The sequence below is a fragment of the Cetorhinus maximus genome, chromosome 19, assembly GCF_964194155.1.
Source record: "Cetorhinus maximus chromosome 19, sCetMax3.hap1.1, whole genome shotgun sequence".
NCBI lineage: Eukaryota > Metazoa > Chordata > Chondrichthyes > Lamniformes > Cetorhinidae > Cetorhinus > Cetorhinus maximus.
Genome location: NC_135897.1, coordinates 59,420,584 through 59,492,672, shown reverse-complemented (window position 1 = coordinate 59,492,672; position 72,089 = coordinate 59,420,584). Strand labels below are relative to the sequence as shown.

The 72,089-nt window shown below is 39.8% G+C and overlaps 2 protein-coding genes across 3 annotated transcripts; both read left to right on the top strand.

Moving 5' to 3' along the window:
- The first annotated feature begins 3,168 nt into the window (after nt 1-3,168).
- Nucleotides 3,169-24,083, top strand: lsg1 (large 60S subunit nuclear export GTPase 1). Its single transcript, XM_078563895.1, has 14 exons — nt 3,169-3,316; nt 4,251-4,377; nt 5,493-5,613; nt 6,922-7,008; nt 8,208-8,294; nt 9,157-9,217; nt 10,766-10,942; nt 14,189-14,635; nt 15,731-15,832; nt 16,449-16,592; nt 18,102-18,225; nt 20,566-20,645; nt 21,903-22,079; nt 23,589-24,083. The coding sequence occupies exons 1-14, from the start codon at nt 3,224-3,226 to the stop codon at nt 23,766-23,768; spliced, it is 2,007 nt and encodes a 668-aa protein (XP_078420021.1). The 5' UTR covers nt 3,169-3,223; the 3' UTR covers nt 23,769-24,083.
- Nucleotides 24,084-36,536: 12,453 nt separating this feature from the next.
- On the top strand, nt 36,537-71,625 carry tmem44 (transmembrane protein 44). Of its 2 annotated transcripts, XM_078563893.1 has the most exons (11): nt 36,537-37,098; nt 40,961-41,087; nt 43,459-43,552; nt 48,189-48,340; nt 51,147-51,233; nt 52,290-52,460; nt 54,503-54,646; nt 56,188-56,292; nt 59,688-59,864; nt 66,892-66,924; nt 70,956-71,625. In XM_078563893.1, the coding sequence occupies exons 1-11, from the start codon at nt 36,911-36,913 to the stop codon at nt 71,193-71,195; spliced, it is 1,518 nt and encodes a 505-aa protein (XP_078420019.1). In that variant the 5' UTR covers nt 36,537-36,910; the 3' UTR covers nt 71,196-71,625. The 2 variants fall into 2 exon arrangements, with proteins under 2 accessions (XP_078420019.1, XP_078420020.1); XM_078563894.1 differs by lacking the exon at nt 66,892-66,924 and having other exon boundaries at nt 36,556-37,098.
- Nucleotides 71,626-72,089: the final 464 nt, after the last annotated feature.

Below are 72,089 nucleotides of genomic sequence, written 5' to 3'. Positions count from 1 at the left end.
CTGCAGCATTGTTGGCGGGGGGACGGTGGGGTGTGGGTGCAGTGTGCCTTCTACTTGGGCAGCCCATGCCAAATGGAGAAACCAGCTGGTGGCAAATGCCACCCACAGATAAGGACCCCTGCCCATCCTAAAGACTAACCCCTCACCCCTTCCTCTCCAGGGCCTCTCCAAGGCCCCCCTGTCTCGCCCCAGTGAGCCTGCCTTAGCTACCTTTACCACGCTCCAGCAATAGTCCTGCAACCTGGGCCTCCTGCAATACCGACATCAACCACCGCTCCTAGTGGTGCTACAGGAAAGCTGTGTTAGGAAATAGAGATAGTTTAAGTAAATTATATTGGTTTTTGTGGGTGTTAGAAATTAGTTTTCACTTTAATGTTTAAGTTGGATTTGTATTTCTGTATTAAGAAAGGTCAAATGGAGTTTTAGTTTCACTTTAAAAGGAGCTTGCATTTCTAATGAGGTTTTTACGACTGTTGTAGCTAAGGTAAACAAACAAGGGTAAAAGAATTGGGCTGTTGCCTAGCAACAGTGGTCCAGAGAGGCAGGTCCCTCCCACAGACACTCACAGAAAAGCTAGAAACAGCAGTTTGTTTTGGAAGCTGTTGGGGTTCAGCTAGTTTTGAAGATAGCTGCCAGCGAAGCAACCTGGAAGGGACAGATAGCCAGTTCCAAGCTAAAGAAAACCCCCAAAAATCCAGGGGAGTGGAAGAGAGGAAAGGAAAGACAGTAACCTGGAAAAGGTCCTGTTAAGTGAAGTTAAGAGTGAGGGGCAGAGAATAAGGCTCCAGGCTTCACATTTAAGGAGACAAAAGCTGCAGGAAGCTGATTTAAAGTGAGAACAGCTTGCAAGAGGCAAAGAGGCCCAAAGAGACAAGTGAATGTTTGTAACTCTTTGCTAAGGATATGTAAAGCAGTAGTACTATTGTTGGCTGAGTGAGTGAGAGAGAGTGTGTGGAGGACAGCTTGAATACATGTGATGACCCCTGAGAGAAAGCGTTGTTTGGGAGAAGATTGCAAGGCGAGTTCCTGGAAAGTGGAGATTGGAAACCCTCGTATGAAAGACAGAGTGCAGTGAGACCGGTTAGCTCAAGGTGTGACAAGCATCTGGGGGGAGTTGATGAGAGATCCACAGCATCTGGTTGAGGTGGCATCCGTCACTTGCTTTCAGAGTATGGTGTGTCTGACCACAGGTTGCCATAAGCTTACATGGACTGTGTATTTACTGTGAACATTAGAGTATAAGATAGCTTTTGTAACTTGTGTTATCCTTACAAATCAGTATATATCTGTAAAGGTATAGTTGCGATTGAAGGAGTATTGTAATATAGTTAATCTTTTCTTGTTGAATAAATGTTTTATTCTTTTGTTAAAAGTTACTCAGCTGACTCCTGTCACTCTGTTTTGTAGCTACTCCCCACGTATCTAAACAAACAAATTAAAAGTTAGTATCTATCAAGCTGGGTTTCACTCTGGGATCAGGCTTGTCCAGGGGTAACCTCAGCTGGGATCATAACAGCTGCAAGCTTCTGATTGGCTGACAGTTTTCAGAGGCAGGAAATTCACTCTGATCATGGCAAGGACCCCAACTCCAACCATGTAAGTGCATGACTGGTACTAAATCAGGCCGGGTGGTTTCAGAATGGCTGCAGTGGGGTGGCCACCAGCTCCCCAGCCGGTGGATGGGCTCACCAACGTGAGCATTAAATTCCACCCCAAAGTTGCTGTGAATACAGATGTCTCATATGCATTCAGCCTGGTGGAATGACCTGTTGACCTCAATTTGGTGGCGCTTAAAGGATTGCTGATCAGAATTAAAAATATGCCATCACTTAAAGCCAAGTAGGAGGTCCTGTGGCTCAAACAAGTAGTGCTCCTGAGAAGCTTGGGGTTCAAGTCTCACTCCAAGATTTGTTGGCCATGTAAGGAGCGTTCCTGATGTAGTTCAAACAGGTTGATAACCAGGGCTTGCTAATCCTTCCAACACTTCCCCACTATTCCCCAAAGGGAAAAGTATGTGTGAAGATAACAAATTTAAAGCCATGTCTGGCATAGCACAGTTGGTAGTATTTTTGCCTCTCTGATCAGAAGGTTGTGGATTCAAGTGCTACAGGAGGGACTAAATTCTAGACTGATACTGCACTACAAACTTTCATGATTTATTTGACTGCCTGTATAATAATGAAGTGATCTAATTCTTATATTGTTGCTCTCTTCAGTAATTGTAAAGTGTGACCTACTTTTTAATATTAAGCCATGCTATACTGGGAGGCCTAATAGTGGAGGCAGGAATTTGTGAGCCTTCTTGCCTAGTGTTGGATGATCTTCTTGGGCAGGGTTCTCAGATATCCCTGCAATTGCTGGAGCCCACGTTATGCCATGTAATAATGTGGGGTTGTGGCTATTAACACCTGCCTGCTCTCAGACATTTTGTGGGATTAGGCTGGAGTGGAAAGATGTGACAAAGGAACCTCATTCTGTCCATCTTTCTGCAATCACACTATTTGTGTAAGCCACCATAGCTAGAGATTGTGTGCGAACCGTAGATCGAGACGCTGTGATGTTCAAAATACTAAGCGGATTTGATAGGGTAGTAATAGGTCTGATGGTCGAATTCAGAACAAATTGGGAACACACCTTAAAATTAGAGATACCCATTGTGAAATCAAGAAGCACTTTTTTGCACAGTGGATAGTGAAAATCTGGAACTCTAAAAGGAGTTTAGGTACAGATCAGGCAAGTGTTGAATGGCCTACACCTGTTCCTACTTTTGATCTGCTCTATAATTCATATGATTCTAATAATTCATTGCAAAAAATGCAGTTTTTTAAAATTTTCTGGATTAAATACATTTTACACTGCACCAAATTATCTGATCCACTCTCTGCAAGCCAAACCATGGAACAAAAACATCCCTGCAGAATTTACTGAACTGGAACAAGATAGATTTTACAAGTTAATTTTTAAATTTCCAGATTAGTACTAATAATATGTATTTAAACAAAACAAATTGACAGAAAAGAAAGTAACTTGAAACATCAAAAACATGTGTAGTTTTAATCAGAGTGCTCTTTGACAATGACTCCAAACTGACCGCAGCGGAACCTTTGGGTCAGAGCTGCTGGAGCCGGCGGAAGGGCTTTCACACACAATCCGGCCGCTGCCGTTGATGTGATCACGTGGGAGAGGCGCCGTGAGCCGGTTGCGGCTGCGCAGCACCGGGGCCATGGGGAAGAAGAAAGGTGGTGGGAGCCTGGGCAGAGCCATCATTAAAGACAAGAATCAGTCCGGCAGGAATCTGCGGAAAGCTGACTGCTGGGTGAGTGACCTCAAACTTACCCCCCCTCCACCTGCCACACGAACTCTCACCCGTGACCTTGCATCCAGGCTCAACTCTTCCAATGTCTGGTGACATCCCATCCTCCATGCTTCAGACACATTGGCAGAACACTGCATCCTATCCCATACCGAATCCTGTTCACCCATCACCCATTTCCTGCTGCCTAAGACTTTCTTCCAGTCCCATTATTTTGATGCTCTCATTATTGTGTTTAAATCCCCTTCATTATCTCGCCCTTTTCCTAAATCAGGCCATCTTCAACTCTCTAAGCTCCACTCTGTGGAACTTCTTCCCTGAACCCCTTTACACTTTCATCTCTCTCTCTCTCTCCTCCTTTAAGACCTGTTTTAAAACTCATGTCTTTAACCAAGCTTTTGGTCACACCTAATAGCTCCACCTTTGCCTTAGTATCTAATTTTGTTTGATTATGTCTCTATGGAGTTCCTTACACTGTTGTTCTACATTTTAAGGCACCATCTAAATGCAAGTTATCTCAAAATGTACTTTTTGATGCCTGGATTTTGGATGATGCGCCTTGTTAATTAGATCTGTATGTCCTGCTTTTATATTTTATAATTTTATTTGTTATTTATATATATATATATATATATAAGTACATTGTGATTTTTCAAGCTTATGTTTTAGAATTATGTTTATTTCTGGCAGTTTTTAGATTTTGGGTAACCTTTGGTGCATATTTCTGTGCATATGTGTTCATGGAAAGGTTAGCTTGAATGTAAATAAGGAAGCCTGTTTGTATTTGCATTTACCATTTTGTTACCAGCAAACCAAGGAAATTTCCTCTCAAATTCCCGTGTACCCATTGAGTCAAGATAACTTCATAAACTCAATGTTATTATTGATGATGTTGCTGTGATAATTGGATCTAATTCCACTATTATGTCATCCACAGCTTCACACAAGCGAACTGAATGATGGATATAACTGGGGTCGGCTTAACCTACAATCTGTAACAGAACAAAGCACTTTAGATGAATTCCTGGCAACTGCAGAATTGGCAGGCACAGAGTTTGTAGCTGGTAAGACATTTTGAATTTAGTTTGGAATTCCAAGTGTGGAGTTCAATGTATGTACTGCTCTATGTTATCTACTTCAGATTAAGATATATTTTGATATTTTTGAATTTTTCTGCCCAATTTAATTATAGTTATTCTACTTTTTCTTAAAAAGAGCTAATTATATAAGTCATAGTTTAGATTTGTCTAGACCATTCAGGACTTTTGTATAATCTGGGAGTTTTCACATTTTGAGTTATAGTTTCTAGGTACTGGTACCAAGAGCAGCATATTTCTAACAGGCTTGTACTTTCTGTATATTGTTAACATTCCTAACTTTTGGATAATAAGTTTGGATCACTGCTCACCATTTTCTTCCTCCCTTGGTTCAATATTTGCCCTGTCTCTGTTTAAATAAATAATTCATTAAACTTTTAAGACTTCTTTCTGATTCTCAAAACTGTTCTCGCCACTTCCCCTGCTCCATGACATCTGCTTTCCACCTTAAACGGCTTTATGCTCCCTCTGCCTTTTTAAAATGATTTTTCTGCCACGATTACCCAGTTTGCAAGCTTTCGCCAGTGTCTTTGATAGGCTGCATATTTTTTCTCTGAAAAGAGATTGTTCCTGCAGGTTGTTCCCATCACCTCATCCTGAACTTGCATTTTCACTTTTCTACCACTAGATGAAGCTTCATAAACTCTGGTAATTTCTATCCTGGTCCAATTCCTACGGCTTCACAAATGCATTCAGGAAAATATGCTTTTCCCTGATTTTCCTGAGCAGTACCATGTGCGATTCACTAGAAGTAAAGACAGTTTGATACAAGAATGTGATGAAATGAGTGACAAAAAGGAGGGCTTTGTTAACACTGCACATAGATGTAAGATTTTAACATGATTTTAGATAACAGGATGATGTAATATATAGGAATTTTGTTTCTGCATCAGTACACAATTTTGTGGCAAATGTGCTATTCATTTATCATCGTGTAGGTTCTTGGGTGAGGCAGCAGAGTTAATACAAATTGCTGTTTTCTTGATGGCCTAATAGTGTTTATACTTTCCTTAAAGAGACTATCTATGGCAGCAGTTTTAGTATTCAATCATAACTGAAAGTTTAAACTTCTATCTTGATAGAGAAGCTGAATGTCAAGATTATTTCTGCTGAAGACAGAAGTGGTTTGCTGACAACTGAGGAAAGCAAAAAGATTAAGAAGCTCCAAGAAGAGAACAAGCAGTTTCTGTGCATCCCCAGAAGGTGGGAAAGTGTTCAAATATTTATCCTTAAGATTTTGATTTATGGAAATAATGTGTAACAAGAAATGTTTTAAAAGTGTGATTTAATTTCTTCTTCCAATAATTGGTTTTTCTGTTAACTCTTCACCTTGTGTCCTTTCCCCTCTTAACAATCACATTTCAAAGTGCGCTTGAAGTAACTTGTTGCCCTGTTTTCCAACAGGTCCTTAATGTTTCAGTATTTTAAAAATTACTTTTTAAGCTAATGTTTCCAATAAATTGAGTGAATACAGCGCTGCTTTTGAGGTTAATGTTTACTTGTGTAAGTAATTGCTTCCAGATGTTCCTTTTGTAATGTATTAAAAAAATTAGTAATTCTTCAAAGTGTTTTTTATTAAAAAAAGTTATTTCTTGTGATATTTTTCAGCTTCTGAATTTACAAAATATTGTATTTTTGATAGCAATATTGGTTTTCCTTCAATAGGAAGATGTACTTTATATTCTTTTTAAACTAATTTGAGGAATACAAGTATTAACTTGAGTATTATAAAACACAAAACAATATTGATATAAACTGTAATGTAGTCTCGCTCAAATAAACTTTTATTTTATAGGTAATTTTAGTCAAATGTAAAATTAACTTTATTATTGGTTTAAATTAGAAATTAGCGATGGTTTCTTTTTCCACTCCTTCAGTTTTCCAGTGATCTACGCTTGAGCCCATCCTCATGCTGCCCCTTGACATCATTTGCAGAGCTGGGATCAGTTTCCACATGTCTCCAGATGACACCCATCTGTACTTCTCCTCCACCTCTCTCCAGTGCCTGGCATTAAGCTGGATGTCAAACATCCAATTTTGGCTAAGTCTCCATTCCCTCCAATCTGACCAGTATCATCTCTTATCATGAAAATTACTTACTTCCACCTCCATAACGTTATCTCTCTCTGCCCTTGCTTCATCCTTTCTGCTTCTGAAATCCCCATTCATTTCATTTTCTTTTCCAGGCTCAGATATTACAAGGCTGACCTAAGTTGTCTTGCATCTTCACCTCTCAGAAAGCTTAAGTTCGTATCACATTCTGCTGCCCATATCCTATCCCACACCAAGACCTCCTCACCTGTCACTCCTGTCCTTGCTGGCCTGAGTTCACTCCTGTGGAAAATCATGAATTGATTGATTTCCCAACCTGCACTTCCTGGGAGTGCATGATTGCTCTATTTAGTGGAGTTTTATAAAATTTACCGATTAAATCATGCAGTGCATTTGTGCAAATTACAAGTTGTTGAAGTTCTGTTTTGATCTTTTCTCAAATGATTGCCTTGTATGTAGACCTTATTGGGATGAGAATACAGCAGCTGAAGAACTGCAACAGGCAGAAAGGGAAAGCTTCCTGGAATGGAGACGACAGCTGGCTCAGTGAGTGTTGTAGATTGTACTACTTGTAATTCAGCTGATGTACTCAGTGATTGTGGTTAGAAGTTTTACTAAGTTTAAATACTAATTTTTTGTATGAAAATTACCTAAACCTGAAAATTAACAAATAATCTCTCTCCTTCTGGGATCCAAGCCCTTGAAGCACATGATTGTGAATCACCAGTGTCCTGCTGCCTTATTTAACCATTTAACAATATTAATTACATGTCAGATTCAGTGGACCTTCTACTTGGACAATAATTCACTTTCCAATGACCTTAGAATCCTCTTGTGAAATGGGTCTGAAGACTGGTTTTGCTTCAATAACTTGCTTTGGTTTGAATTTAGAGTCTTGAAATTTTAAGCAGAAAAATATATGCCCCCCCGGCCTGCCTTTATAAATGTACACCTGGAATTTCTGCCAGGATTTTCCTGATCTCTCACTGTAACTTTGACGATTGGATGAAACCCTGGGGAAATGGTGCAAATGAGTGTTGGGGAATTAATGAATGGGCACAGAACATCTCTGATGGAGCTGAGCATCTCTCAACCTCTTCTAAAGATCTCTCAAAAACAAAAAGGCCTTAAACATATTAATTAATCTTCTTACCTTGCCCTTCAAACAAACTTTCACCTGCAACTGATTCCATAGCAACCCGAATGCCCATAATATATGAGCAAGATTTTGAAGTTTTATGGACTTGGAATGATAGTAGGAAAATAATGTGAAAAGTATGAATATGACAGCACCATGTCATAATATAATGAAGCACCTGCCTATTTCAGGTGTAATTTCTGACAATCCAAAATTGCAATTCATTGCATGTAAAATAGTAGTGTCCTAGTGTCACAGGCCTCTGTCCCTTTTATTGTGATCTGGCATACTAATGTTAACGTGAAAACTAGCTACGTTGCTTTCAGGCTACAAGTATATATGAAATATTCCTCCGATAGAAACTTTGCTTGGTGTAGGCCTGCTCTTTGAGTTGAATGATCACTACGGTGGGCCAACTTCCAGATTTCTTTAACTTAAATGTAGAAAAGCATTAGCAATGCTTCAGCACCATTTTTATTGATATACACATTGCATTTGTGGGAAAATGCATTTATCTTGCATCAAACTTTCCAAGAACAATGTACACTAGAATTTTTTAAAGCAATTTTTAAAACACGTTGGCTTATTATTTTTGCTCTGTGCCCAGGCTGGAAGAAGACCAGAACCTGATCCTGACTCCATTTGAAAGGAATTTGGACTTTTGGCGTCAACTATGGAGAGTGATTGAAAGAAGGTATGGTATGTAGAAGCTAACATTCCTTGAAATTGCCATCTGGATCTGTTGTTTTGCTATTCACATCCAGTAGCAAATTTGTTGCTCTCAAAAAAAAAACTCAGAATTCCGAGCAGAATATTTCAATTTACATACATTCAAACCAAATATCTATTCATTTATTTTATAACTTTACCACATGTTACTTGGGTTGTGAATTCTGTTAAATTTAGATAAAGCACTAAAGATATTTATTTTTGCATATTGTGTAACAATCCTTACTTTATTATTTGGGGAATATGGATTCTGTTGGATTTAGAAAGCTGCCTTAGTACACCTTGGGCAATTGTCTTCCTCCCCTTGCTCCATCCAGACTAAACAGTGTCCAGTTTTATTGGGCTACCTTATCACATTTTAAAGTTAATTTTATTTTTTGTATTGTGCATCATTTTCAACTATTCCAATGATGTTCTGCAACTTGTACAATAATGATACAATATGTAGCTTAGAAAGTTCTCAGTGGCATCATGTACTCTCTTCTGGCGCACCTGACCTCTATTTGACACCTTCTACAAGCTTCCCAACTGAGACTGAGAACTCATGTGCGTTGTGTGATGATAGAATAGGTATTGAGTAGGTGATATCAGAGTTTATTACAGAAGATCACTATCAATATATATAAGCGCAGCTGGTTGATGTTAAAAATGGTTATAGACTTGGAAGTTAATGTTACTTAATTGAATACAACTCCGTCTTGTAAAGTTTTTTAATTAGCTTTGTACTGGATTGTATTAAAAACTGGGTGAAAAGCTAGAAGTTTTGTTAAGTTTAAATTGTAAGTGCGTAAAAGCTGTACCACTGATTCTTTATTTTGTTTCTGCAGTGATATCATTGTTCAGATTGTTGATGCTAGAAACCCACTCCTTTTCCGGTGTGAAGACTTGGTAAGTAAAAATTTGATTATTGATTTATATTTTTTGTTTCTGGCAGTAGTAAACTGCTTCAGCTCATTCTGAAATGCAGATACCATTTCAAATTGAGAGTAAAAATCTGATTATCTTTGTATAATCCAGGCTACAGATAGTGGTGTGGTTATATTGTTAAATTTGAAATGTCTTTACATTAAGTAAGTTAAATTTTCTTTACAATGTTATAGCATTTGCGAAGGTTTGATAACTGTTTCCTAATGACCTGTATCTGAAGACTGTACACTTGGTAATCTTCCTGTTTAAATTATGGTTTAAAATGCTTTAAGTCATGTCTTTTGTAAAGCTTAGATAATTAACTTTATGGAAATACCATATCCTATTAGCACTTGCAACAGTTTTGGTACAGGAAAACTATGTGTGCAATTTTTTCTTGCTTCTCTACTCTTTTTCATTGCTTACTTTCTGCCCTGATTATCCCATCACATGCATCCCAAAAAAATTATCATTCAAAAATAACATTCCATACAACTTTCAATACAGTTGCTCTTCTCCTTCATTGATAGAGGATTTGATAGAGTTATTTAAAATCATGAGGGCTCTGGAAAGATCAGATAGGGAGAAACTGCTCCGACTCTTGAAGCATCAAGAACAAGAAGTCACAGATTAAAAATAATCAGTAAAATGAAGCAAAAGTGAGATGAGGAAAAATTTTCCGCGCGAGTGGTTAGGGTTTGGAATGCACTGTCTGAGAACCTGGAGGCAGGTTCAGTTGAAGCATTCAAAAGGGAATTAGACTGTTATCTGAAAATGAAGAATGTGCAGGGTTATGGGGAGGAGGCAGGGGAATGGCACTAGGTGAGTTGCTCATTCAGAGAGCCAGTGCAGCCGCGATGGGCTAATTGGCCACCTCCTGTGCTGAAATAATTCTGTGATTCAGCACTATCTGCAGTTGTCTCTGCTGATCTGGCACAATCCCAGCTCTCTTCTGGCTTAGTGCAACTGTTAACAAAAAAATTATATTTACGGATCACATTCCATCCAGCTGCCTTGACAGTTACTCCTCCCTTTTGGCTGCAGCCTCTTCGTTCATAGGTTCTAGCCTCAGTTGTCTCTCCAGGCCTGCTGGTGCTCCAGCTGTACTCTACACTTCCAGCAACTCACGTGACTCAAGCTGCTAACCCATTTATAACTTCATGGAGCACTAGCTTCAGCCTTTTACTGGTCTAACAAGTTGCAGTATTTGACTCCAGACTGGGAAACTATATGGGAATATTTTACTTACACTGTTTAAACAATCCAAGATAAACAGAAAAATATTATAGTTGTACAGAAAGAGCAAGACAGAGTGGAAGAGAAAACAAAGGGAGGGAGAATTGGTCAGTTTAGGCAAGCAGAGAGGGGCATGCAATTTAAAAAATCCATACACACACAATATATTAAGTCGTATTTTATAAAAGTCGCAGTAGTGCTATTCGTCCTTGAATGTATTGAACTCTCTCGATGCACCCTGCTTTAATTTGTTCATTTAATGTTTTCTTCATATCTTGTGATGTCTGTTCCTAGGAGTGCTATGTGAAGGAGGTCCAGAAGGATAAAGACAACATGATCCTGCTGAATAAAGCTGATCTCTTGACATGTGAGCAGCGAAGAGCTTGGGCAAGGTATTTTGATAAAGAAGGTGTCCAGGTCGTTTTCTGGTCAGCCACTGCAGAAGGGAAAAGGTTAGATGCTGAAGCAAAGGTAAGCTATTAAGGTTTTTAAAGCTTGTATGAAGGAGGAATGTAAGGAGATGAATAATGAAAAATGAATGAATGAAGGACATTTAGCTCAGCAAATATCATCCCTCTTGTACCCTAACTATCCTATCACAGTCTCCAACTATATTGACAAACCATTTTTTTATTCTACTTCATCTGGTAGGCAATGAAAATCATATCAATATTTTGAGTAATATGCTTTGTAGTATGTAAAGTTGTTTTTAAGAAAGAAGTACTTCAATCACTGTGACAATTTAGTCCACTGATGGAAGAGCTGCCCTCTGGTAAAGATTTCAGATTATTTAGCCAAGCCTACATAATTACTGCAGTGGATGTTGTGGTGATTGTAATATGAGTATTAAGATACTAGAAAATCCTTTCAGTAAAATGTTGGTGGATGGCTGCTGAGTTCTGAAGAGGGCAGTTCAGTTGTCCTCCTGGGATACACTTAAGAGACTGTGGACGATGATTGCTCCACCTCAGAAGATTCCAACTCATGGGCTTCAGCAGTCTGGGCCACCTGGCTGTCAGTGTAGTGCTTTGATGGAGTCCCAGGGGAAGGAGCTGGAATGCTTCTGCATGCTTCTTCTACTACTACCCTCAGTACTTCTATTCAACCAGCCCGGTGATCTGCTGAAGCATGAATCTATAGGCAGCTGACTCTGAAAGCCCACCTCGATTGAGGAGCCAACAGCCACTATGACAGCTGCATTGCATTCCTTGGAAACTGCAATGACTAGCAGAATCTGCGCTCTCAGTCATCAGATGCTGTATGATGTCAGCTAACAGACCATGGATGGATTTGACCAGCCTCTTCACATTCCAGGCTCTGCGTCAAGCCACAGGCCAAGCTGAATGTTGATTCCTCCATCTCCCTACTCTCAATCTATAAACTTTCAGGCTAGCTGCCCATTACACCCAGCTTTTAATTTATTAAACCCATATCCTTCTGCAGCCTAGTCCTGCAGATTCTCATCAACTTTTCTACATCAAAACTAGTATGCAACCTTGCACACTTGGCAAGGCGGTGCCTGTGGTGCCCCTTCTACCCAGTGTGACTGTTGCCCACCAGTGCCTGATACATCCCAGTGAGGATTGGTGTTTTACACTAAGCTAAGTTGAGTGGTGTTGATCACTGAACTAGTGCCTACAGCAGTGGTAGCAATTGATGCAGTGCCACCTTCCTTGCTCTCCTCCTCTTCCAGTTCCGTGGGTAGGGGTGGGGTGAGGGAAGTTCCTCTCCCCTTCCAGGGGAGGTGGATTTTGCACCTTGGAACCTGCAATGATAAAGCTGGAAGGGTTAGTATGCAATGCATGTGGTCACTGTAAGGATATGTTTGTGATGCAACCATATGGAGCTTGAGTGATGAAAAATTTGGGTGGTTAAGGATCAGGAACACTTATGCAGTCTTCTTTACATATCCATAACTGTGAACAATCTTCCTCCTCCTCTGCCTGTTGTCACGGCCTGTGCTACTCCTTGCCTGGTCAGATCCTGCTGGTGCCTGTTATGTGCTATCTTATCCTGGAAGAGAAAACAGTGATTTATGAATGGGTGTATTAACAAATGTGTTTGTGATACTTCACATGGTTGAAAAGCTGTGAGATGTGTCTGAAGTGTAAGTTGTGCCTGTGTAATGCAATAGTGTGGGTTGTGTGAACGCCAGTGTGTTGTAATATGGTGAGGCTGTGATGCTGGTGATGGTGCAGTTCATTGAGCAGGGGTTTTGTGAGATGGGCAGTTGCCTTGACAATGTGCCAAAATGTTAAATTTCTTGTGGCACTGAAGCATGTCCTACGGACAGGAATCCTGGCTATTAACTCTTGGACTCCTTCCACATCTGCCACATTAGCTGTCTCTGAGGCTTTCTTTGCTCTTGCGGGTACAGAGGAGACATCTTGCATCTTCTGCCACGACCTCCAATGCCACGTCTGAGAACCTGTGAACCCTCTACCTCAGTCCCTGAGCCATCCTGAAATGTTGTCTGTCGGCAGTGGGCTGCACACCTTCAGTGAAAGTGGGAGCCTGGTGGCTACATATACCAGGAATTTGTTCTAATTAGCCTTGAATGCTGAACTTGTAGTTGTCTATTTTAGCAGCCTCTTCCAGATACAGTGTGTCTCCCAGTTTGATACTGGCTTCAAATTTTATCTATTTGCAATGGATTCCCAAACGCATGTCATTGTTGCAATTCAGAAATATTAGGAAGTCCAGCAGTGATATCTAGGGCATCCCACACTTTTTTCTTTTTGTTCATGGGATGTGGGTGTTGCTGGCTAGACCAGCATTTATTGCCCCTTCAACAATTACCTGTTGCTTTCTACCTGTAAACTAACTTCCAGTCAGTATATTTTTAAAAGGTAGTGAAATAGGATCAATCAGCATTTGCAGCTGTGCCCAAGATTTGTTTCCATGAAGTCCCTGCAAAGTCAGGCATACATTTTATTAATTTTCACATGTGACCATTATTTTAATTTTAGAAATTTTAGACCCATGTTTCACGTTATGTAGAATGGAGTATTCCTAAAAATGTTATTCAACTTTCTTGCTCTTGCTTTCTTTGGTTCTCACTTCACCTATGGTATTGTGACAATTTTAATCAGGCATTGTGAGCAAGGGCCTTCCCCATAAGTGATGGAAATTGACATTGCACTTGTAAATAAGCATGTTTTGAAGGCGGATGATTCAGTGCACTTGTATTAATAGAACTCACTTAATAGCTGCTTACCTATTCACTTGCCACTTTAATAAGGGAAAGATGCAGGCTTCTCTGAAAAGGGCAGGTTAAAATTAAGGAGGCAGGAAAGTGGGGAGGGAAATCAGAATTAAATAGATAACCATAAAAAGCCATACCATAATTTTTCACTGTCCATTTTGAGCCTTAGAATTTTGTTATTTTGATAAGACTAATCAGTTTCTGTTGGTTCTTGACTTGTTTTAGTCTTGGAATTCCTTCATCAATACTTTGGTAATGGTTACAGCTCTAAAGTATGCCAGAGTTCTGGCTGTTTCACATTGCTATATTGCTGAATGTTGCTTATATAATACTGGAAATTGTTTTAACATTTTGTCAAAATTGGAATATTTGTGTGCTTTGTTTTAACTTTGGTTTCTATTAAACACAGATGTTTCATTGGGCTAAAAGTTACAATCTCAGTCTATGTTTTGTACAACTAGCCAAAAATGTAATATTCCACCCTAAATGCTTGTGACTTTAATAATGTTCAGGGGGAAGAGCCAGAGAGAGAAAGAAGTGAAGAGAGTGAAGGTGAAACAGAAGGCTCAAGAGAACCTTGCAGCCAGTTTGATGCTCGAGAAGGCTTGCGGCCTACTTTTGACACAGATGGAGATGACTCTACTGAATATGAAGATTGTGAAGATGATGAATTTTGGGAAACTTGTTCAGAAGATGATAAGACAAATAATATAAGCCAGTCTGATATTGGGAGTTTGACTGGCCTTACTAATTTAAATCTTACCTCCACTGATGGCTATGTGGACTACAGCAGTGATAATGACAGGACTACATGTGCTTCAAGCTCCAATACAACACAGTTTACAAAAAAATGCATCAGGAACCCGAGCCATCTGATGCAGCGAAATGAACTTTTGGAGATTTTTAAAACTTTGCACAAAGGAAATCGTGTAAAGGATGATGAAATCACAGTGGGATTAGTGAGTGAATGCTTAAGTGTCTTGAACTTTTCCCCCCTTGTTTTTTTGTCTGTTTATTGTTTACAGCATGGCAGGATGGGAGCATGATGAAAAAAGCATATAGTCCATCCAACTGGCATTTCAGATCCTGTTTCATGCTTTTTGTTTCCTTTCTTAAAATTATTTTAGTTTTCTACTTTAATGTTTATTTGTGCCTTTATTTCTTTCTTCCTGTTTTCCCACTGATTTTTATTTTAGGTTTCTTTTGACTTTTGTAAATATGTTTGTTGCTTGAAGAAAAGATTGGGTAGCGCTCTCAAGCTAAAGAAAAAAGAGACAATCGAAATAAAAGTATTAAAAAAAGTATGCTAGTTGATGGGGAGGGAGGGTGGGGAAGTAAAGAATTTGGTTACTAAGGGCAGGCCATGAGGTGACCAAGGCAGGTGGCTGATGAAAACTGTCAAATCTGTTGAGTGTGGATTAAGCAGGTTTTTTTAGAATGTGTAGTGTTGGGAAGGATAGAAACCTGGTAAAGGTAAGCTATTTGATCTTGGAGTTGGTTGATAGGGCAAATGGAGAAAGTAAACAGAATTTCAATTGTTTAGTGGGCATCTTTACATTAAATTATGGAGTAAAATTATTAATATTGGCAGTCAGCTAAAATATTTCCAACATTGTATTCAACAAGAAGTAAGCTGGTCTTTATTTTGGATTTTTTTAAGTCCATTGTTAACAGACAAATCCCAGATATAGATATCTCTTATATTTATGCTGGTTGTCTTTAAATAGAAAATAAAGTGTACCATTCTACTCTCTGATGCTTGCCCCCTCTTAGTTAAAGCCAATCTTAGACATGCAATGTTAAAGTTTGATACATTTGACTGTTTTTCTTCTTAAAAGCACTTTCTTCAATGTCTATATGCAATCTTGCATATTGCCAAGTATTCTTTAAATGTCTACTTCCAGAAGCCAATTGTCTCTGCTATTCATTTTTACAAATAATGATGCACCATACACTTCAATGTGCTTCCACTTTGGTGATGCATAATGTAAATTGGGATTGTTTGATCAATGCCTAATGTTTGTGTTGTATTCATGTTTTGTTTCATTTAATAGGTGGGCTATCCAAATGTAGGCAAAAGTTCAACAATCAATACTATTCTTCAAGATAAAAAAGTTTCTGTATCTGCAACTCCAGGCCACACAAAACACTTCCAGGTAACTTGTTGATATCTTTTAGTGCTGAACTTTCACTCTATTAAATTTGTTTGAATTATTTTAAGCAATAGTAAAGAATGGAAATGGAACATGTTTCTACTTTATATCAAAATCAAGTGTTTCTAGATCAGTTAGAATATATGTTAAATGCAGAGTAAAGCTCCGCCTACTCCATACATTATTTCAGAAGATGCTGAATGCATCATTATGACATTTTCGATTGTCAGATTTGCTGCTGTGCATGTGTGCTAATTTACTTAAAATTATAAAGTGTGGACTTGTGCCCACAAAGAATTGAACTGATGCTCTCTCAATTCAGTTAATGGATTTATAGCCATCCGGGGAGCTAGCTTTCATTCCATCATTCTCGGCTGTACACACTTGGCGAAGGGCAATGTTTCAACTTTTGATTACTTTATGAATTGGCATCCTTTTAATTTCAACATTTTCTAGTCAGCATTTTTCATAAACAGAATGGAGATGTGTAATTGTGTTTGCAATTAAATGGTTTTCTAGCTAATATGAACAATTGTTGCATCGATCATTTGGGTAAAATCTTGAATCCAATCTTAAAATGGCTTTGGCTAGCTTCAATTACTGAATAATTTTCTTTCAGACATTGTATGTAGAGCCAGGTTTATGCTTGTGTGACTGTCCGGGCCTTGTGATGCCATCCTTTGTCTCTACCAAAGCAGAAATGGTCTGTAGTGGAATTTTGCCCATAGACCAGATGAGAGACCATGTGCCACCAGTTTCTTTAATATCCTTTCTTGAATTTACACGGTATTAATATTAACTAAGAATAATATTCTGTCTTTTGAGAACAGCATTCCTTATTAAAGAGACCAATATACTTGGGAAGAATTTCAACTAGAGATAAACAGTTAATGAATTTCTTTTTCCTGAGAAGAGTTTTTTTTAGTTAAAAATGCAACCTCGTGGAAAACTCTGTATTTGGGCTCTTAGCCAGCAAAAGATTATGCTTGAACATTTTTTACGCATACAAACTGAGGGAATTGATTTACTTATATTGCTGGAAGGGTGTTGAGCTCACAATCATACAATCGATAGATCATTTAAGTAAACTTTTTTATATTCGATATGTACCATCTATAGTTTCCATAAGACTGTATTTTAACTCTCAAAACTGAATAGCTCTTATCAAAAAGGAAGCATCCTTAGCTTATTTATTTATGTTGGGGGCAGGGGAGGTAGGTAGTGGCAGAAAGTGAATTTCTATAGTTTCTTCCCCACTCGTGGAAATATTTTTATTTAGAACTCAATTCCCACGTCATTGTACCTTTGCCTTTAGCGCATGTATGATGCTGTGTACACAAGATAAGTTTTTTCCAGAATCATTTTTGGCTTTGCCTAATTAAATTAGATTTAGTGGGTTGAAGATGTTATAAATGTTTGAGTAAGGGCTGAGGATGGTGGAAAATATTTTTTTATTTCTTTCCTTGCCGCTGATTATGCTGGCCAGGATTTTGTAATCGGTGACAAACCTCGAAGAAAGCTGCTCACAAAGATCTAGCGATCCCTGTGACATGGATTTCACCTTTCCTAACTTTTATTTCATCTTAGGCACCAGCTTTAGGGATCTCGGGCTTCCAACAACAGTGTCATCAAGTAGGCTAAGCAGTCATCATTATTAAATTCTTCTGAGAAGCAACAGGCAGGCTTATCATTTGTTCTATTAATTTTACAGAAAGCTAAATAAAAATTGGATCATCCACATAGATTAAGTTAGAAGATGGAATGCCATAAACTTTTAAAAAAAAATTATCATGGAACAGAGAAATTTGATATACCGCAAATATAAAATTAGTTTTTCATGGCCAGAGAGGTTGTTCAGCAATAATTATGATTTAGTACATCATTAATAACTCAATTGCACCTCATTCAACAAGGCTTAACTTTTTCAAGGATTTAAAGGAAGAATAGTGCGTAAAAACTGGATGTCCATATCAGTGATTTCTAATTGATCTCCAGTTGTGAGGACTTCAGCAGTGGTCCCTGTGGAAAAGCGGGGTATCATGACAACTTAACTTCATTTGTGCAGCCACCAGAAGTCGCTATCAGTTTGACAGAGTAGTAACTGTGAACATTGACAGTTTCGTTGTCATTACAGTTGCAAATATCAGGCTGTTGCCTGCATACAAAAATATAAACTGTATAATATGAAAAGTGTCTTGCTACATATTGTGGGGTACAGCTATTCCCATCAATTTTTAAAGCACACTTGTATTGAGTTCCTTAACCAGGCTATGTCTGCCAGCATATTCCAAGGCACGTTTTGGAAGCCATATATGGAATTAATATCATCCGACCCAGAGAGGATGAAGATCCAGATAGACAACCTACTTCTGAGGAATTATTAACTGCCTATGGATGTAAGTCTATGATAAATGATCGATTTTTATTCACATTGCATTTAAATCATGGACAGTGTTCACTTTATAGAGTCATAGAGGTCTACAGCACAGAAAAAGGCCCTTCGGCCCATTGAGTCTGCGCCGGTCAATCAAGTACCTAACTATTCTAATCCCATTTTCCAGCACTAGTCCCATAGCCTTGTGTGCCATGGCATCGCAAGTGCACATCCAAATACTTCTTAAATGTTATGAGGGTTTCTGCCTCTACCATCCTTTCAGGCATTGAATTCCAGATTCCCACTGCCCTCTGGGTGAAAAAATTCTTCCTCACATCCCCTCTAAACCTCCTGCCCCTTACCTTAAATCTATGCACCCTGGTTATTGATCCTTCCACCAAGGGGAAAATTCCTTCCTGCCTACCTATCTATGCCCCTCATAATTTTAAACACCCTAATCAGTCCCCCCTCAATCTCCTCTGCTCCAGGGAAAGTAACCCCAATCTATCCAATCTGTCCTCATAACTAAAACTCTCCAGCCCAGGCAACATCCTAGTAAATCTCCTCTGCACTCTCTCTAGTGCAGTCACATCCTCCTTATAATGCGGATTCCAGAACTGCTCACAATACGCTAGCTGTGGCCTAACCAGCGTTTTATACAGCTCCAGCATAACCTCCCTGCTCTTATATTCTATGCCTCGGCTAATAAAGGCAAGTATTCCATATGCCGCCTTAACCACCTTATCTACCTGTCCCGCTACCTTAAGGGACTGGTGAACATGTATACCAAGGTCCCTCTGATCCTCGGTACTTCCCAGGTTCCTACCATCCTTGTGTTGCTGTGCCTTGTTTGTCCTGCCCAACTGCATCACCTCACACTTATCCGGATTAACTTGTATTTGCCACTGAACCCTACCTGTGTCTTCCGGCTCCACACTTGAATTACCACTATGGTCCTTAATGGGCCCTATTCTTTCCCTAGTTATCCTCTTACTCTTAATGTACTTGTAAAATAATTTTGGATTTTCCTTTATTTTACCTGCCAGTGTTTTTTCATGCCCCCTTTTTGCTCTCCTAATTTCCTTTTTAAATTCCCCTTTACACATTCTATACTCCTCTAGGGCTTCCGTTGTTTTGAGCCCTCTGTATCTGCCATAAACCTCCCTTTTTCTCTTTATCCAATTCTGTATATCCCTCGACATCCAGGGTTCCCTGGATTTCTTAGTTCCACCCTTTGGGTATAATTTTGCCCTTGCTGGGTGAGCGGGCCCCACCGGCTGGGCGGTGGGTGGGCAGCCGACCCCCATCGCCGAAACGGGGCCCGCTGCCATTTTGCGTGGGCGGGCCAATTAAGGCGCACTGCTCCCTGAGGCAAAGTGCTGTCTCAGGGAGTTTACTGAGTTCAGAGTTCTTTCGGAAAAGAGTTCAGAGTTCTTTCGGGAAAGAGTTCAGAGTTCTTTCGGGAAAGAGTTCAGAGTTCTTTCGGGAAAGAGTTCAGAGTTCTTTCGGGAAAGAGTTCAGAGTTCTTTCGGGAAAGAGTTCAGAGTTCTTTCGGGAAAGAGTTCAGAGTTCTTTCGGGAAAGAGTTCAGAGTTCTTTCGGGAAAGAGTTCAGAGTTCTTTCGGGAAAGAGTTCAGAGTTCTTTCGGGAAAGAGTTCAGAGTTCTTTCGGGAAAGAGTTCAGAGTTCTTTCGGGAAAGAGTTCAGAGTTCTTTCGGGAAAGAGTTCAGAGTTCTTTCGGGAAAGAGTTCAGAGTTCTTTCGGGAAAGAGTTCAGAGTTCTTTCGGGAAAGAGTTCAGAGTTCTTTCGGGAAAGAGTTCAGAGTTCTTTCGGGAAAGAGTTCAGAGTTCTTTCGGGAAAGAGTTCAGAGTTCTTTCGGGAAAGAGTTCAGAGTTCTTTCGGGAAAGAGTTCAGAGTTCTTTCGGGAAAGAGTTCAGAGTTCTTTCGGGAAAGAGTTCAGAGTTCTTTCGGGAAAGAGTTCAGAGTTCTTTCGGGAAAGAGTTCAGAGTTCTTTCGGGAAAGAGTTCAGAGTTCTTTCGGGAAAGAGTTCAGAGTTCTTTCGGGAAAGAGTTCAGAGTTCTTTCGGGAAAGAGTTCAGAGTTCTTTCGGGAAAGAGTTCAGAGTTCTTTCGGGAAAGAGTTCAGAGTGCTTTCGGGAAAGAGTTCAGAGTGCTTTCGGGAAAGAGTTCAGAGTGCTTTCGGGAAAGAGTTCAGAGTGCTTTCGGGAAAGAGTTCAGAGTGCTTTCGGGAAAGAGTTCAGAGTGCTTTCGGGAAAGAGTTCAGAGTGCTTTCGGGAAAGAGTTCAGAGTGCTTTCGGAAAAGAGTTCAGAGTTCATCAGTTAACCAACATATTGCAATCTTACAGACATGAGAGGTTTTATGACTGCACATGGACAACCAGATCAACCTAGAACCGCTCGATATATTTTGAAAGATTATGTAACAGTGAGTAAACTGTTTGACTGTGCAGTATTAATAATGTTTACATTTGTGAATAAATACATGCAAATGGATCTCCTTTTGTTGTCATAGTTGTAAGGAAAATTGCTCAGATGACCATTAGACTGGGTGTGATTGTCGTCTTGCATATTAAGATGGGAAACTGGCTAAACTATTAAGTGGAGTGATGAACAGTTGTCAGATTAGAGGGAAGCATACTGCAGTGTCCTCCAGGAACCTGTATTAAGACTATTTTTGATAACTATTAATGACCCGGACTTGGGCACACAGAACATAATTTAAACGTTAGCAGGTGACACAAAACTCGTAGTAGTAAACAGTGAGGAGAATAGTAACAGACCTCAGGAGATGGAAGACCTATGAAATGGATAGATGAAAGTTAATACAGAAGTGTGAAATGATGCATTTTTTGAAGGAAAATGAGAGATGCAATATAAATTAAATGTACAGTTTTAAAGGGTGTGTAGGCACAGAGAGACCTGGGAGTTCATGTATACAGACCTTTGAAGGGGGAGGGACAATTTACCAAGAAAAGGTTGATGGGATATGATAGAAGTGTTGAAAATCATGAATGATTTTGATAAAGTAAATAAGGAGAAACTGCTTCCAGCAGCAGAAGGACAGATTTAAGGTAATTGGCAAAAAAGCAGGGGTAGGATGAGAGAAAATTTACACTGTGAACTGTTACAATGTAGAAATCACTGCCTGATAGGGTGGTGGAAATGGATTCAATAGTAACTGGATTTACACTTGGAAAGGAGAAATTTGCAAAGAATTCTAACTTGTTTCTCACTGAAGTAAAGTATAATTCTCCACAGAGAGTTAAAATCTATTGAGCGTTAAGCAGTACATGATTATATGTATTTCCATTATTGTCTGTGATGAAGGAAAGTTTTCTTTGAACATCTGTGATTAAGAACAGGAAAGGTTTCCCAAAGCTTAGTTGTGGAGCATTTCTGCAGAAGTGTTCAGATGACATCATGTCTGGATTTTGAAATGAAGGCTAACAAGAAGTATGTATAGCTGGGGAGTTGGCAGATGATCATCCGAGAAGAAAGAATGGTTTTCCTTGCCACATCTCAAACATCCAAAAGTGCTTCAGATGAAATGATTTACTTTGGTACATTTGCTTTCGATACATTAGCAAGTACAGCAGCCATTTTTCATCTGGCAGTAAAGCTTGTAACCAAATATGAATAGATTTTGTGTTTTGATATGTCTGTTTTCTGCTTTAAATTTCAGGGCAAGCTATTATACTGCCATTCTCCACCTGGCATTGATCCTGCTCATTTCCAATTCCAGCATACTAAATTTGAAGAATGTGCTGTTTTAGGTGACAAGAATGGTACACAGCTCAAAGAGAAGCAACATAAAGTGAAACGAATTGAAAATTATGTGGACAAAAGCTTCTTTCATCAGGTAAGAAAACACAGCAAATAGGATGCACAATGGTGTGATGCTTGTGGAATGGATTTCGATTAGCAAGAGCCTGATATGCTTAAAAACTAGAATGCAAGTAACGATTCCAAGATTGTTAATCAAATTATGTACATGTTTCTGTATATTTGGAAAAGCACTGTTTATATTATGAATTCTGGTTTTTAGCATACTGTTAGGATTGGGATGGGAGGAGTGCGCGACTTATCAAGCCCCACTACTCTGCAGGCCGTACCATTAATTTTGATGTTTAATTTTATCCCGAAGTGGCCAATTGAATATCTATATTACTAGTACCCCGAAGAAAAGAGACTATGACCAGGCTTCTTTCAATAACGCAGAATGATTACTTTATTTCCAAGTACTAGTTAGCAACAATTGCAAAAGGAAGTATAGCTATTGACCTCTTCCTAAAGAATTTCCCCAAACACGCATACAGATAAGGACAAACAGATAATGTCTCTCTGCAGAGTTGGGCTTTTAAGGAGGTTATAAAAATAAAGGATAAAGTCCGTAGGGTTTTGACACTGTCGACTTGGAGTTCTCATGTGACAATGGGCCGCTGGTCCTGGTGGATGCCTAGGAGTTCTCACCAGCTTGGTTCAGCTGTGTCCAATTGCAGACTAGTTGCAATCATGAGAGTTGATAGATACACACACTTTAGGCAAAGGAGTTGAGAGTGAGAGCTTTCAGCTTCAGGTTGGTCTGCAATCTCTGCTGCTTCCAACCACACTGCTCTCAAACAGCTTCCAAAGCATAATGCTGGTCTCTCCCTGTGGCCTGTAGTAACCAGGCAACAGTCCAGGTTTTTTCCCCCTCTCCCATGTGACTGCCTGGTTGTAAAAGCTTTCTATTAATTAACTCAAATGACTCGTCCAGTCATAAGACCCCTTTTAAAAAAAAAACAGGTACACACAATAGAGCCTTAGACTTGCCGTCTCCATTTCAAAAGTGAAACTAGATCCAAGGCCAATGACCACCTGTTCAGCTCAGATTATGTTCTTCCGTTTTGTAAGAGAAAAATTCAGCCTTAAAGGATATGCTCCTGACAATACCTGTAATAGAGAAAAATATAGATGTTTTGCCCTGAAAGTAAAATTGGTGAGCTTCAAATAGTCAAATGGTTATTTTGCGACAGCAAAAAGCAACAATTTATAGTAAAAGAAACAATATCATTGTAATGCTCTTTATATCTCGAAATTTACGGGATGGATACATGTTTTATGTAATTCTGAGCTTATAATAATTTGCCATCTAGAAAATATATCTGCTTACAGGTTTTACTGTAATCAGGTTCTTAAAAGACGGTTTCAAGATTGAGGCCTTTGGTGCGCTATTGGAGGGTCTTTTCATCAATACAATCCTCAAATCATAACTTTATTCATCATTCTTGGGTGGCAGTGCTTTGTCCTAAAAATTGAACCAGTTTTGATAACATTCACAAAATGCTTGAAATTGACTAATAAAATGTATATTGTGTACTTGTGAAAGGAGAATATACGTGCCTTGACAAAAGGAGTTCAAACAGCAATGGGATTAAAGTTTGGCATTAACCCAACACCGATGACTGGAACCAGCATGGAAAATGTGGCAGGGAAACCATGGAAAAGGCATGGCAACAGGAAAAAGAAGGAAAAATTACGGAGACTTTGTAAACACCTGGATGGGTGAACTTCACTTGCTATCATCAGGAGTTGGGCAGTTGCCCTAATTAACTGAATATAATATGGGCAGTAGGTAATGGGAATATATGCAGCAGGTCATGAGAAATAGTAATGAATGTGTTATGCGATACATGCTGAGCAAATGAAATGGCAATCTTATGAAATGCAATACAGTGCTTGAAGTAATTCATTGTGATTCATTTGGGATTTCCAGTTCATTTTGTATGCATAATTTGTTACAATATAATTTTTTAACCTTTTCCACAGATGTGAATAAATGACCTTCCTGTTGAAATACTGCAGTAAAAGAATACAAAATAAATATACATGTGCCACTTGGTTTTCATTTACTAACTGAGATGAGACAATTACATTTGTTTTGATTTGTGTTTGAAATGATATGAAATGTTTTTTCCCAAAAATGGCTGTGTATGTTTGCAGTGTAAGATACACTCAATTAGAACTAATCTCCATATTTTGGGATTACGAGTGGAATTTCACCAGTTTTTAAACTGGTTGTATTAGGCTAGTGGGGTATTGTATCTGGAGGCTATGATATTGAATGTCCGATTTGGCTGACATTTACTTGTTTATCCTCACTGGGTAAAAATTGCCAGTTTTGGTACCAGGTTTTTAGGAAGAAGAATGGGTGTCAGCACAACATTCCTATGGGGGAAGGAAGAGACAAAACAGAATACAATAATGCTGCTCCTAAGAATCTCTGATTACCACATTTTGATGTGGATAGCAGTTGTGAGGATAGTCCAAATACAACCCATCTAAAACTAAGCAAAAAGATGCAAAAATGACACAATTCAGGTGCATGGGGGAGGGTGGGGTTAATGGAATTAGACAACAATGGTGCACAATGAGAACAAGTTTATTCCACGAGTGCTAAAAGTCCTAGTAACTCCTGGATAAGCTGCAGCTGAATTTTCCGGTTTTTTTTTTCACTTGTGGAATAAAATAGAATATGTAGTGATGCAGTAATTCTGAAGATGATTTAAAAGTTTGATTTTCTTGTTGATAGGATTTGGGCATTGCTAGCAAAGCCATCATTTATTACCTTAAGAAGGTGATGGTCGTGAACTGCCGCCTTGAACCCCTGCAGTTAATGGTGTAGGTATTCCTACAGTGAATTTGTAGGGAGGGAGTTCTATGACTGACCCAGCAACAGTGAAGGAAAGATGATACTTTTCCAAGTCAGAATGGTGTGTGATTTTGGAGGGAACCCCTCAAGTGGTGGTGTTCCCATATATCTACTGCCCTTGTTATTCGAAGTGATAGAGGTTGAGAGTTTGGAAGGTGCTGCTGAAGGAAGCTTGTTGAGTGGCTATAATGCACCTTGCAGATAGATGCACACTGCTGCCCTCTGCCTGTGGAGGGAGTGAATGTTTAAAGTAGGATGTTTATTGTGGGTGGGATGTCAAGTAAGTGGGCTGCTTTGTTGTGGATGGTATTGTTGGGGCTGCACTCATTTAGTCAAATGGGGAGGTTAGTATCACACTCCTGACTTGTGCTTGGGAAATGATGGATAAGCTTTGGGGAGTCAGGAGGCTTGCTACTCAGCACAGAATTCCCAACCTCTGACTTACTCTTGCAGCCATAGTATTTATGTGGCTGGTCTAGAAAACAAGAATTTCAAAATTGAGGCATTGTATAATGGGGAGCCAGTGAAGGTGAGCAAGGAGTGAGTTAAAATTTGCATAGGATTACATAGGATATATGGTACAGAAACAGGCAATTCTGCCCAACTAGACCATGCCACATTTATGCTCCACTTGAACTTCCTAACATCTTTGTTCACCTAAAACTATCATTGTAACTCTCGATTATTTTCTCCCTATTAAAATATTAATCTTAAAGACCTCTAGAAGGTTCTTGTCGGATGAAGATGGGAGGCAGACCAGGATAGCATTAGAATTGTCAAGCCAAGAGGTAACAAAAGCATGGGTGATGGTTTTAGTGGCAGATGAGCTGAGGCAGGGTTGGAGTCAAATTTTGTTACTGTGGTGGAAGTAGGAAATTCTGGTGATGGTGTGGACCTATGGTCCAAAACTCACCTTGGGGGCAAATATAACACTGAGGTTGTAAATGGCTTTGCTTCGTTTAAGACAATTGCCAGGAATCAGAGAAACTGAGACTTAATAGTGCAGAAGCAGGCCATTTGGCCAATCGAGTCTGCGCTGGCTCTCTTTAAGAGCATTCTAGTCCCACTCCCCTGCCTTATTGCTGTAACCTTGCACATTCTTTTCAGATAGCAATCCAATTCCCTTTTAAACATCTCAATCGAACCTGCCTTCACCATCCTCTCAGGAAGTTCGTTCAAGACTCCAAGCAATTTCTGGATGAAAAAGTTTTTCCTCCCCACTTATACTGCTTTTGCCAATCATTTTGAATCTCTGCCCTCTAGTTCTCGATGCTGTCTTGAGTGGTAACAGTTTCTCACTATTTACCCTGTCCATACCCCTCTTCTCAGCCTTCTTTTCTCCAAAGAAAACAGTCCCAACCTCTCCAATCTATCCTCAAAGCTACAGTCCTTTATCCCTAGAATTATTCTTGTGAATCTCCTCTGTACTCCAATACCTTCACATCCTTCCTCAAGTCTGGTGCCCAGAACTAGATGCAGTAACCCAGATGAGGCTAACTAGTGTCTTATACAAGTTAATCATAACCTCTTTACTCTTGTACTCAGTGCCCCTATCAATGAAGCCTAAAATACCATATGCTTTATTAACTACTCCCTCAACATACCCTGCCAGCTTCAATGACTTATGTACATATACACCGATGGGAATGGTGACACACAATGAAGTTTGTGTTAGAGACCAAGGACAATGGCTTCAGTCTTCCCCATATTTTATTGGGAGGATATTTCTGCGCACTAATATTGGATGTTGGACAAGAAGGTGATAAATCAGAGACAGTGGAGGGTTCTAAGGAAGTGGTGATTGTGGTGTCATCAGCATAGTGGAAACTGATTGTGTTTTAGTTGATATTTCTGAGGAGGGTAGCATGTAGATGAGATATAGAAGTGGGTCAAGGATAGATCCTTGGGGAGGGGGACCATTGAAGGTGATTCTTTTGCCACAATTAGTGAGATTTTTATGAGATTAAGGTTTTGGAATATATAACTTGTACATCTGAATCCAATCATAAATCAATAAATCAAGAGCTGAATTCCCGAGGTGAGGTGACATCAAGGCAGCATTTGACTAAGTGGCATCAAGGAGCCCTAGCAAAGCGAGTCAATTGGAATCGGGGAAAACTCTGTGCTGGTTGGAGTCATACCTAGCACAAAGGAAAATGGTTGTGGTTGCTGGAGGTCAGTCATCTCAGCTCCAGGACATCACTGCACAAGTTCCTCAGGGTAGTGTCCTAGGCCCTTCATCTTTAGCTGCTTCATCAATGACCTTCCATCGTAAGGTCAGAAGTGGGGATGTTCGCTGATGATTGCACAATGGTCAGCACCATTTGTGACTCCTCATACTGAAGCAGTCCATGTCCAAATGCAGCAAGACCTGGAGAATACCCAGGCTTGGGCTGACAAATGGCAAGTAACATTCATGCTACACAAGTGTCAGGCAATGACCATGTCCAACAAGAGAGAATTCAACCATTGCCCCTGATGTTTAGTGGCATTACCATCACTAAATCCCCCACTATCAACATTCTGAGGGTTACCATTGACCAGAAACTGAACGGGACTAGCCATATAAATACTGTGGCTAAGAAAGCAGGCCACAGGCTAGGAATCATGCGACAAGTAACTCACCTCCTGACTCCCCAAAGCTTGACCACCATCTACAAGGCACAAGTCAGGAGTGTGATGGAATACTACCCGCTTGCCCGGATGATGGACATCGTCCAGGACAAAGCAGCCCGCTTGATTGGCACCACATCCACAAACATTCACTCCCTCCACCACTGATGGCCAGTAGCAGCAGTGTGTACCATCTACAAGATACACTGCAGGAATTCATCAAGGCTCCTTAGACAGCACCTTCCAAGCCCATGACCACTACCACCTAGAAGGACAAGGGCAGCAGATAGATGGGAACACCACCGCCTGGAAGTTCTCCTCCAAGTCACTCACCATCCTAACTTGGAAATATATTGCAGTTCTTTCACTGTCATTGGGTCAAAATCCTGGAACTCCCTAACAGCACTGTGGGCGTGCCTACACCACATGGACTGCAGCAGTTCAAGAAGGCAGCTCACCACCGCCTTCTCAAGGGAAATGAGGGATGGCAATAAATGCTGGGCCAGCCAGCAACTCCCATATCCTGTGAATGAATAAAAAAAAAATTACCAATACTTAGGAAAGCTCTTTTTCAAGGCTTTAACCTAATTGGTAGACCACGAGACTTCAGTCGCTAAATTAGAAGGTTTATTTGAAGATAGAATAATAAAGTAATACATGAGACTACTAATTTAGAAATTCTAGATTGAATATACCCTAATTAAGAAATATAGAAGGTGAAGTTTAAATACTTAACGAACTCAATTCTCTCCAACCCTCAGACGACACGATCTGTCGACTTAGGTGAACCTTAGAGTGATTGGTTCTTTGAATTTGCCACTGTTCCCTGGGAGCTACCATGCAGATGATATGTATATCCTTTCTGATATGACTCCAGCTAGCCAAGATATCTCTCAGAACCTCCATTTTTAACTCCTAAATTACCATTACTTCATCTCGAATCAAACCTCTTAAAATTTAGCAATTGGTGAATTTCACTGTTGAATTATTTTAACTGGATTTTAACTACTTGCGTACATTGTCCAGCCAGAACAATGGAACTGTGCAGTTTTTTAAAATCTGATTTTGCACAATTGTCTGTTCATTGCCTAGTCTCATCTCAACTTGGTCAAGGCCAAAGCGATGCTGAGCTAGTACACAGTATTTGATGCTGTTCCCACAGACAAAATCTTACAACAGAAAGTTAGTAATTTTACAATTAACTTACAGGCTTTTGAATATAGCTACTCGATTAAATACTAATTTTTCAATTATAACTTAATTGAGGTACGGTACTTAGTCATTCAACTATTTCTGGCTAATTATGTAATAATTCTTAATACATGAATGGTTATAAAGTATAGAGTACAAAATGGTTTCTTTGGCTCAGTGAATATAGCTACTCGATTAAATACTAATTTTTCAATTATAACTTAATTGAGGTACGGTACTTAGTCATTCAACTATTTCCGGCTAATTATGTAATAATTCTTAATACATGAATGGTTATAAAGTATAGAGTACAAAATGGTTTCTTTGGCTCAGTGCTGGTACAAAAATGGATTTAGTTTACTACAGTGAATATAATATGAAAATAGTCTATAAATGTCAAGTTATACTAAAATTCTACTGCCCAGGCCTACTTACATTATGAAACCAAGTTAAGGCAGTTCTGCTCAGTGTTATGACAGATGAGAGGCATTGGAGGAGAACGATGTGTGTCAGCTGAGTTGAAGGCTGTAGATAGGTCAAGATGGATGAGAAGGAGATAGCTTATCACATTCATGGTCACAAAGAATGTCATTTGTGATTTTGATGAGGGCGGGCTGGAAACCTGAGTGGATGGAATTGTGGGAAAGATGGGCACAAGTTTGAGAAGAGACGCCAGGTCCAAGGACTCTGGAGAAGAAAGGGAGATTGCAATTGCAATGGCGACGGTACTTTACGGATACAGAGGATCAAGAATAGATTTTTTGAGAGGGGTGATAACAACAATTTGTATTTACATTGTGACTTTAACACAAAAAAAACCCAAAGCACTTCACAGGATTGTTGTACAGCAATATTTGATGCCCGGCCAGACAAGATAATATTTAGAGGAGATGACCAAAATTTTGGTAAAATTGGTAGGTTTTATGCTGCATCTTAATAGAGGAAAGAGGGGAATTCCAGTGCTTGGAACCTTGGCAGCTATATGCATAGCAATAAAATTGGGGAAGCTCAAGGCCAGAATTAGAGGTGCACACATCTCAGAGGGCTGTAGGGGTGGAATAGATTATCAAGATGTAGGGTTGTGGGGGCAGGGAGGCACATGGGGGGGAAGGGGGAGGGAAGAGACCATAAAGGGACTTGAAAACAAGGATGAGAATTTTAAAATTTAGATATTGCTTGACTGGGAGCCAGTTTAGATCAGTGAGTCCAGGGGTACTGGGTGAGGGAAACTTGTCACGAGTAGGGTCTCAGGCAGCACAGTTTTGATGACCTGAACTCTATGGAGGGTAGAATGTGGAAGCTGAGAAGTGAATTGCAAAAGTCCAGAGGTAACAAAATTATAGATGAGACTTCCAGGTGGGGTGGAGTCGGGTGGTGTTACAGTGTTGGAAATAGGCGGTCTTAGTGATGACATGAATGTGTGGTCAGAAGTTTATCTGGCGGTTGCAATTGATCTCAAGCTTGTAATCAGCCTCAGGCAGTTGCCAGGTTTGGGGATAAAGTCAGTAGTGAGGGATTGGAGTTTGTCATGGAGATCAAAGACAATCTCAACAATAGAGCAATAATATTACATGATATTAACAATCCAAAGATAGAGTAGAAAAATCACCATATATGTGATTAAAAGAAGGAATACTGTAGTTAATGTTTTGTCAGAATACCAGTGGTTGAATTTGGTCCTTTTGCGGGTATTGCAGGCTGAATGAGAAGTGCCCACTTAACTTGACCCTTTCCCACGGCACCTTTCCATGCAAGCATAGGATTGAAACACCTGCCCATTTACCTCCTTTTCTCACTGTTCAAGGCCCCAAACAATCCTTTCAGATGAAGCAGTGATTTACGTGTACTCTCAATTTAGTATGCTGTATTTGCTGCTCACCATGCGGTTTCTTGTACATTGGGGAGACCAAATGCATATTGGGTGACCGCTTTGCAGAACACCTCCATTCAGTCTGCAAGCATGACCCTGAGCTTCCAGTGGCCTGCCATTCCCCACCTTATTGTCATGCTGACATCACTGTTCTTGGCCTACAACAGTGTTCCAATGAAGCTCCACGCAAGCTTGAGGAACAGCACCTCATCTTTTGATTAGATATTTTATAGTCTTCTGGACTCAATGTTGAGTTCAACAATTTCAAACCAGAACCTCTGCTCCCTCATTTTGTTTTCTTTGCATGTGAAGGCCTCAATCTTGTTTGTCTTGTTTTGCTATGGAATGTCAGCTGTTCACTATTCTGCCTTTCACATCACTGGGGTTCACCTTTTGTTTCTTTACTTGTCCCATTACTACTCTCTTTGGCTCTGTCCCACCATTAGACCATAAGACGTAGGAGCAGAAGTAGGCCATTCAGAACATCAAATCTGCTCCACCATCATGGCTGATCTGATAATCCTCAATCCACTTTCTTGCCTTTTCTCCATAACCCTTGATTCCCTTACTGATTAAAAATCTGTCTATCTCAGCCTTGAATATACTTGATGACCCAGCCTCTACAGCCCTCTGCGGTAAAGAATTCCACAGATTCACCACCATTTGAGAAGAAGTTCCACCTCATCTTTGTCTTAAATGGGTGACCCCTTACACTGAGATTATGTCCTCAGGTTCTAGACTCTCCCACAAGGGGAAATAACCTCTCAGCATCTACCCTGTCAAGCCCCCTAAGAATCTTATATGTTTCAATAAGGTCACCTTTCATTCTTCTAAACTCCAATGAGTACAGACCCAATCTACTCAACTTCTCCTCATAAGAAAATCCCTCCATACCCAGGATCAACCTAGTGAACCTTCTCTGGACTGCCTTCAATGCCAGTATATCTTTCCTTAGATAAGGGGACCGAAACTGTTCACAGTATTCTAGGTGTGGTCTAACTAGTGCCTTGTATAGTTTTAGCAAGACTTCCCTATTTTTATACTCCATTCCCTTTAAAATAAAGGCCAACATTCCATTTACCTTCCCTATTACCTATATACTAGCTTTTTGGGATTCATGCATGAGGACCCCCAAATCCCTGTGTGCTGTAGTTTTCTGCAGTCTTTCTCCATTTAAATAATATTCAGCTCCTCTATTCTCCCTGCCAAAGTGCATAACCTCACATTTTCCCACGTTATATTCCATCTACCAAGTTTTTGCCCAATCATTTAACCTGTCCATATCCTTCTGTAGATTCTTTGTGTCAGCTTCACCATTTGCCTTCCCTCCTATTTTTGTGTCATCCGCAAACCTGGAGATAGTACATTCACTCGGCTCATCCAAGTCATTCATATATATTGTAAATAATTGTGGCTCCAGCATTGATCCCTGTGGCACTCCACTAGTTACAAATTGCCATCCTGAAAATGCCCCCTTAACCCAATTCTGTGTCTTCTGTTGGTTAGAAAATCCTTTATCCATGTTAATATACTACCCCCAACACCATGGGCTCTTACCTTATTAAGTAGCCTATTGTGCAGTACCTTATTGAATGCCTTTTGGAAATCCAAATATATTACATCTACTGGTTTCCCTTTATCTACCCTGCTTATTACCTCCTCAAAGAATTCTAATAAATTTATCAGACATGATTTCCCCGTCATGAAGCCATGTTGGACTCTGGTTGATTATATTATGCATTTCTAAATGCTCTGCTATTGCATCCTTTATAATAGACTCTAACATTTTTCCAATGACGTATGTTAAGCTAACTGGTCTATAGTTACCTGTGTCTTGTGTCCCTCCCTTTTTGAATAAGGATGGTACATTGACAGTTTTCCAATCTTTTGGGACTTTTCCAGAATCTAAGGATTCTTGGAAGATACTACCAGTGCATCCACTATCTCTGTAGTTCCTTCTTTTAATATCCTAGGATGCAACCCATCAGGTCCAGTGGGCTTATCGGGCCCCATTAGTTTCCCTAATACTTTTTCTCTAGTGATAGTTATTGCATTTATTTCTTCCCCCACTCTTTCCCCTTGATTATTTAGTATTTTTGGAATGCTATTAGTGTCGTCTACTGTGAAGACTGAAGCAAGGTATTTATTCAACTCCTCTGCCATTTTGTGGTTCCCCATTATTATTTCTCCAGCATCATTCCCTAAGAGGCCTATGTTCACTTTGGATTTTAAGGATGGGATAAAATAGCACATTAACACTGATTCCGGAGTACAGGATTCAATGGGTTGATTTTGATCAATGTCTTCCAAATTCCTTTCAGTTCTTTGTTGATGACACAAGGTGGTCTTCAGTCTTCAGACATTCAGTCTTTAGTTCATTGGTTGAGCACGTGCCTTTCAATGTCTCTAATAGTGATTTTCCCCTTTGCTTCTTGACAGGGATTTTCAGAGAGAGAGAGCAGGTTATAGAGATATGAGGAGAAAAAAAGCTGGCTATTATTGTAGAATTACTGGAATTTGACACACACAGGAGACAGAGGTTTTAGGTCTTTTTCCTTTCAGACTAGGAGCTTTCTGCTGCACTACTCTCGCACAAACCCTGGTCCCCTGGTCAGGGGCCAATTAAAACGTTGTTGCCAGGTAGTTCCCCATTAGACCAGACTCCTCCTCAGCACCATCCTGTCTTTCATGCACAATCTGTTCCAGGACAGCAACATTGTATGTATCCCTCACACTGTTCTCGTGGGCATGTCTTTCAAACTGCAGCCATTGTAATTTTAATGCACAGTCCAACAGAAGTAAAAAGATATGTTCTTTACACTATTTACCCTCAAAGTTTATTTTCCCCCTTTTTTCTTTTGTCATCTTCTGTTGGTTTTTAAAACTTTCCCAATCCTCTGGTTTACAACCAATCTTTGCCACATGTATGTTTTTTCTTTCAATATACTATCCTTAACTCCCTTTGTTAGCCATGGTTGGTTTATGATCTTCCTAGAATCCTTCTTCCTCACTGGGATATATCTTTGTTCTATGTCATGAACTATTTTCTTAAATGTCTGCCATTGTTCATCAACCATCTTTTCTGCTAAACTCCTTTCCCAGTCCACTCCAGCCAACTCTGCCCTCATTCCTTTGAAATTACCCTCATTTAAGTTTAGCACAGTTGTTTCTGACCCATGTTTCTCACTCTCAAACTGAATACTAAATTCTACCATGTTATGGTCACTGTTTCCTAGGGATCTTTTACTCTGAGATCATTTATTAAACCTGCCTCATTACACATTACCAGGTCCAAAAAAGCCTGATCCCTGGTTGGATCCACAACATATTGTTCTAGGAAACTGTCCCGAATACAGGCTATGAATTCTTGCTCGTGGCTACCTTTGCGAATTTGATTTTCCCAATCTACGTGAAGATTAAAGTCACCCATGATTAATGTACTGCCTTTTTAACATGGCCTCATTATCTCCTAATTTATTCTCTGTCCTACAGTATAGCTACTGTGGGGACTACTCCCACCAGTGTCTTCTTCCCCTTGTTATTTCTTACCTCCACCCATATGGATTCTACATCTTCGGATCCAAGATCATTTCTTGCTATCATACTTATTCCATCTCGTACCAACAAAGCTGCCCCACCACCCTTTCCTTCCTTCCAGTCCTTTCAAAAATTCACATACCCCTGAATATTTAGTTCCCAGCTTTGATCTCCTCGTAACCATGTCTCCATAGTGGCTGTAAGAGAATACCTATTACCCTCTATTTGAGCCGTTAATTCATTTATCTTGTTCCGAATACTACGTGCATTTCAGTAAAGAACCATTAATTTTACCTTTTTACCATTGTTCCCCCCTTTGACCCTATTAGCTGCTTTTTTTTTAATGTTTGTGCACTCTGTCCCTTCCTGTCACACTCTGGGAATGATTACCTAAATATCTGCCCTGCAATGCTGCCATATCCTTTTGCTTTATAAGTCTACATATTCCCTTTCCAGAACCCTTGAACCCCATGAGTGAATAAAAAAAATATTGGTGGCATACTGTTGTCAGTTCACTTTCTGCTACTTAAGTCCAATATGACTTGTGGCTCTATTTTATGTTTGTGATATAAAAATACAAATATCGCATCATTTAGTCATGATTGATTGGTATGACTGGTGTTCTTTTCAGGTGTTCCTATTTAAATTGGTTAGAATGCTACATTCATCTTAGCTTTGTGGTTTCCTATTAATTAAACAGAAAATAATTGACAGTGAAAGGAGCTTTGGCGCATGGCATAAAACTACTGGAGTCTTGCATTTTTTTTGTTTTCCAATTTATTTGAACCAGGCAAACCTCCTTTCTCTGGTACTCACATTGTGAATTCAATTTTTTAGACGTATAGTTCAAAATTTTCAAGATTCTATTCCTGGATCATTCAGTTCCAAAAATGAATCCTCACATGTTACATTGGTTTATTATCGTTTGAAAGGTTTTTAAAAAATCATGAAGGCTCCAGATTTGATTCCTATTCTTGTTTAATTTGCTGTAATAGACTTGTTGGCAAAATTTAAAACTAGGTTAAAGGAGCAGTGACTGCATTACTATGAAATTGGCTAAGGAACAGAAAGCAGACAATAGTGTTTGGTGAACAGTACTTTTTCAAAAGAGAAGCATGTAGTGGTGTCTCCAGAGGTTGATGTTGGGACCACTGCTTTCATTGATATATATTAATGACCTAGACTTGGATACACAAGGATTCATTTAAAGGTTTGCAGCTGACACAAAATTCAGAAATATCGTAAACAGCGAGGAGGATGGTAACAGATTCAAGAGGACATACACAGACTAATGAAATAGGCAAACACATGGCAGGTGAAATTTAATGCAAATAGGTGGGAAGTGATTCATTTTGGTTGGAAGATTGGAGAGAAGCAATATAAATTAGTACAATTTTAAGGGGGTCCCCCTGCAGGTGGCAGGACAAGTTGAGAAGGCTGTTAAAAAGGCATATGGAATCCTTGGCTTTATAAATAGAGGCATAGAGTACAAAAGCGAGGAAGTTATGCCAAATAGTAATAAAACATTAATTAGCCCCCAGCCAGCATACTCTGGGCAACACACTTTAGTTTGGATATCAAGGACTCAGATATCCTAGAATGATATCAGGGATGAAAGGGAAATCTGAACTAAAAACGAGATGCTGGAAAAATTCAGCAGGTCTGACAGCATCTGTGGAGAGAGAAACAGAGTTGATATTTGGAGTCTGAATTACTCTTTTTCAGGGAAACAGAGCTAACGTTTCGAGTCCGAATGACGACTCTTCTTTAGAACTGCTGAGATTTTCCACCATTTTCTGTTTTTATTTCAGGGATGAAAGACTTCAGTTATGTGAAGTGACCAGAGAAACGGGTTGTTTTCCTCAGAGTAGAAAAGGTTAAGAAGAGATTTGATGCAAATTTTCAAAATCTTAAAGGGCTTTGATGTAATAAGTAAGGCGAACCCATTTCCAGTGACAAGAAGATCAAGTAACCAGATTTAAGGTAATTGGCAAAGAAGCAGAGATGATCTGCAATGTGTTGTTAAGATTTAGAATGTGCTGCTCGGTTGTTGCAGATTCAATAACTTTGAAAAGACAATTAGATAAACATTTGTAAAGGAAAACATTTTGGGAGTAATTGATACAGCTTTCGAAATGTAGGCCGAATGGTCTCCTGTGCTCGATTATACTGATTCTTATTCGTTACTTTTACTTCAAAATACTTGTTCCCGGTACTTGGAATAACATGAATTAGTCTCTTAGGTGAAGCGCAGGAAGGTCTTTGCGCAGTTTGACTGCCTTCGAGAAACAAAGTTGGGAAAACTGCAAGTTTCAAGCTTGGAGGAGTATTTCTGGGAGGACACTGCGCCTTTAAGAGCTTTGAAAAGGCGCCTGCTTTGTTCACGGAACTTGCACGTTTCCAGTAGAAAAGGTAGTCCACAGTGAGAAAGGCGAGGATACTGTGCCGAGTCCTCGCTACTGAGCCTGCGCTCCCACAATTGGCCTTGAAGGAAGCTCAGAGTCGTCACGTCTCCAAATGACAAAGCAGGAAGAGCCGGCAGCGGAGCCTGAAACTTTCCTGGCTCTTTTTTACCGAGAGAGAACTGCGAATTAAACCACTCGGATGCCAATTTGGAGCCCACATTTGAACTAGATTAGCCCATTTTACATTGACCGGGAGGGTCCGATGCCCAGAGGTTGACTTTATTTTGAAGGCAGATTAATGAAGGTGTCGTGAATAAGAAAACCCGAGATGTTGGTGTTAGTGACTTTCTAAGCAAAGTGTGAAGGAATTCCGTGTGGTCGGAATGACATCTGCAGCCGACACTAATCAGAGTCTCTCTGAAGGAACAACTCGGGGCAGTGAGACTCCGACTGGTTCATCTTCCTTCTGGAACTGGAATTACTGGATAAACTGCTTCGTGCAGGAGAAAGTTTGCGTTTCCTTTGCGCTCTGGCTCTTATCACTGCTGCTTTGGGCAATCGCCCACTTTATGTAAGTGTTACTAATGTTTTATTTCTGAATTAGAGGCCCACCTCCACCAAATAAACAGGGAGGGAGAATTTTCTGAAATCACCTACCTCCATCTCCAGGGTGAGGGAGGGGAGCCGGAATATTATTGCTGTAAGAGCACTCAATACTGGGTGAGAAATGGAGCTGCCGTGTGTAGCTCAGTGCAATGGGCTGATGGCTGACTATATGTTAAGGGTGGAAAGAAGAGCTTTTAAACAAGAGGTGATAAATGTCTGCATGTCCACTAGCCAGAACAGAGAGGCACAAATTTCAGAGCCGTTCAAAATGAATCGGATGCGAGACTGGGAAAGATGGGGAACTGGAGGGAGGGGCTTCATTGACCCCAAGCACCTTTTTTTGTTTCTGTTTATATTCTGGAAAAGTCAACAATCAGTCGTAGGTCAAACATTTTGATATTAGAAACAAATAATGGTGGAAGCACATGGCAGATCTGTCAAGGTAAGCAGGGATCCTGTATGAAGTGGGTGAGCTTTACCTGCTATGTATTTCCAACACTTTCTCTTTTTATTTCAAATAAGGAGTTTTTTTTCCTTTCTGAAAGGTTGTGCATCAAGCCCCATTGTAGACTTGCCGATACCTACATTACTGAGGGAGTGCTACATTATTGGAAGTACGGACAGACTGAGCAAGTGGGAAATCGGGAATTTTCCTGAGTGCTTGAAAGAATGTTTTCCAATGCCTTCTTTTTTCCCCTGTGAGAATCCCAAATAATGCCATGCCGTTTTGGACAAGCTAGCCTGTCCCTGGGTGCATCTTTCAGATGAGATGCTAAACCGAGGCCTCGTGTATATTCAAGTTTAAAAAAATCACACGGCACTAATTGATGTGCAAATAGATCTCCTGGTAACCAGGTGAATATTTTTCAATTAAAAATGAACAAAAACAGATTTCTGATTATTTTATTAATTTGCTGTTTGTAAGACCTATTGTCTATAGATCACCTACATTTCCCTGCAACATAACAGTGACTACAAATAATCAATAGATTGTAAAACTCTTGTTGGGCATTCTGAGCACATAATATACTATATAATTCCATTCTTATTTTGACAGTTCCAACTTTATTCCTGAATTTCACAAACCTGATTGTGGTCTCAAATTTCCTGCCTGCCCCCATAATTCTTGGCTCCCTTGCTGATCAAAAATCTGTCTAACTCAGCCTTGAATATATTCAATGACCCAGCCTCACTGCTTTCTAGGGTGAAGAATTCCAAAGATTAACAAGCCTCTGAGAGAAGATATTCCTCCTTGGCTCCATTTTAATGGGTGACCCCTTATCCTGAAACTGCCCCCTGGTTTTTGATTCGTTCTCGAGGGGAAACATCCTCTCAACATCTCCCCAGTCAAGCCTCCTCAGAAATATGTTTCAATAAAATCACCTCTCATTCTTCTAAACTCCAAAGAGTATAGGCTCAAACTGCTCAACCTTTCCTCATAAGATGGTCCTTTCATCCTAGGAATCAGCCCAGTGAACCTTCTCTGAACTCCCTCCAATGCAACGAAATGCCTCCTTAAGTAAGAGACCAAAACTGTACACAGTACTGTAGGTGTGGTCTCACCAACACCCTGTATAGTTGTAACAAGGCTTCTCTATTTAATACTCCATCCCCCTTACAATTAAGGCCAACATTTCAGTTGTCTTCCTAGTACATGCTGTATCTGCATGCTAACTTTTTATGAGTCATGTATGAGGGCACCCAAATTCCTCTGTACCACAGTGTTCTGTGGTCTTCCTCTCCATTTAAATAATATTCTGCTTTTTTATTCTTCCTACCAAAGCAATCTCATTAAAACTTATCAGCCTATATCCTATATTCTTTTCTTCTGTTGCTCTCTACAACTGCAACAAAGTGGATAAATTCACAATAACCTCATAATCTGAAGTCTATCAGCAGGTTAAAGATCCTTGCAAAGTATTTGAAAATATGAGAATACTCTGGTGCCAAACCAACATTTTCCCTCACATAAACCAGCCATAAAAGGAGCCAGTCATTCATGTCACTTGAGGGGTGCTACTTGCACAGAATGGCAGCCACTTATACTGGGCTTAAAGATTTTGTGAGACATTTTGAGGTGAAAAGCGACATATAAATTAAATGAAGAAGAATTACGTAGTGCTTGTCCCTAAATGTCCCAAAGTGCTGCAGAGCCAATTAATTCATTGCTTCTGAAGTGCAATTATTGCTGTTATGTAAGCAAAGATAGTAACTCTGAACAGCACATTTCTGATTTTTGTTTTGAATGACCCATTAATCCTGACATCCAGGTCCGGCATAAGTGGAGCTCATCATCTGAATTTTGCCATTCAAGTTTATATTGTTAATGTTGCCGATGTTCCTGTCATTGCTGCTGTTATTCATTCATATCTTTTCCAGGAAACTTCACATCATGAGGGAAAGAGCTTTTTTAAAGTATAAAAAAAATTATGGTTGTGTTATGTTATCATCATGCATATACTAAATGACAGTTGTCTTCTGTCCTATGGCAAGAAAAAGTTTGTCAAAATTTCATTGTTTTTTACCAGGATATCCTGTAACACACCCATGTTTTTAAGTTCTGCACAATCAAATTTCATTTAGCTGTAGAACTAAATGTGAACTAGGGGGCTGACCAGGGTAGTTAACTCTGTTTAATGCTCATGGATAAATCAGAAGGAATTTTTCGAGGGAATTCTGATTGTAATCTGAGTTACCATGACGTGTGTTTAACCTCAAATTCCCAAAAACCTCATGGGAATTGTCAAGTTATTTGTGTATGTGGGACACATGCATGTTTTAAAAGGGTTGGTTTAAAGACTTACAGATTTCTTACTTTTCATGATGAATCTTTCCGATTTTATTTCTGAATCTAAGGCCTGATTCTAGCCTGGAGGTGAGTTCTGTGCAGGAAGGGCTGTTGTAAGATCAGGAAACCCAAAAGGACGGGTTTCCCAAATGAGCTGCAGTATTTAACTGCAGGTCTGCTTTTTTTTTTACTTCTGGGGTTCCTGCCTCTGCAGGACAGGTTGGAGCTCTTTACACAGGAAACCAGCTTCATAGGGCCAAAGAACAAGCAGGTGGGGGGGGAGGACGGTGGAGGGGGGAGGACGGTGGGGGGGGGGGAGGACGGTGGGGGGGGGAGGACGGTGGGGGGTGGGGGGGGGGACGGTGGGGGGGGGGGAAGGACGGTGGGGGGTGGGGGGGGGGGACGGTGGGGGGGGTGGGGGGCGGGGGTGGGGGGGGGGAGGACGGTGGGGGGGGGGTGGGGAGAGGACGGTTGGGGGGGGGGGGAGGACGGTGGGGGCGGGGGGAGGACGGTGGGGGTGGGTGGGCGGGAGGGTTGCGTGTACATATGCATGGTGGAGTTCGGAGGGTCCTGATCACAGTGGGAGGGCGGGGGTTGGTGGTCCAGTAATAGAGCTGGGGGAGCTGACAGATTGTAGGGATGCTGTTTACTGGGTACTTGGTTGGATCTGGAGAAAACACTCCTGCACCTCCTGACCCACTAGTAGTGCCTTAAAAGCATTTAACTCACGGATTCATCCTTTTTCGCTGAGCCTGGGAAACCTGTTGCAATGAAACTCCCTGCCTTCACTCTATTATTTAAATGAATGACCTGTGTCGTGTGAGCAGATTGATCGCCCACCCCTCATCCCACTTCTCTTAAGACTGGAAGTGAGCAGGTTTGATACAGGTTTGGATCCTGATCCAGATTTTTTGCATTTCAACCTCTGATATGACAATCAGCCTATTTTTGGGAGTCACAATTCAGCCCTTAATCTCTGGAAATCCGAAATATCAGAGCTGTTGTATTCAACATTTCCTTTGTTCGCTTTTGTTTTTAGGCTCTTTTATTTTCGCTGCAAATGGAGAGGTTGGCGAGAAGAATCTTTGCCATGTACCATCTATGCTTTTCTGGGGAATATATGCAACATGTTTGGGGCACTTCTAGCAAAACAACTGAGTATTCAGGTTAGTGGTTATGGTTTCACTGAATCTCATTTTACTGCAATTGGTTTCTTATTACCAGGACTCAAAATCTCCCTTTGGCTCTGACACCAACTTTTACCTTGCTAGTTTCTCAGAGGGCCTTGTTTCCCAATTTCTCCAGAATCAGCTTCACTTTATTGTTATTTCCTTTCTTTTTCTGATTTTGCACCAGCTCTGTCTGATTTTATTTCAGCTCTGTTTGCTATTTGAAATCTAGTTTTTTATGGATCTTTATTACTACTTCATCTATTCAATTGTTTCCTCCTCATTGTGGGCTTTCTCCTGGTTCTGTAGATTAGTTGAGTTTTCCTGAGCCATCTTGTTATCTAAATTTTACTCATTTCCTCTTTAGAACGTCCCAGCTCTGGGATTTGTTCTGTTGAAATATTTTGGATAGTGAAGTACAGAAATGATTGGTTCAAGTGCCTTATACTCCTATTAGTCATCTTAAGTAAACATTGCCTAACATTCAGTGTTTTTTACTTAGTCATTGAGAAACCATGCATTGCTACAATGTTTGTTTTGAATTTAGGTTACTAAGTGTAATTTAATGTTGTAATGTACAATGCATCTATAACAACTTGTGTTTCTCTAATCCTTGTGTATGGAAAGTGTACAATTTTGGACTTTCTTGCACCACCAAACTTGAGTTTTCAGCAAAAAGACAGTCTCCATAAGATGATCTGTGTCTACCAAGAATAAGAATCTGCCTGTTATGTTCGGAAGTGATAGGATAGCATGCCACAAGCACAATTGTACTTTTATAAAGCTATTGCATGCCAGATTTCATGTATGCTGTCTGCCATATTCTCCTATCCACTTGAGTAGGTGGTAATACTATCCTGTCAGAATGTTGAACCTGGGCTAAAACTTATTTATAATTTATTTACATTTATTTGCATATGACAATTACACAAATAGAATACAAATAGCAAGCAGTAAAATATTTCACTTGCATGAGGCAAAGTCTTTTTTCTTAAAAAAAGTACAAGATGTTAGTAACCCTTTCCAAAGTTTTTCAACTAAAATGGCTATCTAAAGTCATTTACATGATGCAGAAATTTTCCTCTTTGAACCTATAAGGGCTCTGTTTCCACCACAAAGATATCTTGGAATATCTCGCATGATGAGAAACAATGTTGATGCCAAGTTGCGGGGGCAGAGGAACAAAAGCACAATTGTAGATAAATGTTTTTGCAAGGCTTCTGAGAGATTTGGAGAAGGCAGCAGTGTAGTGGCTGAAGGAGCAATTATTGATGGTGGGACAGAATGATGATGACGTGATGTTAGAGCAGTGTAGAGACAGTTGCTGAGTTAGGGTAGAATAAAGCAGTGGATAGATTTAAAAATGAGGATGAGGATCTTAAAATTAGCTTGCTTGGGCATGGGGAGCCAGTGGAGCTTGATAATGATGTGTGATTGGAGTGGGGGATTTTTGCAGGTGGGGGAGCGGATCACTACATCTTGAATGAGTTCTTTGTAGGGGAAGAGTGTTGGAGGAGTAGAATCCCATAATGATGAAAACATGTATTAGACTGTTAGCTGTAGTCTTGGATAGGTTAAGGCAATGAAAGAGAGTGGTATTGGTCACTTCTTAAATCTGGATAGGGAGCTCAGCTTGTTGTGGAAGGATACCACTGGACGTAGAATGAAGCGCACGAGGCCTTAGTTGCTAATAAAAGCAGTAGAAGATGTGACTTTTGCGTTGCTGGCATTAAAACTGGAGGATTTTTTAAAATGTTGATTGTCTGTAATGGGAACAAGTCCCTGGACTGGTGACGCACAGTCAAGTACTGAAAAATCATTCTTACTTTTTGAACCCTGATTCTAATGAAAATATTTTTACATAAAGGAAATATCTTAGACCCAAATCTTTATTATCTCATTCTTTGCTTAGTTTACCTAAACAACTTTTATCTGTTGTGACCTGCAGGCTTAGAAAAATAATCATTTTGTAAGTGACAGACAGTAAAGCTTTGATGCTAACCCAGTGCTGAAACAATGTTGTTACAAAATTCAGAATATAATTTTATTTTTCAGGTTAATAATGCTAAATTTGGCCTGAGTAACCATAGCTCTGTTTTCAGTATTCTGACCCTCTAGTTCTAATTGATGTCACACTGAAATGTAGGGAATCTCAGTGTCCATTTTCTGCTCCGATGGCAAAAATGTCTTTAAAGGGTTAGCTAAACAAAATTGGAAAGGTTTTACCATTAAGCACGCTTTCAAAACTACACTGGTCACTTCACATGGTTCCATCGCTCACAAAGCTTATGACATTTTGTTTTTGGATGGAAATCAACAGTAAGAACCACTTGAAGAAAAAGATTCTCATTTTTTTTTCTATTTCCAGGCTTTTACAGCAGCTTATATGGCAGCAGTGGATATTCTCCATTTTGTATTAATCCTGTTTCCTGTGTGTGGTTCAAGATCCAGATCAACAACAGGTAGAAACAATGCTAGGCCAAAAAAGCATTACGTTGCCGGTATTATTGAGTAGTCATATGTAATTTAAAAAAAATTATCCTGCTTTGATAGAAATTTCTATCTGTTTATCAGTAAAGTGTTGGTGATTATAGCTTTTCCTTCTAGTTATCTGTATATCATAGAACACAAAAAGGTTCATTTAGCCCATCCCCACTGGCTCTCTGAGAGAGCTACATACCCTGTCCCATTTTCCTGCCTCTTCTCCAAATTCTTCATAGGTCTGAATTTTGCCCTCGTTGGGCGGGCTCGGCGGGAGCAGCCAGGGAGCCGACTGCCACCCGTGATCAGCTCCACACCATGATTTCACGCGGGTGGACCAATTAAAGCCTGCCCAGCGTGGAACGCGAGCGGCAGTACACAGCACTGCCTCTGCAGACGGGGGGGAGGAGGGAGAGCTGGGACTCGGGCACAGTTAAGATGCATCGATCTCCCTGCAGCATGGAGCTGCCTTAGGGAGATTGAAGCGCTTTTAAAAAAAAAAAATGAATAAATACAATAAAAATTGAATGAAACATGTCCCCTCATGTGTCTGTGTCGCATAAAATGGTGTCACGTCAAAATAAAGGTTTTAGTGTTAGCTTTAGGAAACTTCATCCTGCTCGTGGGTGAGGCTTCCTAAAAACTGTAAAGGCTGCTTGGCCTTTTCGCCTACTCACTAACCACTAGGTTGGACGGGCAGTGTAAATTTCAAGTTAATTAGGCCCTTAATGTCCTTAATAGGCCTTTCAATTATCGGCGGACGTGGAGCCGACTCCAGCACACGCCCACCGAACAAAATATCATGTGAGTGAGCGATGACGGGACGCACATCATATTACATTCCACTGTGTTGGGCATGTGCCCGCACACCAATAGGCCATAGTTTCAAATATCTCCATTTGAACTCCTCTTAAGCTTATGTGCTGTGCTGAAATAGCCCTATTTTCTCTGATCTTTCCCGTCATCTTAAGGAATTTTTTCGACACCTCTATGGTCTCAGAATCCTTCTTCAACTAAAGTACTCAATGTTTGGAAGCAGTATTGTAAATGCTGCATAACCAATCATTTGGAAAGGTTACCAACTTCTGCTCATGGTCCAATTGATAGAACCTCGAATCCTTTATTGCTCTTTTTATAACTTGTCCTCCAGCTTTGTATATCTGAAGTTTTCAGTGTCTTTCCTACTATTTAAAGTTTTACCATCTTTTATAACTCTTTATTCTTTCTCCCAAAATATATCTCCTCACATTTCAACATTTAGGGTGGAATTTTATGGTCTCAGCCTTAAAATGTGGCAAGCCATTCAAAAGTCCATTGAATTCAGCAGGACCGTAAGATCCCACCGGGAAAATATTCCGCCCATGAAATTTTATCTGACATCTATCTGGCCAATCTACAAACCTGTTCATCTCCTCCTGAAGTCACATACAATAAAATCACGCTGCCTATTTTGTGCCGTCGGTAAATTTTGAATTTGTGCATCATACGTTGAAGTTCAGATTTGTAGAGAACTTTTAATATGGGAAAACATGCCAAGGTGCTTCATAGAAGTGTGATAGGACCAAAACTGATACCAAGCCAAAGAAAATGGTATTAGGATGAGTAGCTGGAAATTTTGTCAGAGATAGGGTTTTAAGGAGGGTCTGAAAGGGAGAGGGAGAGCTGGAGAGGTTTAGGAAGGAAAATCCAGAGCTTTGGGCCCAGACAGCTGAAATCACAGCTGCCAAAGGTGAGGTGAAGGGAGTAGAGAATACTTAGAGGCCGTTGTTGGAGTAACATAGAGTTCTCAGGAATGTAGGGATAAAGGAGATTACATAGGTAAGGAGGAGAGAGAAGAAGTTTGGAATAGTTGAGTCTGGAGTGGGAGGAACATGGATGAGGCTTTCACTAGCAGATGTGTTGAGCTAGAGATAGGTGATGTGTTGGAGGTGGAAATAGGTGATCTTTATGATGGAGAGGATATAAGGTCAGAATCAAAGCCTGGGGTCAAATAGGATGTGAGGTCGTTCAGCCTGAGACAGAGGCTGGAGAGGAGAATGGAATTGGTGGCAAGATAATGGTGTTTGTTAGGGAAGGGCTGCAAAGACAATGGTTTCAGTCCTTCTGATGTTTAATTGGAGGATGTTTTAACTCATTCAGGACTGGATGTGAGATAAGCAGGCTGACAATGCAGGTAGTGGAGAAGCTAAGAGAGGTAATGGAGAGGTAACTTAATCAGTATACATGTGGAACTTAGTATCTTGTCTTTGCATGATGTCATTGAAGAACAGCGAGTATAGGAGGAAGAGGGGCCCAAGGATTATTTTTGATGACTTTAGGGATGCCAGTCGAGGGCTGGGAAGATATGCTATTTTGGGAGGTTTTCTGTTTGTGCATGGTTAGGTAAGAGTGGATCCAAGCTGGGACAGTCCCATTGAGTCCCATAGAAGAGAGGCATTGGAGGAGTATGGTTGACATGTTAAAGGTTGCAGAGAGATCAAGAAAGTCTAAAGGCAGAATTTAATGGACCCTCTGGAGGTGAATTCAGAGACAGGGGGTTGTTTGATTAGGCGGGAGGGTGCGGGATGGGCACCTTCCTGCCCAGAGGCCAAGTGAGGGCTAGAGTAGCCACTTAAGGGCCTCATCCTGCCACCACTGATATTCAATGATGGGCGGTTGGGGGAACTTGCCATCCTGGGAGGCTGCCAGCAAACCTTATCAGGTTTGCCAGTGGTCTACCAGGGGGTAGCTTGTTTTTGGGCATCTTATGCCTGATTGTAGGACTTGTCATTGGGGAGATGGGGGTGGTGGGGTGGGAGCTGCTGAGAACCATGCCACTGCCCTTGTGAATCCCCTCCTGCCCACCTCATTGGTGACTCCCTCCCCTTAAACCCCATCCTTCCCCCATTTGCCTCTGTCTGGGGATCCATGGCCAATCCCGCCCGGAAGCCCGAGTGTGATACCAGCAATGGTCACTACACCGGTTATCCGGAAACCCAGGGGTAATATTCTGGGGACCCAGATTCGAATCACACCACGGCAGATGGTGGAATTTGAATCCAATAAAAATATGGAATTAAAAGTCTAATGATGACTGCGAAGCCATTGCCGATTGTCATAAAAACCCATCTGATTCAGCAATGTCCATAAGGGAAGGAAATCTGCTGTCCTTACCTGGTCTGGCCTACATGTGACTCCAGACCCACAGCAATGTGGTTGACTCTTAAATGCTTTCTGAAGAAGGGCAATTGGGGATGGGCAATAAATACTGGCTGAGCCAGCAATACCCACATCCCATGAACGAATAAAAAAAAAAGGCAAGACTGAACTGGCTGGGGCTATTTTCTTTAGAGAAGTTAAAATTGAGAGGTGACTTAATAATGGCCTTTAAATTTATAAGGGGTTTGACAGGTTTGAAGAGAGATGTTTGCAATAGTGAGGGAGTCAAATTCTAGGGGTGCTGGATTTGATAATCACTAGTACATCCAAAACAAAATTCAAGAGAAACTTCTTTATTTGAGTGGTACAAGTGTGGAACTCACTACCACATGTAGTGGCTGAGGTGAATGTTAACTGCAAAATTCACTCCAATATTGCATGTGTTTCTTTTAAAAAAAAACTCATCAAGTAAACTTCAAAATGTTGGATTCTTTGAGTCTAATGTGGAGGGTTTGTCAGTTACACATTTGTAATTGCCATTCCATAAATCATTTTCAATCGGTGCATACACCATTAATCTGGTATTTTGATGTTAATGGTCAGTTTCATAATATAGGTTGAAGCTTCTATACAGCCTATTATTTTAGAATGCAACATTTCTGAGGTAGTAGATGTGTACTCTGTGAAGTTATAAAATGTTAAATTTTATTACATGCATTTCCATGATTGTAAATTAGTACTTTTCTTTGTATTTGTCCAGAAATTGGTAACTAGAGTCTTTTATTCTACCCGTAATGCATAGTTGTGGGGTATACTTAACATTCTTCTTGGAATGCTATGTGCCATTAGAAAATGTGAAAATTAGGAAGAAGTTTTGAAAGTTGTAAAATTTTTGTGGGAAATGCTGAAGTCCTGAAAAATTTAAATTGGAACACTTTCTGTTTGATTTTTAATTGGACACCAAGAGTCATATTTTAAATCACTTCAGGGCAACCACCATTTTCATAAAGAGTTTCCCTACTTTTGATAAGCAAGGGGAGAAACATGTTGGGAAACTTTTATACCCCATCAAATCATTCAGTATCATGATGAACTTTTATATATAATTATATAATACACAAACCATGCATATATCCATGTGCGAGTATACAACCTGGTAGGCAACAATATATAGCTGGTCTGTCAAAATTTCCCATGCAGTTTGATTGCAAATTAAGCATCATTACCCCCACTGCTCCCCACCCACTAGCAGCAATATAATCTTCTGAGAGTGGCCAAAAATCATAATGGCCAATTTAGGGAAAAACTTTTGGGAAATTCCTTTCCAACTCTCACAGGCGATCAAAATGAGCCCCAAGAGAACACAGTAAGTATAAAGCACAACACCCAACATTAAGCATATCTTTTGTATTTTATACTAAGGAATGTAATTGTATAGGGACATCTCCCAGTTTGTCACACTTTGTATTCTTTAATCAGATGAGCTAAGAAAAAGAAATAAAAGAAGAAGTGCCATGTTCATGGTTTGCTTACCTTTCACTATGGGCACAAGTTGCTACTTCTGGGCTTCTCCTGTTGCTGAAGTGGATATTCGTGGACCAAGAAGGAAACTGCTCACCACATTACTTCAGGTAAAATAATACTGAGTGAATCACCAGCTGCTCATTTAACCCAAACGTAAACCATCTGGACAGTTTACAGATTCAGAGGAAAGTTTGAATTAAGTCCTTGTGCTTTCAGCCTTGTAAGATTTTCCAGTTTCCAAACTGAATGAAGTCCATCAGCCTTTGCAAGTACAACTGAATTTCTTCAGTTGTTGTACTTGGTGGTATTAAATTATCTGATCATTCCAGGCTTGGGAGTTTTGCTTTCCATTGATCTCACAAGATTGAAATCCGTCATTATTACTATGTCAGTGTGAATGTCCTAATTTGCTGTCTCAGCCTACTTTTCTCATTTGATTAAAATGATTCCCAGGAAACTGTACCAATTATTACAAAGTTTTCACAGCACAGCAACAGGTCATTCATCAGCCCAACACGTGCACACTGGTGTTTATACTCCACACAAGTCACTCAGCTTCCTTTATCTAACCCCACCAATGTATCCCTTTACACCTTTCTCCCATATGTGTTTATCTAGCGTCCCTTTAAATTCAACGATTCCCTGTGTTAAAGTGTTCCACTGTCTGAGTAAAGAATTTTTTCCTGAATCCCTATTTGATTTATTAGTAACTATCTTATATTTATGGCCCCTAGTTTTGTCTCATGAGCAAGTGAAAACACCTTCTCAGTGTTTACCCTATCATGATCTTAAAGACCTCTATTATATCACCCCTCACTCTTTTATAGAGAAAAAAGCCCTAGTATGTTCAATTCTCCTAGTCAGAATAAATTCTCGGTTCTGGTATCATTCTAGTCAATCTCCTTTGCACCTTCTCCAGTGCCTCTATGTCCTTTTTATGAAATGAAGACCAGAACTGGTCCCTGTGTGGCCCAAAGAAAGTTCTATACAAGTTTGATATAACTTCTCAACTTTTTAGTTCAATTCCTCTAGAAATGACCCACAGTGCTTTTTTGTTTTTCTTTTAATGGCCTTATTCACCTGCATTGCTTTTTTTTGTGATATGTTTGTCTGTACCCTCAGATCCCTCTGTTCCTCTTCTCCCTAACAAAATGAACTGCCTTTCACTTTTTTATATTGAAGTTAATTTGCCAATTGCACACCCCTTCTGTGTCTTCCTGTGTGTGTTGTCCCTCTCTGTATTAACTACCCTCTCTAATTTGATATCATCTGCAAATGTAGCATTTGTTCTTCTGATTCCTGAGTCCTGATTGTTTATGTTAATGGTGTTCTAGTTGCTATGTGGGAACTGAGAATTCACAACAGTTGTGAATGGGGGCATGTTATATAGAAAGGGCAGTAGGCAACATTGTGCTGACTAATAAATTGTAAGAATAAATAACATTTGTATTCAATACTTGCTAAACTATTTTAGCTGTCCATCAAACTAATATGTAAGTTCATGCAATGGTCACAGTTGTAAATGACACTATATGCAGTAGAACCAGCATGTGCTAAAGCTGTGTGATGAAGCAACTTGTAATAGTCCATAGGCATGGACGCTCCAAAAGATTCATTGGGTATTCTCTTGCAACAGTCAATCAGTTTAACCTGAGAAAATTAGACTGCAGTTGAATATTGTGCCCAGTTTTGGTCTTGACAGCTAAGCTAGATAAGCAAATTTCAAGGTTTTTAAGTGTTCACAACTATGAATGTTTTGATAAAGTAAATCAGAAAACAGTGCTTCCCCTGGCTGTCACTAGAGGGCATGTATTTAGAATAATCACCAAAAGAATAACGGGAAGGAGCAATAGAATTTTTTTTCTGCAGAGGGTTTTAGGACATGGATACCTTATTGGTGGAAGGAACACTCATAAATATTTTTTTTTAGAAAACAAGTGGATAAATATTTTTAAAATAAAAAGCATTTTATAAGGGCATGGGAAAAGAGCAGCAGGATAGGATTGAATGAATTACTTTTTTAGAACCTGTGTGAGCATGATGGCTTTGCAAGTTACAGAAAAGTAACTTTCATTTCTCCTTGCTTGATTCAATACAGTCACGCATGGACTGACCGCAGGGTTCAATGAACATAACTTATTTCATGCTGTTGTCCTTTCTTAAACACTGGAGAGGCGTATGCAGTGTTTCTGTCCATTAAGAGAACGAATCAACAAGAATTGCTTGTCCTTAAGTCAGATCTTCATGTCCATAACTTGAATACAAAAGGAACTCCAGCAATAAGCTCAAAATTCTGGATTACTCCAAAAGTCTACATAAAATACCTGAGACAAATTTTCACATACTGGTTCTATCTATGGTATTTGCTTATTGTAGATGTATTCACCTGGACCTTGACTCTTCGTTTTCAGGAGTTTTATGACAACCTCCCTGTTAATGTTCACTCTGGCTGCACTCTTGCACAAAAAAAAAATTACCTTCCCTAACAATTGTAGAAAAAGTGACATTTCCTCTGCAATGATTATATTTATTTCTAGATCATATCAATGTTGATGCCCTCATGATTTCTGTAAGTCCTTCAGGATTTATGATAACTTCACAGACGTAAGCTCGCTTTTCTTTGTCAAACTTCACCGTGCTTAGTCTGAATCTAATATTAGGTACTCATAAATATGAGAAGCATGCTTTTTTGTTCATTATTGGATATACCTTTACCTTCTATACAGATCAGTAGCCTTTCACAGACATGGCTGCATTTCTTTTTGTCATTTCCTGAAAGATGTTTCTCTGCATTTAACATTAGCAGGAGGCAAATCTTAAGACATTTAACTAAAGTTTGGTTGTGGCTTGATCTTCATCTGTGAATATAACTAATGTTTATTGATTGATTCAGTTTTATAATTGTTTTTATAGGACAACACAGAAATCATTGGCTATGTGCTGGGGGTGATTGCCGTTTTCATTGGCTGGACATCAAGGTTTCCACTGATTTTAAAGGCAGTAAGTAGGAGTATCAATCTGAGTGATAAGAAATGCCTATGAAATTACTCATTTTCATAATCATAGGATTTCTGCATAAAATTCTGGTTTTGAAGCAGCACCTTTACTATTCCTAATGCGCTGCTGATGATTTTTGTCCTGTTATGTATCTTTTTATATAACTTCAGGTAGACAAAGTAAACATGATTTACCAATTTGTTCAGCTAATTGCTGTTGGAAAAAATTTTCCATGTCAATGTTGGGGAGTGGCCAATATTTAAAATTGTCCCGATACATCCAGTTTCACTGAGAGTGGCTTTTGCCTTCTTTGTACCCAGAAGCTACTTGGGTTAAAGTTGCTTGATGGATGGGCAATGTCTCGGAGGTGGGAAATTCATTTTGGGTGATTAGTCACCCTTCATATATGCTGCCTGATTTTCATTTCTATTGAACACCAACACAGCAACAACTTGTATTTATATGGTGCCATTAACATAGTGAAATGTTCCAAGGCACTTCAGGAAAGCTGTAAAGCAGAATTTGACACTGAGCCGCATAAGGAGCCATTCGGGCAGACAAGTAAAAGCTTGGTCAAAGAAGTAGATTTTAAGGAGTGTCTTAACGGAAGAAAGAGAGGTTTAGAGAGGGAATTCCAGAGCTTATAGTCCTAGCAGCTGAAGGCATGACTGCCAATAGTGGAGCAGTTAAAATTGAGAACAATGAGACCAGAATTAAAGGTCCACATTAGAGGTGTAGATATCTTGGAAGGTTGTGTGGCTGGAGGAGACTACAGAGATGGGGAAGGGTAAGGCCAGAGAGGGATTTGAAAACCAGGATTAGAATTTTAAAATTGAGGTATTGCTCAACTGGGAGTTAGTGCAGATCAGCAACACAGGGGTGATGGGTGAATGGGTCATGGGGTAAGTAAGGGCACGGGCAGCAGAAATTTGGATGACCTAATGTTTTTGGAGCATAGCAAGTGGGAGGCTGCCAGGAGTGGATTGGGGTAGTCAAATCCAAGGGCAGTAAAACTTGATTTTTTAAAAAGATATTAAATCATTTTTTTCTAATTTACAGTCTAGGGGGAAGATTGATAGCAGTCTCCAGAAATGGGCTCTGATCCTTTCAATTTTCGGGGGTGCACTGTATGCTGCTGCCATTTTGGCACATGAGAAGTCTCCTGAGTTCATCCTGCAAGCTTTACCCTGGCTCCTTATCTTCCTTGGTGGTGCAGCTCTAGAACTTTCTGTATCCTTTTCAAATGATAGATATTTTTTCTCAAGATCCAAGCATGTAACTGAGGATACATTCTAGGAAATGGATATGTTACATGTCTTGGTTTGATATTTTTGGTTTAATACAATAATATGATCCTTCAATTAGCCAAAGATGTAATCTTGTTTAATTTTATTCTTTCAAACAGTTTAAGTGGCATATTTTAATGTTCTTTAGTAACAGGATTATATTGTGTTTGAACTTCAGTTTTTGGTTCAATTCTCAGTAGAAACAAATTAATTGTGTAACCACCTGTTGCAACCTGAATCCATTTCTGCAAATTAATAAATGTGTCAGTGAGCTAATTCCTGCACCCAGGAACTGTTCTTTAATCAATGTCAAAAGCTGTCTGTTAATTTGACAACCACACCTAGTCCATTAAGTTATAGAAAATGGAAAATTGACAATGTGGTGCCGATACATGAGCAGCAGTGTCATTAGGGAAATGATGCAGGTGATCAGCAAGAGTAACTTGGATTCCAAATTTGTCTAAATATGTGAAACTGTTTATTTTCAAATATGATGTACATCAAAATAGATCATATTTTAAAAAGTGAAAACAATATTAGTCCTAGTAATTGGCATTTTGCCAGCTCTGCACCAGATGCTTCTGATATTGTGATTACAGCACATATTTGAGAAATGTGTGGAAAGATTTTTCTGACTTTAATGTCTGACACAATCCAACTTGGAAGTGTTTGGTTACTGTGTTTGAACTGTAAATGCAGATCATGCTCAATGGAATGCATTAATATAAGGAAGAACAATTGCAAATACTCTCAGAAAGGTTCAGAGTTCAGACTGACTCACCCCCAAACCACCCATATTTCTTAACCTTCATTGGTAAATTCTCAACACACACAAATGATTCCTTACAAAATGCTGGCTAGATATTGGTAGATAAAGTATCTTTCTGAGATTTCCTCCCAGGGCACATTTCTAATATTAACCAGTTTGCATTGTGGAGGTGGTCATGTTTCCTCAAATAAAAATTCCCAGTGGAATAGTGATAGGTAAATTAAACACATGAATTTTCTTGCACCTGATAATGGACAGTTGCAGAACAAGCAAAGCTTTGCAGTAACTCATCAATCTCCAAACTTGGCTGTGGGAAAACTTAAAAATTGAGAATAAAGAAAAAGAAGACTTTTGTTTGCACTTCAGATAATCTGTATGTCCAGAGTGGTCCTTCAGCCAAATTCAAAGTATTTACAGCACAGAACAGACCACTTGGCTCAATAGATCCATTACTGTTTACACTCTACTTGAGTCTCCTCCTCCCCCCACTTCATCAAACTCTATCAACAGATCCTCTCATTCCTTTCTTTCTCATGGTTAGCTAGATTTCCCTTAAATGCTGTTTGTCTTAACTACTTATGGTAGCAAGTTCCACATTTTAAACACTCACTGGGTAAAAATGTTTCTCCTGAATTCCCCCTGAATTTACTCATGACTATTTATGGTGCCTAGTTCTGATTTTGCTCGCAAGTGGAAACATGTTTAGTGTACCTTCTAAAACCCTTTCATGTTCTTAAAGACCTCTATTAAGTCACCTGTCAGTCTTCTCTTTCCTAGCAAAAAGAGTTCCAGCCTTTCAGTCTTTTCTGGTAGGTATGCAATCCCATGAAAGGTTATTGTGTGCAAATTAATGAATCCATCCATCCGTAGTTACCCGTAGTCTGTGAGACACCATAGGCATTTCTCTCTGTTAGAGATAGATAAGTGGTCATAGTTTGAGGGACACCACTTCATATCAAGCCTGACTGACCAGGAATCTCTCCTCTTATTGCCTGCCATGAGCATGTTGGAAGGATTGCAGGTTGACTATCAACCTGTTTGGCCAATCCTTTGTGATCAACAAGTCCTGAAGTAGGACTTGAACTCGAAGCTTCTGATTCAGAGGCAGAAGTGTCATCTGCTGAGCCACAAGGCATGCTTCAAATTAGTGAATAGTAACTATTAAAACTTTACACACACAATTCAAATGTTACTTTTTTTTAACTACGTTTAACCAGATACTGTTTTTATCATGTTTACTGAAAGATAAAACTGCTCACCAGCATTGGGGTTTAGAGGTGGTAATAGAATCTGATACTATCTCTCTGTTGGAATCTCCTGGACATGAGGTAGAAGACGAGGAGATTGAAGTAGAAACACAGGTAATGTAAAAGTCAATAGTAAGAAACATGATTGCTCCATTCCCATTGTTTAGAGGAGATAGTCATAAAATAATCTGTGTTTAAGGTGTTATAGAAATGCAAGACTTAGTTTTATATATTAACCAGAACTTTTGTTAATTATTCATTTATGACACCAAGACATGAGATTGCATGAAATGTCAGTTGCCAATTCCACATCAGTTTTCATATCTAGTAATATTTCAATCCAATTGGTGAAAGCTGAGATTGCTGATCATATTGTTGTGAGGTCAACACCCTTGAGTTGCCGATTACTTAAATTGACCTCAGTCTAGTTAGTTCATTCCATTCTCGGCCAGGCCACTAAACGTGAATAAACCGATTTTAGATCTAGTATTGTGCAAAAAGGCAGGTTTAATTAGTAATCTCATTAGTAAGATCCTCTGGGAAAATGTGATAATAATACAACCGAGTTCCATATTAAGGTTGAGTGTGTCATACTCCCTTCCCAAACAAGAATCTTAAATTTAAACAAAGCCAGTTACACAGGTATGATGTGAGAGCCTTTCCTGGGTTACTGGTTTCCCTGCACCTGTTGCAATTGTTATATCAAAATGCTCATTCCCCTTGTTTCTAGTGAAACAAAATTTCATCAATCTAATTCTCTATGTTGTTCCAAACTAAATATCATCTATATATATTCTACACATATTTCTAATTTCTCTAACACTATTTAAAAACGTGTTCAGGGAGAATAAGAAAGAGTAAACTCCATCTAAGTAATAGTTAAAAATTCAGTACCTCAATAGTGTGGTACGCTAAGTAAAATAAATTATTTATATATAGTTATATAATTTAGACGTGTCTGGTTACGATGTAGTTCATTTAATTCAAATTCAGTGTTTGCCTTGATTCTTGTAGCAAATCTATAGGAGTAGTTTCTATGGTTCTGGCTCTGGTCTGGCAGAGAGAACAATTGGTGGATGCCACACCATAACACAATATCAAATAAATATTTTCCTGTGGTTTTTAGCATTCGATGCTTAAAGCACTGGTGGCACAATGGGGGTTAGGGGCTGAATTCTTGGATGACAACATCAGTTGAAGGTCTGCTTTGAAGCTGCGCTGAAAGCAAGCCTCCCACACCCCCACAAGGTGTTTATTAGGCACTTGTGCCATAATTATGGGGACCTCCATTCATTTTAGGCTTAGGCTGAAAAGTGACAAATAATATTCACGTGCCAGGTAAAGACTATCTCCAACAAGAAAGAGTCTAGCCTTGACGTTCACTGGCATTGCCATTGTTGAATTCTCCCACCATCAACATCTGTGGGGGTGGGTGGAACAGCCACACGGGAACACCACCACTTCTAAGTTCCCCTTCAAGTCACATATTATCTTGACTTGGAAATATATCACACCTTTATCATACTTGGGCTTGATCAATAAAAATAGATTTCCTGTAACTTTTTAAGTATGATTTAGCTTGTCCAATGGTTTTCTTTCAGTAAGGTGATTGGTCATGGTGGAATTAAAATAAATACATTAATCATCCCTTTTAGAATTTGGACTGGGTGCCACTGAACATACCCCAGAACAACCGATATTTACACAAGATGGCAGAAATAGGCCACTATATGGATTTGAGCATTGAACCAGTGCAAGAGGTAAAGCTATGATAATGCCAAAATGTAAACATTGCTTCATTTGCTGAAAGGTATCAGCTAATCCATTTGTTGTTCCAAGTTGAGATGTTCCTGTAACTACATTGGCCCAGATTTTCCAAGGCATGAGAGTCATTGTAAAAGTGGATCTATGAAATTGGGACCCTTGAACAGCTCAATAGAAAGAGGAAGGTGGCTTATACCGATCCATATTTTCCTGTGACTTTCGTATTGCTCTGCTATCATCCCACAATGAAAATAGTTGGAAGTTAATTTCCAGAACTCTGTCCACTTGTGAAAACAATGCTAAGGGTGATTCTGCTGAAATCTTGCCATCTTTCTCAGAATCACACAGTGCAGAAGAGGCCCTTTGGCCCATCGAGTCTGCACCGACATGTGAGAAACACCTGACCTACCTGCCTAATTCGATTTACCAGCACTTGGCCCATAGCCTTGAATAGCCAAGTGCTCATCCAGGTACTTTTTGAAGGATGTGAGGCAACCTGCCTCCACCACCCTCCCAGGGAGCGCATTCCAGACCGTCGCCACCCACTGGGTAAAAAAGTTTTTCCTCATATCCCCCATAAATCTCCTGCCCCTCACCTTGAACTTGTGTCCTCTCGTGACTGACCCTTCAACTAAGGGGAACAGCTGCTCCCTATCCACCCTGTCCATGCCCCTCATAATCTTGTACACCTCGATCAGGTCGCCCTTCAGTCTTCTCTGCTCCAACAAAAACAACCTAAGTCTATCTAACCTCCCTTCATAACTTAAATGTTTCATCCTAGGCAACATCCTGGTGAATCTCCTCTGCACCCCCTCCAGTGCAATCACATCCTTCCTATAATGTAGCGACCAGAACTGCACACAGTACTCCAACTGTGGCCTCACCGAGGTTCTATACAGCTCCAACATGACCTCCCTACTTTTGTAATCCATGCCTCGATTGATAAAGGCAAGTGTCCCAAATGCCTTTTTCACCACCCCACTAACATGCCCCTCTGCCTTCAGAGATCTATGGACACACACGCCAAGGTCCCTTTTTTCCTCAGAACTTCCTAGTGTCATACCATTCATTGAATACTTCCTTGTCAAATTACTCCTTCCAAAGTGTATCACCTCACACTTTTCAGGGTTAAATTCCATCTGCCACTTATCTGCCCATTTGACCATCCCGTCTCTATCTTCCTGTAGCCCAAGACATTCAAGCTCACTGTTAACCACCCAGCCAATCTTTGTGTCATCCACAAACTTACTAATCCTACCCCCCACATAGTCATCTATGTCATTTATATAAATGACAAATTAATAGGGGACCCAGCACAGATCCCTGTGGTACGCCACTGGACACAGGCTTCCAGTCACTAAAGCATCCTTCTGCTATGCTGCTTCCACTTAGATTTAAAAATGCTGGTGTTGGTGGTCTGACAATGCTGTGCCTAATAGCTAATATATTTTTTAAGTTGCTCACATGATTAAACATGACCCAACCTGAGGCTAGAGAGCAAACTAATAGCTATGGAACCTCTACTCAAATTCACAATGTGCTCTAAATGAAAGCAGGCTAATCCATTCCACTGAGAAGAGAACAATCTGCTGGGAGTAACACTTCGGATGCGTACCAAATTTCAGATTCAGATTAAAAGGCAATTTTCAAATGTAAAGTACCACCCAGTTAACATATTTGTGGAATCACTGGGAGAAATGGTTACGCTATGTCTGGGTATCCCTTGGGGTTACAAATGCAGGAAAATATGATGGAAATTAGTGCTGGTGTATTAGAAGACTAAATTTACAGTGTTTAGTAGCCAATCTCATTGCTGCAGAAAAACCTGGGCCAATCATTTGTTATAGTCTTGATTATATTGTTTATTGCCTTGATTTTTTTTGAAGAATTAAGTGTATTTATTCTGATCTCGAATAACTTTTTTAAAAAAGGAATTTTATGTAAATCTTGAAATTTAATTGATTTTTTGGGAGCTAGAACAAGTCAGTTCAATGCATACAACATTTTAATGTCAAACTATCCCTATGTTTTGATGGTGAGTATTGTTTTGTGTTAAATTTTAGGAAACTATCAAGTACATTATGGAGCTAATATAGAAACTTTGGTGCTTAAATGATTGTTGCAATTTCTGCAAATTCAATCAATACATGAGTTGAAGAAAGTTATTTTCCGGCACTTCCATGTTCATAGAACTATTATCAATAATGTTATCAAAGCAGGAAACATCTTTCAAAATCATCATGCTCATTGGAAAGAGGAATGAATTCAGTGTCAGGGCTCAAGCAAAGTGAGACTAATGTTATTGACTGTGCTTTGCTTTGGAATCAGTGTGGGTCTTTGCTCTTGATCTGTACTCTTAGGTAGTCTGGGTCCCATTATTCCTCCACCCTCTAACTCTGATTGACCTGAATACTGCATTTGGTCTTGTCTACTTGATTGCAGTGACAGAATAGTTTTTGGTAATTTCCTTTCTTTGGGTCCTAATAGCTAGGTAACCTTCTCAAGAGCTTTAAATTAGGTCTGTTTAAGCATCCGGCATATGCGAGGGAATGAATGAGGATGATTGTTCCCTTCCCATGGCATGGACACTGCCTTCTCCTCCAGGCAGCCCAGGCAAAATAAAGCAGAAATCTCAAGCATTTTAAATATGTTGTGGCCTATAATTAATTTATATAGTTTGGAGTAAAGTAATCTTAAATAATGTTGCTGGAAATTAGCTTGGGTAAAAGATTGCTGCTAAATCCCTGGACAAGGAAAAATTAAGGCAGAAGGTTAGACACTGTACTTCAAGGGATTAGCTTTGCACATTACTGCTGCTGAATTATTTAAACTTTTGTCCAAAATGTAAATGTGGATTTCATACATGAGTAGCATTATAATCAAGATAACACCTGGAATGGAACAAAATTTAATATATATTTGTATAATATAGATACGTGCTTCCTTTACTTTCTATTTTTACAATTGTTTGGGAATTGTCTCAATCCCAATAATATTCTTTTACTAAGAATTGTGTTAATTTTGTCGTAAATCATTTTTAACTTATTTAATCAACTTAGTTAATGGTTGATCATTAATATTAGTCTTGTAGCTGTTGTCAATGGAATTGGAATGCAACATTTCTAATAAATAAATGTCTTTGTAATTAATCTGTGTGGGTTTTGTAATTTATTTTGTAGAATTAAAATAATCTAAGATTGTATAAAGTGGACATGTACTGATATGCTTAAGTAGTTCTATTAGCAGCCTTTAGCTTGTGCAGTATGCAGGAGCTTCCTGGTTAGTCAGCATTCCTTTTCTACATGAATGTGGACTACTTGTTTTCTTTGCAATTCTTGTCTTCACAATAGCAGTCTTCAGCTGTGTGTACTGTACCTGTTTGTAATTATAGATTGGATTTGGTGTTAAAAGATTACCTGGAGATGGACAAACTTGTACAGAGAGAGGAAAAAGAGTGGATACCCTGTTTGTCCATGATCCCCCAATGTACCCTCCAAAGCAAGTTATTCATGCAAATGTGTCCTCATGTAGCTCGTCAGATGTTACTTCCATAAACTCTGAACTAGAGGTAAGCTGCATGTGCATTCCCATGTTGAGGCCACAAGAGAAATAAATTCTACTTAATCATCATCATTGATCCTTTGACATACGTACCTTTTTTGTAAATGAGGTTTCCCACAGTTATGGTTCAGTTCATCTTATCTAGTACTGAATGCAGTTTAGTGCTGAAAACTCATAGTAGGATGTAAGCCAATGTATTGTTTTAAATTATCAGCTGAAGTAAGAACTTCCTAGATTGTTGGAGGATATTGAACATGATAGTTAAGTAGGATTTCTATTATGTGGCCTTAATAGATAACGAGCATAATTTGTTATGTAGTATTACATCAGCTTGAAAATCTAACCAACCAGGGTATCTTCCTTGGTCCTTAAAACAGCATGTTTTTAACTCTTAAGTGGCATTTCATATTCCTTCTTGAACCGTGGAATCATTTTATTTTATCTTCAATTAACTTAGCTTTACATTTTCACGTTGCTCACATTACAATATTTGTCGAGTTTTCCAAGTCAACAAAACAAAATACAATACTGCTAAATATAAATTGATTCAGATAAGCCTATGTCTAATTTGAAAAGAGTTTATGGGAATTTTTATTTTATTCTCAATTCCTAAATTTAATGCTGGTGTACCTATTTATTAAAAAGTGATACCCACAGATATATTTCAGTAATTTGTGCAAATATATTTGCATTATTTAACAATTCATATTAAAAATTAATTGTGCAATTTGGGTAATATCGGCAACTGTGAATGAGACCTGCCTCAATCAACCGCAACTTCACGTAATGCTATTTTATTCCAACTGTAAGAATCTGTTACTTTTGCTGTTAAAGGAATGAACTGAAATAAAAAGTAACCATTTTTCATTTTCAGCATAATGTAATGAGCACAAGGAAAGAACAGTCAGCTTGCATTATATAACATGCTGGAAGAAAAAGCTGTGCATTTTTTCCCCCTTTCGTCTTTGTGGATATAGTGTTTAACTTTAGATGCATAGTGCCTGCTTTTCGGAGTGACGAGTGGCTTTAGAGATTCAAAATAGTGTCATTGATGCCTGCGCACACTTCTAGGGCTGAATTTTCAATTGCTCGTAGGGGTGAGCGGTCTGTCTGGAAAATCAGCCCACTGTAGGCATCACTGGATCCTGACACCTCAGGCACACGATGCACTTTTCAATGGGATGGGGCGCTGGCAACCTGCACCTCCTTGTAAAGCTCATTATTGAACCTGGGGAACAACAGGAATTTCCAGTTGAGTAGCACAGCGGCATAGCAGTGAGCCATCAATGCTGATGACTGCAGTGTGCAAAAGTTGAACAAAACGGGAGATTTAAGCTCAGTGGTTCATGCTACAGTGCTAAGTTGACATTGCTGGTGATGAGAGGCTTGTCTTTGTGAGGAGTGAGTGTTGAACTCTTGAGGAAGACATGAAGCTATTAATGTCACTTAGGTGGGTAATGGTAGCCTTGGTGAACCAATGGGTGGCTGGTGAAGCTGAGATGGAAGTAGCCTACACTGATATTGGAGAGAATTGCAAAGAACAACATCAGCAGTTGCATCCTCCTGGTCAGGAGGCCAGAGGAACATAGCAAGGGGCTGCGAGGGGAAGAAGCCACTACCCACAACATTGGGTTTACCTCTTGAGTCAGCTACCTGCAAATAACAGAGTATTAGTGCCATAGACTGCAGCCATCCAGGCAATTGGTGTCTGATATTTGTGCCTAATGACCTGGTGCCTAATAGCCGCTTTGGCCGCCCCCTATCTGCAGTCGCCAAGGTCACCGTGGCACCGAATTTTTACGCATCCGAGTCATTTCAGGGCATTAGGGTTTGCTGCCATTGATAGATTCTCTTGGGTCCAGGGCATCACTATCTATACCCATGTACCCATCAAGGCACTGACAGACCAGCCAGCCAGATTGCTAAACAGAAAAGGCTTCCGCTCACTGAATGTCCAAGTGGTCTGTGACCACAGGAATGCATCTTGCATATATACACTTGGTTTCCAGGCAACTATCATGATGGAGAAAATTTTACCAGTTTGCGCCAGTGGGAACATGGCAGGGGTAGGCTGGTAAAATCTCGGGGAACCATGACGGGTAGGCTTCCAGGTCATGTCCTGCTGTCGAGGAATTTTACTGGTAGCTGGAAGGGCATTGGACAGTCTTCCTGCCACAGGGAGGGAAGCCAATTTTGGTATGCAAAGGTCTTTATTAAGGCCCACGTTACCAGGCCATCGGCAGAATGTAGGCCTCCTCCCAGCAGCAGGCGGCCGTTGGGGGTGGGAGGGGGGAGTGTATTTTTTTTTTTCAGTCAAAGAGGGGCCTGCGTGCACAGAAGGCAGTCCCTGCGGCACCACTGATTGGCTCAGAGGGATTTTTCGGCCTTGTGATTGGGCCGGCAACTCTCAGTGGCCATCCTGACCAGGACAGCAACCCCAGCAGCAGCAGCTTATTCGTGAACTGCTGTCAGTAAAATTGAGAGGGAAGTCCCGCCAGTTGGCTGTGCATGTTGCAGATTTGCTTCTTCAGCCGCTGTTGGGACCCAACTCGATTGATAAAATTCTGTTTGATGCCTTTATTCTCCAAGAGTCCCAGGTGCCGGACTTCAGGCCAACATTCAGACTTTGTGGGTGGCTACTGGGGGATAAAGGTTACCCCCTGAAGAGATGGCTCCTAACACCATCCAGTGCACAGAAGCACCAAAATCAGAACCATCTACTAACTTGAACCTGCATTGACCAGACCATTGCATCTTGAAGATGCGCTTCCATTACCAGGACCGTTCAGATTCTGCCCTGTAGTATGAGCCAGCCAATTCTCAATTTAAGGTTGTTTGCTGTGTGGTGCACAACATGACAATGCAAAGAGGTTTAGAGCTGGATGAAGAGGAGGACCTGGAATGCCACTCTCGAAGGAGGAAGGCGCTCTAGAGGAGCCCAGTGCCCAGGCATTGGAGGAACTCTGTTGCGGCCATCCCAAGACTCCTCATGATCAGCAGGCTGACATGGCTGCATGGGCCACATTGATTCAGCAATCTTCCTCCCGAGTGGCTGTCAGCCCTTATGGCAAATGGCTCTCTCAGTCACCTTCCATCAGAGAGAGAAATTATCTGGGAAGCACTCATATATTTGAATGATCCCATTGATGCCCACATTGTATGTAACTCTGGTCTCCCCCAACACAGATATATAGAAGCAAAATCCTGCAGATGCTGGAAATCTGAAATAAAAACAGAAAATGCTGGAAATACACAGATTTAATTTTTCAGGTCAGTTCTGATGGAAGGTCACAGACCTAAAGTGTTAGCTCCTTTTTCTCCCCACAAGTGGTGCCTGACCTGCTTGAGCATTTTCTGTTTTTGTCCCTGTAAAACTGACCTTTGCACCATGAAATCTGACCCTTACCCCCCCCCCCCCCCCCCTCCCCCAAGCCAGCCAATCACTCTGTGGCCTTACTGTCATCAAGCAATGATAATACATGAGTGTGCCCATTGGCATGATCTACAGGCTGCTTGGCCTGATTTATCGCAGAGGCACTCTGTCAGCCTTGCTGCATGAATGGTTCCTCATTCAGAAGGGCCAAGGAGGTAAAGGTTGATGCAGGTGCCCTCTGAGGGGTGACTCCTCGTCCTCATCCTCTTCGATTGTTTCAGCCCTTTCATGGTGCCCTCGCATGCTGGATGAGGCCACCAGCTGGGATGCAGCTCGCAACCATTTTGTGCACCATCAGGGACATTGAGCGGTCAATGCTACAGAGAGCGTTACTCTTTCTGTGCATGTCAGCTCCTGCATCCACTCAATGGAAGGGCCATATACAGTACCACAGAGGTTTGCCACTCTCTCAGTGGAGGAGATGGTGCTCAAGACCCTAAGACATCATACAGCGCAGATGGTGGATGAACCCCTTCATTGTCTTCCCTCAGGGATCTCTGACATATGGGACCTCATCTACCTCTGATGCTCCATAAAGATCTGGGAAGAACAGCCAAGTACATGGCCGTTGGTGAATCAGCTGTTATGGAGGTCGGGAGTGGGGCAGTGGAGGAGGAAAGTTAAAAAGCTATTGTAATAAAGATTCAATAGTTAGGGCATCAAACAGGAGTTTCTACAGCTGCAGATGTGACTTTAGGATGGCATATTGCTTCCCTGGTGCCAGGGTCAGGAATGTCACCGAATGGCTGCAGAACATTAAGGGGAAGGATGAACAGCCAGATAAACAGGGCATTTTCAAGTTGGTAGGCTGTAGCTAGTGGAATACTGCAAGGAGTTGTGCTAGGGCCTCAGCTATTTACAGTCTACGTAAAAGTCGGGTGAAGAGACTGAGAATAATGTACCCAAGTTTGCTAATGATCCAGAGCTGGGTGACAATGTAAGCAGTGGGAAAGAACACAAGATGCAAAGAAATAAAGGCAGGTTAAGTGAGTGGACAACAAGGTAGCAGATGGATTATTTTATTCCAGATTTTTAATTGACTTTAAATCTCCTCCCACAGCTGCCATGGTGGGATTTGAACTTGTCTCCAGAGCATTAGTTCAGGCCTCTGGATTACTAGTCCAGTAACATTACCTCGATGCTACTGTCCCCACATGATCTGCAATGGATTGTTGAAATGGGTGCTGGTAACAGTTTCAGTAATAACTTTGAAAAGGAAATTGGATAAATACTTGGGGGGGGGATGGGGTGGGGGTGAAATTGCAAAGCTATGGGGAAGGGCAGGAGAAGTAGACTGATTGGATAGCTTGTTCAATGAACCGGCATAGGTATGATGGAGTAAATAATCTCCTTCCGTGCTGTGCTTTGAGATGTTGGTACAGTCAAACCCCATTGCCTCTCTTAGCTGTCCATTCCATATATTCACCACTCTCTGTGAAGTAGCTAAATCTGAACTGCCTTTACACACACCTCCAACTTTAACAATGTACCGTTTTTAGAATCTGCAACGGTGTTAAATAGACCGATGTTTTTCTGGGAGCAAGGAATCACCGAAGTTTACAGGCAAATAAAAAGATTTTCAATGCAAGTTATCCTGAACTTCAGTAATTGGTCAGAATCAGTCAATAAATTTGATAAAGTCAATAGGAAAATGCTATTTCTACTCATTGGCAAATACCATGCAGATGTTTTTATTATAGCATTGGAAAACAGCACTGTCAATAAACACTACTTGTGCTTTTGTTGTAGCTACATCTATAAAATCACATTTAATCTAAACTGGAGATGAATCATGATAAAAAGTCAATTATTAACTATGCAGTTATTTACTATAATTAGTTTGAACTAAGTTTAGAGCTTGCCTACAAAACAGGTTTCTGAAGTTTGATAAGGTGCAGGAGCAGAAGTAGGCCATTCAGCCCATCGAGTCTGCCCACCATTCAATGAGATCATGGCTGATCTGAAAATCCTAAACTCCACTTTCCAGCCTTTTCCCCATAACCCTTGATCCCCTTACTGATTAAAAATCTGTCTATCTCAGCCTTGAATATACTTAACGACCCAGCCTCGACATCCCTCTGCGGTAGAATTCCACAGATTAACTACCCTCTGAGAGAAGAAATTCCTCCTCACCTCTGTTTTAAATGGGCGTCCTATTATGCTGAGATTATGCCCTCTGGGCCTACACTCTCCCACAAGGGGAAACAACCTCTGAGCATCTACCCTGTCAAGATCACTAAGAATCTTATATGTTTCAATAAAGTCGCCTCTCATTCTTCTAAACTCCAATGAGTACAGGCCCAACCTACTTCAACCTTTCCTGCATAAGAAAATCCCTCCATACCTGGGATCAACCTAGTGAACATTCTCTGGACTGCCTCCAATGCCAATAAATCTTTCCTTAAAAAAGGGGACCAAAAATTGTTCACAGTATTCTAGGTGTGGTCTAACTAGTGCCTTGTATAGTTTTAGCAAGACTTCCCTAGTTTTATACCCCATTCCCTTTGAAATAAAGGCCAACATTCCATTTGCCTTCCCTATTACCTGCTGACTTGTATGTTAGCTTTTTGGGATTCATGCACAAGGACTCCCAAATCCTTCTGTGCTGCAGCCTTCTGTAGTCTTTCTCCATTTAAATAATATTCAGCTCTTCTATTCTTCCTGCCAAAGTGCATAATCTCACATTTTCCCACATTATATTCCATCTGCCAAGTTTTTGCCCACTCACTTAAGCTGTCTATATCCCTCTGTAGACTCCTTGTGTCATCCTCACCACTTGCCTTCCCACCTATTTTTATGTCATTTGCAAACTTGGCAAAAGTACATTCACTTCCCTCATCTAAGTCATTAATATATAATGTAAATAATTTGAGGCCCCAGCACTGATCCCTGTGGCACTCCACTAGTTACAGGTTGCCATCCTGAAAATGGCTCCCTTATCCCAACTCTCTGACTTCTATTAGTTAGCCAATCCTCTATCCATGCTAATATTCTACCCCCAACACCAGAAACAATCCATTGTCTATGAAGTACTTTGAGATATACCGAGGAGGTGAAAAGTACTAAATAAATGCAAGTTATTTATTTTTAAATACCTCCCACAAGTATTGTTCACAGTATGCTACTGCTTCAAAGCTCGATGTAGGAGGAGTGCATATTAGGAATTGAACCACAAATTTTCTGCTCTAAAATCCTGCTCATCTCTGTATTTATTCTCAATGTGCATTTCTGGTGAGCAATACTCTGCAATGAGGGTGTCTATTCATTAAAAAAAAGTACCTTCTGCCACAAACTTACTGGGAAAAGAAGCTAATTATACACATTAAGTATGGGCAGTTCCCTGCTTGTTGAACAGGTAGCCCTGGGGACAAACTCTGAATCAAATATTTTTAAATTGTCAGAGTGAAAACTCATTTGTGTACTAGGCTTGTGGTATAAACTGGGCTTCAGCTGTTTTCATTGTTTACATTTGAAGTTACAGTACCGATTTTATATTTTTCAATAAATAACTGGACTGGAGTCACAATATGAGACTCTGATTCTGGGTTAAAGTGTGGAACATTGTTGTTTAGTTTTGTTGATTTGTGTTTTTACCCTGCAGCAAAAGTACTTGGAAGCCTTAAACTCAGAACAGGTATGGATTGATGCTACTTCACTTGATACTAACCTAACAAGGGACATGGGCAGTTTATTCATGTCATTTGTTCATGAGAAAATATCACATTGAATTTCAAATAAAGTTAATTCATTTTTGAATAAGTCTCATTTTTAAATAATGTTGACTTGGAAAAAGCTAGATGTTTTAAGAAACTATAAAACCTTAATGAGATGAGACTTCTTATTGTTGTGCATTATCTCATAGTTTTGTCTATAATTTTGCAGCCCAGTAAAAAGGGATACTGCTCTGTAATTTAGCAATGGTCCATATGCTTGAAGTTACTTGCAAATCTATTAACTCACAAGTAACCACAACTGCAGCAAGATATACATATTTACAGTACGGTTATGTGTGAAAGTCAGTGTTTCAGCTGAGACAAAATACAGATTTTAAATTTCATCCTAATGGCATTTTATCTATTTCAATAGGTTCTTGACTTGCATATAGGAGCTTGTAAAATTCATTTTGTAATCTTGTTAAATTTCATTGCACTTAAGCTCAATTAACTTTATTAGGTATAAAGGATCAGGTCAGGAATGCACCTTGTAACAACGGAAAATTATACCATCCCTTCAAATTTTCAATGATGTGCACATTAAAATAAGTGCTGTGGAAATTCTGACTGTTAAATGATTGTCATACTCAGAATAATTTCATTCAATTGTATGTCATATTTTCATTTCATATGTGCTCTATTTAAAATAGTGTTCCATTTATCCCTAGTTTATAAATATCTATAAATAATGTTGTTTCAATCTATGCAGGTGAACAAGTACAAACAAGTTTGAAAATGTTTCATGTGATAACTGCTTGTATATCAGCTAATATCTTTTGTGGAAAATCAAATTAGTAGTTTCAGGTTAGCCCCACCAGTGTGCAAAACTCTAAATCGCCTACTGGTGACAAAAAGGCAAAAATGAAACTTGTTCCCTAAAGATCTTTGACTACCTGCTTAGACTTTCTAGTCCGTGACCCACATTTGATTAATATTGTATTCTCTCCACAGACTTTTGCAAATTTAAATTTGTAAAATGAGCACAATTAAGGCAGCTGCCTGAAAGTATCCATCAATTTGCTTATTTAAAAGGAGTGTGTTCAGTCGAAGAGTTGTTCTGTGTATTAGTACAATCCTCACTGCTTATAGCCGGCTTGTTTGTGCCAGTATAAAGTATGATAATGGCAGAGTTTGAGCCAACAATAATATTTACAATGCTAATCAAGTCTTTACATTTGACTCTATAAATCTGGTCATAATTAATATGCCTCAGTTATGGCTTCCCAATTTTTAATGTACTTTTGACTGATTTCCAAAATATTTCCAGAATATTTTCTATCAAGGAATTTTACATTAATTTCAAAAGTAAAAATGTGCCCCATGACTGCAATGTGACATTGCACATGAGACTACACCAAGTCTGGGGAGGGATTATTTTTAAAGCTAATGAATTCAGACTATTGATGTAGCTAGCTATTTGTTGGAGTAGTTGTCTGTTCAAAACATAATAATTAAACAAACGTTTTAACTTCATTAGCTCCTGCAGTCATTTGGCTATTTGTTTTTCCACCATTTTAATCTGAGATCTAATAGGACGGTTGGAAATGTGGAAGCTGTGCTTTTTTTCCAGCGATAAAAATCAATAACATCAATTTCAAATTGTGCCTTTAACTCCACTGCTTTATTACTAATTGTTTTATTCATTCCTTAAATCACTGAGCAGCTAACACTCCTGTTCTAGTTTATTCTAATGTGGTAACAGTGGCTAGTGTTAAGGGGCTGATTATTGTTTGGTTGAACAAGCTAGTAAGTACAGTTGCTTCTAACAAAATAAACAGTACTTCAGACACTCTAATCAGAAAACTTTTAAATTGACCTTAATGTAAATGGATAAAGACATTGCATTTTGGCTGATTATATGCAACTGTCCATTTTAAATCTGGCCTTTTTGATCTGGATTTTTACTCACTTGATTCACCAGGAGCAATGTGGGGAGGTGGTAGCATTAGGGAGAAGAGGGGGAATCCAGATGTTGGGACTACCCCAAATGCTGTGGAGACTTAACAGTGTGCTGATCCTATGGGGGTGGGGTGGGTGGGGGTAGAGCGAAGACCTGGAAGGAGATCAGAATCCTCGGGGGAAACCCAGGAATTAGAAACTGGGGCTGATGTTGGAGACCTGGTGGAAGGGGATCAGAGGCTCCTGGATCTGAGAAGCCCTCACCTGTTTGTAGCCTTGGGGACCTTGGGAAACCCAGCTGACCATTGTTAAAGTTGAAAAGTAAATTAAGAATGAGGCTCACAGCCTCATTATCATATTTAAAGCACCAACCCACTTCCTTGGAGCTGGTAGCTCATCCAACCACCTTCCACTTCAGCTAAAGCTGTAAATGGCCAGGTTGGAGGCGGATGTGTGTCAGGAATCTGATTAAAATTTTATCCCTACCTGCCTATTTTTCTTTTGCTTAAAATTGGCCCCTTTAAGCAATGGGCTCTGTAGACATCTTAACCCTCAGAAACGCATATAGATCATTTACTTAACAAAAGCAACTAAGATTAAAGCAAAATACTGCGGATGCTGGAAATCTGAAATAAAAACAGAAAATGCTGGAAAAACTCAGCAGTTCTGACAGCATCTGTGGAGAGAGAAACAGTTAACTTTTTGAGTCCATGTGACTTCTTCAGAGCTAAAGAGAAGTAGATATGATGGAATTTATACTTTTTAAGGGGGGTGGAGCAGATAAAGCAGGATAGGAGGTCAGCGATAGGTGGGGGCTAAGGAGAGATTGACAAAGATGTCATGGACACAAGACAAAGGGAGTGTTAATGGTACTGGTGAAGACTAAAGAAGGTACTGATAGTGGAATAAAGGTAAGAAAGCAAAATATGTTAATAGCAGAACAAGGGTCAGCACTCTGTGAAAGAACAACATAGAACAAGTGATAGATGGCCCTTTTGGGGGGTGGGGTGGAGGGAGATGGTGTTGGTTTGGGGAAAAGGATAGAAAAACAGATTTAAAAAGGGGATAAAACAATGAATAAATATAGAAATAAATAAATAAAAATTAAAAATAAATTTTACAAAAGGGGTGAAGATGGAGGAGAGGGTTCATGGTCTGAAGTTGTTGAACTCCATGTTAAGTCCAGAAGGCTGCAAAATGCTTAATTGGAAGGTGAGGTGCTGTTCTTCCAGTTTGCGTTGGGCTTCACTGGAACATTGCAGCAGGCCAAGGATGGAAATGTGGGCATGAGAGCAGGATGGTGTGTTGAAATGGCAAGCGACAGGGAGGTCTGGTTCATGCTTGCGGTCACCCAGTCTGTGTTTGGCCTCCCCGATGTAGAGGGGACTGTATTGGGAGCAGTGAATGTAGTAGACCAAATTGAAGGAAATCCCTTTTTAAAAATTTATTTTTTTTATTCACTTATTTCTATATTTATTCATTGTTTTATCCCCTTTTTAATTCCTTTTTTAAATCCCCTTTTCTATCCTTTTCTCCCAACCACTGCCCCCTCCCACTTCTCCAAAAGGGCCATCTGTCACTTGTCCTATGTTCTTTCACGAGTGCTGACCCTTATTCTGCTATTAACACATTCTGCTTTGTTACCTTTATGCCACTATCAGCACCTTCTTTACTCTTCACCACTACCATTAACACTCCCATTGTCTTGTGCCCATGACATCTTTGTCAATTTCTCCTTAGCCCCTACCTATTGCTGACCTTCTACCCTGCTTTACCTGCTCCACCCCCCTTAAACAGTACAAATTCCATCACATCTGCTTCTGTTTAGCTCTGAAGAAGAGTCATACGGACTCGAAACGCTAACTCTGTTTCTCCCTCCACAGATGCTGCTAGACCTGCTGAGTTTTTCCAGCATTTTCTGTTTTTATAACAAAAGCGACTGCTGGCTTTCTTTTGTAAAGGGACTTATAGAATATTTTCTGCTAATATCAAATAACAGAACCATTTAATTAGGTAAAGCTTCCTGAACCATGGCTGTATTTCCTGTTCACAGTGGGATTTTGAAGATATTCCTCAAGAATGGAAAATGACTCAAAAGCAGGAAGAACATACCTTAAACCGTAGTCCCGGTCAGACCCCAGTAATCAGCATGCACTCCTTCCCTACCAGCATTGTCTCAAGTACATCAACAACTGACTTTTGGCTCAGTGACACTGAAACTATGATGACTGAAGAGACAACCTCAGCAATTTTGTCTCAATATGAGGAAGAAGTAAATAGGACTAGACGATGAGGAGCAAGAACTATATTATCTTCATGTGAATGTGAAACTATTTTTTACATTTTTAAATAAAAGTATGCCTCGTAAAATGTTTATGATTTATTATGATTAACTTATGGTTATTGGTGTTCAGTATATCCGTATAGATATGTATGACTGGTATTTGGATGAAAATAGGTCGTTGAAATACTTTTTATATTTCTCATGTGACTAATTTCTGAAGGAGAAATATTGATAAAATGTAAGTATTCTGACCCCACGCTTATATATTTATTGCAATCTCTGACTGCCATATCACTCCTGAGGAAAATCTAGCTCTCCGTGTCCAATTTTGTTCAACTTTGAAAGATGTCACAATTGAACATGATTCTGTATCACCTAGCAACGAACGATATACGCTCTAAACAAGATCACTGAATAATAAAGACAAGTATAAACCTTACCTGAATTATTTTCCTCCCCCTTGTCCAGGGATACTGGGGTTAATTGTTTTTATTATCCATGGGTTAATATTTTGGACTTCATCTTTCAGCTGAAGTAGCAGTTCTATCCAAAATATCAACACAATTTTTTTCTTCAGTCAGATTTTTCTGTTCATTTGCATCTTTTTTCTTTTTACATCAGGGTTCCAGCATTTGCAGTTTAAAAAACATACTTCACCTGCAGATCACCGATAGTGTTTTTCATGAAGATGCACACCCTATACTGTTTACAACAAAGGAGTGCCTATACTATACAGGTGATCACATTTGGATCACTGATTTACAGTGACTGAATAAGTTAAATTCCATTGCAACTAAATAGTTTCTTGGGACATTTGGCTTTGGGAATTTAATTCCATGACTCTGTTCATTATTCACATGCACACAGTCTTGCTGGTTCAAAAACAGTCACACGAATGACATG

What these genes read in the sequence shown, in the direction of transcription:
- lsg1 (XM_078563895.1), top strand. Translation starts at nt 3,224, where the DNA reads ATGGGGAAGAAGAAAGGTGGTGGGAGCCTGGGCAGAGCCATCATTAAA. An exon ending in TGCGGAAAGCTGACTGCTGG is followed by an intron (nt 3,317 to 4,250) that starts GTGAGTGACCTC and finishes TGTCATCCACAG; the next exon opens with CTTCACACAAGCGAACTGAA. An exon ending in AGGCACAGAGTTTGTAGCTG is followed by an intron (nt 4,378 to 5,492) that starts GTAAGACATTTT and finishes CTATCTTGATAG; the next exon opens with AGAAGCTGAATGTCAAGATT.
- tmem44 (XM_078563893.1), top strand. Translation starts at nt 36,911, where the DNA reads ATGACATCTGCAGCCGACACTAATCAGAGTCTCTCTGAAGGAACAACT. An exon ending in TGCTCACCACATTACTTCAG is followed by an intron (nt 48,341 to 51,146) that starts GTAAAATAATAC and finishes TTGTTTTTATAG; the next exon opens with GACAACACAGAAATCATTGG. An exon ending in GCATTGAACCAGTGCAAGAG is followed by an intron (nt 56,293 to 59,687) that starts GTAAAGCTATGA and finishes TTGTAATTATAG; the next exon opens with ATTGGATTTGGTGTTAAAAG.